Source organism: Oryctolagus cuniculus, chromosome 18, assembly GCF_964237555.1.
Source record: "Oryctolagus cuniculus chromosome 18, mOryCun1.1, whole genome shotgun sequence".
NCBI classification, from domain to species: domain Eukaryota; kingdom Metazoa; phylum Chordata; class Mammalia; order Lagomorpha; family Leporidae; genus Oryctolagus; species Oryctolagus cuniculus.
The window spans coordinates 3,899,574-3,957,264 of NC_091449.1; the positions used below are offsets into that span (position 1 = coordinate 3,899,574).

Below are 57,691 nucleotides of genomic sequence, written 5' to 3' on the forward strand. Positions count from 1 at the left end.
CCGTTCTGGTAGGGACCGCTCCTCAGAAGTCCCTAAGAGCGCCCGCCGTCCCCAGAGGTGAATCAGAAGTGGTCCCGGGTCCCAGACAGAATGGAAGCCCCCATCCTCAGCCGTGTTTGGGGTGGAGGTCAGAGGGCAGGCTCTCAGCTGCCTGCTCTGGGATGGGGACCCAGGAGAGAACTATGGCGGCTCGTCACAGCCTCGGGTTACAAAGGCACCCGCAGGCATCTGTCCTTTCCTTAGTCCTGCATCAGGTAGAGAGGAAGTCCCCCTCCCAGAAACAGGAGCTGGCAAAGCGTGCACTCAGTGACATTCACGGTAAAGCCCCAGACATTCAATGACCTGCTCTGGCCTCACCCCAGGAGGAAGCTCCACACCATGCAGCCATCAGCCCCGCCAGCCCTGCCCAGCCCCAGAGCTCTGTGGGCTCCCAGCCCTGGGTGTTTCTGGGAACAGTGCTACGCGGGGCCCTTTGTGTGTGGCTGTACCCCTGCCGCACACATCCTCACTCTATGGCTTCCTGGGGCTCAGCAGAGTTCCCACAGAGCCAGGGACCCACCACCCCGAGCCCCACATCCCCGGTGCACATCTGGCTCCTGTCCCTGGCCGGCTGTGCTTGGACGGATGCCTGTGTGCACAGTCCCTGGATGGTTGTCAGAACCTCCCCCTGGCCCACGGTGGTGAGAACGCTCCACAGAGCCTGCACTCAGCACACTGGTGAGCACTGCACCTGACCCTGACCTTGCCAGGATGTGGGTTGATGGGAGCACCTGACTCCATGCAGGGAGTGGGCTGCTCCGTGCAGTGCCGAGGCTGGGTCTGGTGCTTTGAGGAACTACGAGCCTCTTGCCGCAGTGGCTGAACCCTGCACATTCCAGCCGCATCTCAGGGCTGCGATTTCCCCACACCCTAACCACACTCTGCCTTCCTTGTCTTCGAGAAGTGACCAGTGTGGTGGGCGTGGGGGGTGCCTCTCTGTGGCATTATTTTCACTTCCCTTCTCTTCCACTGTGTTGCACCCTTGCTTTTCCTGTTGTGGCTTCCAAATCTTTACACAATGTGTTCGTTGTCTTTCTGTTCCCTTGATAGCTGTCCATGGTGCACAGACTTCTGAAGTTTTGGGGATGATCAATTCAGCCATTTTCCCATTTGTTCCTTGTACTTTCAGAATCACAGCTTAGACGCTGTGATGAAGTCTGAGGTCATATTTACCCAGGTATTTCCTTCTAGGAATGCTTAAAATTTTTTTTAAAGACTGATTTATTTATTTCAGAGGGAGAGATGGAGAGAGAGGAGAATCAGAGGCAGAGGTTTCCCATCCAATGGCTCGCTCCCCATATGGCTGGGCGAGGCTGAAGCCAGGAGCCAGGCAGGAGCTTCTGGGTCTCCCACGTGGGTGCAAGGACCCAAGCACTTGGGTCGTTCTCTACTGCTTTCCCAGGCGCATTAGCAGGGAGCTGGATCAGAAGTGGAGCAGCCGGGACTCCAACTTGGCCATACCATACGTGATGCCGGCACTGCTGGTGTTGGCTTTACTCCCTAAGCTACGCTCTGGTGGGGTGGAGTCCCCAGCCCATAACTGGAAACACGGGAGAAGTATCCAGGCGCACCCTCCACCCGCCTCACTGAACTCTGTGGGAAACGCAGACTTGCACGGCACAGACAAGCAGAGTAATCAGCCATCAGAGGAAGCCGGGCAGGCATCCGCACTCTTCCAGAACACCGGGTGCTAACGTCCGCCAGAGCCGCCCGTGTTGTGGGGTTTATGTTAGGCGAGCACTGAGAAATCCAGATGACCTTGAACGTTCCGTGCCGGAAGAAACCCTGCACACACTTTCAGTCTTTCACTTCTGTGTGGTCCTCTCGGAGGGCGGAGTCCCACGGTCATCTGGGAATTTACCTTAGAGTTTGATGAGCCACAAGTTTTTTAAAATATTTATTTGAAAGTCAGAGTTACAGAGAGAAGGAGCGAGAGAGGTATCCATCTGCTGGTTCAGTCCCAATGGGCCCTCACAGTCGGAGCTCGGCTGATCCCCAGCCAGGAGCCCCGAGTTTCATCTGAGTGTCCCACATGGATGCAGGGGCTCAAGGACTTGGGCCATCTTCTGCTGCTTTCCCAGGCCATAGCAGAGAGCTGGATCAGAAGTGGAGCAGCTGAGTGTCGAACCGGTGCCCACAGGGGATGCCGGCACCGCAGGTGGCAGCTTTTACCCACTACACCACAGAGCCAGCCCAGATCCATTAATTGTGACCTCCCATATCTGACCCCACGTGTCATCGCCTCCTTTTGGTGAGTGGAATGGTAAATCCATCTTGAGTGACAGGTGTCCCGCCCACGTCCTGCCCACTTGCTGAAGGTCAAGGGGAGCGAATCCCGGCGTTGCGCTATCGATGGGCCGTTCGACCCCGCTCCTGTGGACACTCAGGGCCACTGAGCTGTGTGTGGTCCCTGGAGAGGAACAGCACAGAACCACACGGGAGCCTGCAGGGCGGTGGGCAGGGCTGCGGGAGGCTGGGGCCCCTTCCCAGAATGCGCGTGGGAGCCCGGGGAAGCAGCACCACCAGCGGCCCACCAGGGTCCCTGCCCCTGAGCAGGATTCCCGCAACCCCAGGTGAGCTCCGCCCGCTTCCCACGACTTCTCACCACACATGTCCGGCCTCCCGCCTCCCCTGCCCCCGGGGCACAGCCTCTCTGACCCAGCACTGTCCTCTCTCCAGGTCATTGCTGGCCTGCAGCCCGGGTCCTTCTCTGGATGTACCAAGCCTCCGCCAGCAGAAGCCCGAGGCCCAACAGGACCAAGCCTGCCACGTCCACGCGGATGAGGTTCTCCAGGGTGAGGTCCTGGGCGCTGGGGCTGGGGGCGGGCACGGAGGGGTCACCGAAGCCGCGACAGACCCAGTCACCCAGGACCCCACCTCCCCGCAGCAGCCTGAGTCCTGAGCCCTGGGTCCAGCCTGTAGCTCACTCACCAGCGGGGGAGCCTGGCTGGGGCTGCGAGGGCTGCTGGGCTCCGGTCCCCCTGAGAACAGGGACGGGATAGTGAGGAGAAGGAGACCCCGCCCTGGTCCATACTCAGTGCTTCCCGGCCCCCATGTCTCGCGACGCAGCTCAGCATGGCTCTTGGGTGAGCTGCCTCCGGGTCTCTGTCGGGCTGCCCTGTGCTCCGGGGCCGCAACGGAGCTCTGCAGGGGCCGAGGCATGCAGCACCCACAGCCTGGTGAGATTCTCCCTATAGGAGCAGGTCCGGGGCCCACCCTGGGCCACAGCCAGGGCTCATTGCCCTGAGCAGCCTCAGTCCTGGTCTAGAGGCCTACAGAGCCCCCGGGGTGTGAGGCCAGTCCTGTGTGGGGCCTGTCCAGTGCTGCATCAGCTCCTGCCCCTGTGGGAGCCCGGCCTGGGGCTGCCGGCCAGGGCGCTGGGCAGACCCCGAGTCCCTGTGTGACCCTGTCAGGCCCTATGCAGGGACCACCAAGGGCCCTGCTGGGTCAGGAGGGAAGAGGGGCGGGGCTGCACACTGGCTCCGCCCACACACTTCTCCCTCCTGCCCTGCAGTCCCACCGCCCTCACTCTGGGTGTCTGGCCCAGGAGCCCAGGCCCCGCACCTAATTCCCATCTACACCTCCTCTCAGCGTTCCCTGACCTACCCAGCTCCTGCTCAGGTGTGGCTTCCTCACTGTCACCCCAGCTCCAGGGCGGCACTGGGCTCTGAGCAGCCAGCAGTGCTGAGGCAGACACAGCGGTAGCACCCCGCATACACCTCAGCCATGAGAGGGTGGAGAACTTGGCCTTGTTTCCGGGCTCCAGGGGCATCACTCTGTCCCAGGGCTCTGGGATTCCCTCTCTATACAGACGGCACTCCTGGGCCTCCAGGGTCCCCAACACCACAGGGCCCCAGGCCTGCCCAGGGCGATCACAGAGCCTGGCTCAGCCTGGAGGCTGGGTCTGGGGAGGGTCCCTGGAAGGCAACCAGAGGCTGGGTCCCAGGACCACGTCCCCTCGCAGGCCAGGACCCTCCCAGACACCCTCCTCACCAGACAGGGCTGCTGTCCCCACACAGGCTGCCCAGGGTTGCCCTTGTCCCATGGGGGGGGACCTGGCACAGTGGGGGCACGCTCACCTGCCTGCACTCGGGTCCTGGGGCCCGCACAGCCCTGGAGGAGAGCTCCCCGTGAGAGGGTTGCCCCTGCCCCTGCGCAGGTCCTCTCCTCCCGGGGCTCCTGAGCCTGGGGTCTCCAGGGAGCAGGGCCTGGCTGTGGGGTGGCGGGGGCAGGGTCCCTCCCAGAGCAGGGTCTCCCCTCCCCGTCTTCCAGTCTCCTCCAGGCAGAGCAGGACCACGAGCGCGGGGGTCATGGCGTCCTCTCCACCGGCCCCAGCACAGCGCCCGCGGCACGGACACACACCTGGTGTGGACGCTCGGAGGCCGGGTCCTCCCAGCATCGCAGGGCTGTTCCGTCCACACCCCACAGGAAGGGGCACCGCACCCACCCCAGCCAGGCCCTCAGTCCCCAGGATGGGGGCACAGGCTCCCTGCAGGGATGGGGGCCCCGCCCCCGCCCTGTCAGCCGGCTCCGCCCTCCTCTCCCCAGGGCAGGACCTAGCACCAAGGACACGGCCCTCCCTAGTGGCCCTCCTAGTGGGCTGACTCCTGCCCCGGGGTGTCTTGTCTCCGCCTTCAGTTGCTGTGCACACAGCATGCAGGATCCCAGCCCCAGGCACATTTCCCGCCAGATGTTTCGCAAGGGCCAACTTCCTTCTTGCCGTGTCCGGGCACCCCGTCCCCAGCGGGCAAAGGGCGCCTGCACGTGTAGCCGTGTGCCAGGTGTGACATTTCATGGCTGAAACTGACAGGATCCTTCCTGGAATTCCCGGGCCCAAGACTCCTGCAGGGAGCTGTGACAAATACTCGGGTGGTGGGGGCTGGCGCTGTGGCGTAGTGCGCTGGCATCCCATATGGGCACAGCTTCCTGGTCCAGAGCTGCTCTTCCAACCCCCCCCCCGCCATGGCCAGGGAAGCAGTGGAAGGTGACCCCAGTGCTTGGGCCCTGCCCCAGAAGCAGCTCCAGGCTCCTGGCTTTGGATCGGCCCAGCTCCGGCCGTTGCAGCCATTTAGGGGGTGAACCAGCGGATGGAAGACCTTCCTCTCTGCCTCTCTCTAACTCTGCCTTCCAAACACATCTGTAAGAAAACAGATTCAGATGGTGGAGAACCCTCCTACGGTTTTGTAGGTTGCTGTGTCGGAGAAAGAGGGGCCTGGATCCACAAGAACAGGTGAGTGTGGGGGAGGGGCTTCCGGGGTGGGGGCGCCCGAGCCCGGCCGCATCCAGGGCTGAGCTGCTCGGAGCCCCAGTGTCCCCGCCCGGCAGGCATCTCAGGCTCTCAGGGGCGCTGAGACAGGAGCAGGCAGTGGGCAGTGGGCGGGCAGGGACACAGTCAGCTTGAGGTGAGAGGAGGGTTGGCGGCTGGGGGAAGCAGCAGGGTCCCAGAACCCCAACCCAACCGCTGCTGGTCAGCTCCAAGCCATTGGCTGCCGCCTGGCCACTTGGGCTAAGCCTGCACAAACAGCTCCAGAGCCACCAGGCCCTGCCTTCCCATGAGGAAACCACAAATTCCACCATGTTCTACATGCATAACTGCGCCAGCTGGAAACACCCAAGAGGGCCGCCTAAAGACACCCCCGGGACGACCATGGGGTCATCCCACGAAATTTCCGTGAGGGGTCCTCCCACTCCCATCATGCACCTCCACTCCCTGACACTTCCCCTTTTTCCAAAACAGAGCCTGGAAATGAGTGGTGCTCAAGCCCCACCCAAACTCCACCCACTTTGAATATTCAATCAAGCCACATCCCAGAATGAGCACTTTGCCTCTGGCTGGCAGATGAGGCGTGGGGAGGAGGATGGGGCTGGGGACGTTGTTTCTCCCAAGGGCCGTTTGGATGTTGGCAGCATCATTCCGGGCCCGTCCTGATCATCAACTTAAAGAATTCCCTGAGTTTGAGTCGCCTGTGGCTGCCGTGGCAGGGTCTGACCACGGGACTTCCTGGTCTCCCGCGGCCTGTAGGTTGCGTGCTCCCCTCCCCTGGATGACCTGGATCGCTGAGGCCCCCATGGAGGGTTTTCTCTATGGCGTGTGTGTTGTGCCCCTGTACTCACCTCTTTCTCTCGCTCCAGCTGGCCTGATCCTGGGGTGCACTCACGAACCCTGCATTCCTGCACCCCTCGAGGCCTCCACGTGCATCCTTCCGTGCATAATGGAGGAAGAAGCCGTGAGTCCATTCTGGGGACCCCGCTGCCTGCCCCGCACGGAGCCGCCCACGAGGGGGCCGCCAGCACCCCCAGTGTTCACGTGGGCCCTGGGCGTGGCTGTGGTTGGGTTTGCTATGGGGGTGGGGACACGCGTGTGGGGGCTGCATCACCAGCAACGAGGGGCAGAGACACTGGTGTCTTGGTTGGAGGAAGCTGCAGACCAGCGGTGAGATTCAGATCCGGGAAGGGGGGGGGTGGATACGACGGGGGTGGGGTGTGATGAAATAAAGTATTCACAGGGAGTGAGCAGGTGCACGGGGACTGGGGTGGAGCTGTCTGGCGGGGTTCACGGGGTTCACAGGAGGGGACTGAGGGGCCGCTGCCCGCCCTGCTTCCACGCAGGCATCACGGGACCCCGAGGAGGGGACCCTGGACAGGGCTTCTGTGACAGCCACTGACTCAGAGGGAGTTCCCCACAGTCTGGGCATGTGGGCTGCATGAGCCCAGGCCCCGCACCCAATTCCCATCTACGCCTCCTCTCAGCGTCCCCGTGACCTACCCAGCTCCTGCTCAGGTGTGGCTTCCTCACTGTCACCCCAGCTCCAGGGCGGCACTGGGCTCTGAGCAGCCAGCAGTGCTGAGGCAGACACAGCGGTAGCGCCGCGCGTACACCTCGGCCATGAGAGGGTGGGGAACTTGGCCTTGTTTCCGGGCTCCAGGGGCATCTGTCTGTCCCAGGGCTCTGGGATTCCCTCTCTATACAGACGGCACTCCTGGGCCTCCAGGGTCCCCAACACCACAGGGTCCCAGGCCTACCCAGGGCAATCACAGAGCCTGGCTCAGCCCGGAGGCTGGGTCTGGGGAGGGTCCCTGGAAGGCAACCAGAGGCTGGGTCCCAGGACCACGTCCCCTCGTAGGCCAGGACCCTCCCAGACGCCCTCCTCACCAGACAGGGCTGCTGTCCCCACCCAGGCTGCCTGGGGTGGCCCTTGTCCCATGGGGGGGGGACCTGGCACAGTGGGGGGCACGCTCACCTGCCTGCACTCGGGTCCTGGGCCCGCACAGCCCTGGAGGAGAGCTCCCCGTGAGAGGGTTTCCCCTGCCCCTGCGCAGGTCCTCTCCTCCCCGGGGCGCCTGAGCCTGGGGTCTCCAGGGAGCAGGGCCTGGCTGTGGGCGGGGCGGGGTTCCTCCCAGAGCAGGGTCTCCCCTCCCCATCTTCCCATCTCCCCCAGGCAGAGCAGGACCACGAGGGCGGGGGTCATGGCGTCCTCTCCGCCGGCCCCAGCACAGCGCCCGTGGCACGGACACACACCGGGTGTGGACGCTCGGAGGCCGGGTCCTCCCAGCATCGCAGGGCTGTTCCGACCACAGCCCACAGGAAGGGGCACCGCCCCCACCCCAGCCAGGCCCTCAGTCCCCAGGATGGGGGCACAGGCGCCCTGCAGGGATGGGGCCCCGCCCCGCCCTGTCAGCCGGCTCCGCCCTCCTCTCCCAGGGCCAGGACCCAGCACCAAGGACACGGGCCTCCCGGAGCCGCCCCTCAGGTGGGCTGATGCGCCCCGGGGTGGGGTCGTCCCCGCCCTCAGCCCCTCCTGTGGGGTCGCAGCCCGGCCACTTCCGGAGGACGCAGGTGGGCACAGACCCGCTCCCGCCCGGCCCGGAGGTCCCGGGGCCCGACCCAGGGCGGGGGAGGCCCGGACGCCCCCTCCGCCGCGGACGCCGCTCCCACGCCCCTCAGCCACAGCTTCCCCTGACCCGACCACCCCGCTGCGGGGCCCTGAGGCCTCCCAGGACCTGCGCCGCCCCCTCCCGGGCCTGCCCTGACTCCCGGGGGAGGCGCCCTCACTGCGTCCCCTCACACACCCCTCTGCCCTGAGCCTCAGCTTCCCCGTGTGGGCGGACACGGACTCACCTGAGGCAGACTCGCGCACACACACACCAAGTCTGGATTGCGCATGCGCGTGCCGACATGGAACTGCGCAGGCGCACACCGCCACTGGGCTCGGGGACACAGCCTGACACGTGACTGTACAGGTGCATTAGATAGGACTGCGCATGCGTATGATGAAACACTACAGCGCACTCACACTCTGACATGCTGCGCTCACATGTCACTGAGGGGAGTGCGTGCTGCTTTGCCGCTGTCTCTGTAGAGGAAGAGTGCCGGTCCTTGTAGGAAACGTGAACCCTGACTGCTGCTCTGTGGGGCCCTGCAAGTCCTCGCCAGAGCAGGTGGGTGAGGAGAAGCCACAGAAGCGTCCGAATTGGGAAGGAAGAAGCCATGTCGGTTCTCTTGGCTGATGACGCCATCTTACCTAAGACTGCCTCTCTTTGCTGATGACGTCATCTTACCTAAAGACAACCCAACGTCTCAACCAGAAACTGCCCTCACTGGTCACCGTCAGGTCACAGGATCGCGGTCCACACAGTAACTCCCGTCAGCGCTCCAAGGGAGATCCACACAGCTCCACTTAGCAGAGCCCAGACCTCCAGCAGCCTGGAGTGAAACAAAACTCATGATTTACATGGAAGCACAAAAGCCCCATTTGAGCAGTGGGCAAAGGACTTGAATTGACGTTCTGGAGAGAAGATGTGATGACTGACAGGGGGATGCAAAATCACTCAGACAAAAACAGCTTTGTCTGTGTCTGATGAGCTGTGACTTCTGGTAATGTACTGAACGCCATCGATTCTTTAGTATCAAGCGACCGGTGCCTGCCTTCACCACCAACAGCCAACCGGTGTGCTCATGTCCCCTTTATTCCTCTCTTCTTATAGGAACGAGTATTCTTTGTGAGCGTTTTCTTGGGAGTCTAAGTTTATGGGAGCATCCGTCCCAGGATTTCCCCATATGACTGTTTCCGTCTCTGGTTTTGATAGCACTTTCTCCTTGCCTGATAAAACGTTCCTTTTTCCTGTCCTCGGGAACAGTGTATGTAAATTTGGGAGTGTGTGGGCAGCATGTGTATGTGTGTTTCCTACCTGCATAAATATGTGTGAGGAATTCCCATGAAGCTTTGCAGCCTGGTGTTTAGACTGAGGGAGAATGTTGGATTCCCGAGTCACGGCGTCGTCAGGTGTCAGGGCACGTTTTGGTCAGCCACAGTCGCCTGTACGCCGGCGCCCCCAACATTCTAATGAAGCTGACCGCTGCCGACCTCATCGTACTCTTGCTGTGCAGCTTCTGGGGGCAGAGTCCTAGATACGCAGGTCTGCACCACTGCAGGAGGACGCCCGGCCCCCGGTGGATATTCTCATAGGAATACAGCAGCGAGCTCTGCCGTTCCCAGCCCAGGAGTGAATGGCGGAGTTCAGAGCCCAGAGTGAAGTAGGCGCCATCATGCAGGTGTGTGCCGGGACTCCTTGATGTCCCATGACCAGATTCACCCAGCACAGGTTCCTAGAGCCGATCCCCACCAGTACAGGACATGTGGGTGGATTTACTGCAACTTCCTATTCCCATGAATTCAGTTCCTTTTATTTATTTGTTAAAGATTTATTTATCTATATATTTGAAAGGCAGAGTTACCGGAGCAGGGTGGGGTGATGTGGTCTTCCATCCACTGGTCCACTCCCCAGATGGCTGCAGTGGTTATGGTAGACCAAGCTGAAGTCAGGGGCTTGGAACTCCATCCAGGTTTCCACATGGGTGCAGGTGCCCAAGCACGTGGACTTCTCCTGCTGCTTTCTCAAGTGCATCAGCCGGGAACTGGATTCTGTGGAGCAGCTGGGACTCGAACCCGTGCTCCCATGTGGGATGCTGGCGTCTCAGGCAGCACCTTCACTCGCTGAGTCACAACGCCAGCCCAGGTTCAATTATTATTTTTCTCCCAAAGAAACCTTTCCTTTAATGAATACAGATTTCATAAGTACAACTTTAGGAATAGAGAGATTCTTCCCACACTCTCACTCCTCCTCCTCCACCCTCTCCCACTTCCAGTCCCATTCTCCACGAAGATTCATTTTCTATCAAATTCATTTTTTAAAGATTTATGTATTTAGTTGAAAGTCAAAGTTACACATAGAGAAGGAGAAGCAGAGAGAGAGAGAGAGGTCTTCCATCCACTGGTTCACTCCCCAATTGGCCACAAGAGCTGGAGCTGCACCGATCTGAAGCAAGGAGCCAGGAGCTTCCCCTAGGTTTCCCAAATGAGTTCAGGAGGCCCAGGACATGGGTCATCTTCTACTGCTTTCCCAGGCCAATGCAGAGAGCTGGATCAGAAGTGGAGCAGCCAGGACTTGAACCAGAGCCCATATAGGATGTCGGTGCTTCCGGCAAGGGCGTTTAACTGCTGTGCCACAGCGTCAGTCTCTCCAATCAATTTTATACTAAGACCAACTCTATACTACGTAAATATTTCAACAATTTGCACACACACACGTGCACACACAGTGTGGAGAACTAGTTTTACAGTTAATTCTTATAATACAACTCATGAAGATCAGAGGTCCTGCATGGGGAGTCAGTGCACAGTGATTCCTGTTGTTGATTTAACAATTAACACTCTTATGTATGATGTCAGTGATCATCCGGGGCTGTTGACATGAGCTGCCTTGGCTATGAGAGCCTTTTGGAGGCCGGCGCTGTGGTATAGTGGGTTAGGCCGCTGCCTGCAGTGCCAGCATTCCATATAGGCGTCAGTTCGAGTCCCGGCTACTCCACTTCTGATCTGGCTCTTTGCCATGGCCTGGGAAAGCAGTAGAAGATGGCCCAAGTGCTTGGGCCCTGCACCTGCATGGGAGATCCGGAAGAAGCTCCTGGCTCTTGATTTCAGATCAGTGCAGCTCCAGCCATTGCGGCCAATTGGGAAGTGAACCAGTGGATGGAAGGCCTCTCTCTCTCTGCCTCTCCTTCAATATCCATGTAACTCTGAATTTCAAATAAATAATCTTTCTTTTTTTATTTAAAGAAAGCCTTTTGAGTCTGCAAAAACGATCTGAATTTAGACAGGGCCATCAGCAAAATGGGAGTTCTCTCCTCCCTTCAGAGAAAGGCGCATCCTTCTTAGATGGCCCCTTCTTTCCACCAGGATCTCACCCACAAAGATCCTTCATGTAGGTCATTTTTTGTTTCATTTTCAGTTCTCTGAATCCTGAGGTGTTCGCTCTTCCTGTGACGACCCCCGTCCCTGAGGTCACTCTGTGTCTGCACAGGCAGGGTTCCGTCTGCTGCACGCAGAGAACAGACCCTGCTACAGAGGGGAGCGGGACTGGACGGGCATCTCTCACACAGAATCAAGCGCCCACAAGGAGGGAGAGGATGCCAGCACCAGGGGAGCCACTGAATCCCACCCCGCAGGAGGGCTCCACGGGCGAGGCCACGGGTGCGACCATGGGTGCCGGCGAGGGTGCGTAGGAGAGGGAAGCCTCGGGCGCTGCTGAGGGGACCTGGGATGGCTCAGTTGCTTCGGGAAAGAGCTTGCAGCTTCCTGCAAGAATTTAAGTGGGACCACGCTCGGACTCCCCAGTCCCGTTCTGGGCGCTGAGATCAAGGGGCTGGCGCTGGATGCAGCAGGTGAAGCCGCCGCCCACAACACCAGCATCCTGTACCAGAGCTCCAGGAGGGGTCCCGAATGCTCCACTTCCGATCCAACTGACCTGAAGCCAGGAGCCAGGAGATTCTTCCGGGTCTCCTTCGTGGGTGCAGGAGCCCCAGCACTTGGGCCATCCTCTGCTGCTTCCCCCAGCTGCACAGCAGGGAGCTGGACTGGAGGCAGAGAGGCTGAGACTCCTACTGGTGCTGCACTATGGGGCGCTGGTATCGCAGCTGGCGGCTTTAACCTGGGCCACGACCCCGTCTCCAGGCCCCACATTCTTTAACCTGGTCTGGGGCAGACCAGGAAACCAGTGCTCCCCAGATCCTGTGCCCACGGCTTGTCTTTGCAAGACCGAAAGAAGCCTTTGGAATCTGGAGCAAACCAGCATACGGGCCGGGATGCTTTGGGTCCGTGGGCTCAGCAGGGGTGGTCTTTGCCACCTGTGGGACGCCGGGTGGTGCTTGGGGATGCTTGTGGGCTGCTGCTACCCACGCCTCAGTGCACAAAAGGCCCTGGCCAAAACCACACCACACGGAAGGTTCCAGAAACCCTGTTACAGAATGTGACAGTGGTCCTCAACCAGGGACACTTCTGCTCCCTAGGGGGTCACTGTTGGAGACAGGTTTTGTGGCAAAACAGAACAGGAGATTTGCCACACTCAGGGCTTCAAGGTGAACAGTGGACATTAGGCGTTCACAGCACAGCTCCATCGCCCCCGCCCACTCTGAGAGCGTCTGCATCCAGCACAGGAGCCCCCCTCCCCAAGCGGCCCCTCTGCCCCCACCCTCACCCCCACCCCCTGAGTCTGCCAGTCTCTCTGTCACTAGGGATTCAACCAGTGAGATTGCACCTGGGGCAGTCAGACCCCACCCACATCGGTGAGACCTCTCCCACACAGGTTGGTGACACCCCAACCATATCGGGGAGACCCCACCAAGATAGTGAGACCCCACCTGGGACAGTGAAACCCCACCCACTATGGTGAGACCTTCCCACCCACATCAGTGAACCCCACCTAGGGTAGTTAGACCCCACCCAGGTCAGTGGGACCCCATGCACTATGGTGAGACCCCTCCCACCAGGTCAGTGACACCAAACCTATAACAGTAGGACCCCAGCCAGGACGGTGAGACCCCACTCACGTTGGTGGGACCATACCACTGTTGGTGAGACCCAGCCGGGGTGGGAGAAGCTCCGGCACTTGGGCTGTGCCAGGGCTACAGACTCCAGGGCCACCAGGTAACTCCCTTCCCCACCTCATTGGGCATAAAGGGCCTTGGAGGACGGGTTTGGGGTCCTGAGCTAGGGTCTCAGCATGAGGGGAGGAGGGAGGCCCCGGATTCAGGGAGTCCCAGGGTCCATCCCTCATCCTGGGTGATCATCACTTGACTTCCAGGGTAGCAGCTAAACGAGCCTCTGTCCATCACACAGCCTGTGGCACTCGGGTACAGCGGCAGGAAAGAGACTGGGGTCCACCCCGCAGGCCAAGGGAGGGAGAGATCAGGACATAGCGCATGACGGGAAGCAGCACTGAAGCGACCTCAAATAGTTCACGGAAACCCAAACTGCGTTGTGAGTGTGCGTGAAGTTTCAGCCGCAGCCTTGCTATGGAGGACAGGGCTGTTTGCTTTGTCAGGGGAGACCAGAGTGGGGCAGCGGTAGCTGAGCAGGTGCACACGCCAAGGAGCGGATCTGCCTCAGCAGGCCGTCACCTCCACCCCCGCCCCCCAATCCGTGCAGGTGACCCCCGCTCTGCAGCACAGCCCAGACGTCGCAGTCCATGCTGGCCTGGGCATGTGGCCGGCTCCCTCCCGGGTCCTCCATCTGCAGAGCCAGTCTTCAGCCAGGAGCCACATCAGAGCCACCAGGACCAGGACAGCCAGGCCGATCCACAGGAGGTTCTGGGCGGTGTGATCCCAGGCGGCTGGGGCTGGGGCAGAGGGGCCGCTGATGGGATGCAGCACTGCACCCACCCGCTCCTCTCCCCTCACCTCCCAGACCTTCCTCCTGCCCCCACCCCGTGTGAGCCCGGCTACTCACCGTCCTGGACTCTGGACACTGTGGTTCCGAGACGGGGTTCCCGAGAGCCTGCTGTGGGAAGGGAGGGTCGGCTTTGGCTTCCGCCTACCCAGGCTCTCCATCCTCAGCCCAGCTCCGCCACACCCCGCGGCTGTCCAAGTCTCCACCCCATGCCTCACAGGGGTCCCAGCGGCCTCACCCCGCGGGCAGGGGCCCCAGGACCCAGGCAGAAGCTGGCGTTGCACTATTGCACATGCGTCTCCATGCCTCGCACCCCGACGGGGGCTCTGCGCCCCCTCACGCGGGTCTTTCTCCACACACGGCATCAAATCCAAAGCCTGGCACTCCCCTGGGTGTCCTGAGCCAGCCCCCTCCCACCAGCCTCCTGGCCAGTCCCTTGTCACCGGGTTCCCTTCCTGACTTCCGGCACTGCTGGGTCGCCCCGTCTCTTTCTGGAAATCTCTTCGTTCTGAGAACCAATCGACTAACGGGCTCCATCAGCCAGTGTTCACCCAGATGTCTCCTGCGTGTGCCCAGCCAGGCGGCCCTGCTTAGCCCTCCAGGGTCCCCCTTCCAGGTCACCACTGCTCCTTGTGTGCGATGCCAGAGGGCTTCTAAAACTTCACAGGACACGGAGTTAAAAGAGAAGTTTATGGGGCCAGCACTGTGGTGTAATGGGCTAAAGCCTCCCCATATAGCACCAGCACCCCATATGGGCACCGGTTTGAGTCCCCGCTGCTCCACTTCTCTCCAGCTCCCTGCTAATGTGCCTGGGAAAGCAGCAGAAGATGGCCCAGTCCTTTTACCCCTGCACTTTCCATGAGCTCTCTGAACTGCCCTCATATAACACATTTCTCTCTCCTGACATCTCTCATGGACGCTCCATCCACTTCAGCCAGGACGCTTGTGCCCCAGAGACCAGGAGGTTTTTCTGGTTGATGGGCACAGCTCTATGGGTTGCCCGTCCCGTATCCAAAATGCTAGGGACCGGAAGTACTCCAGATGGGCTTGTCCTGGGATTTGGAATATTCCCATACACACAGTGAGGTCTCCTGGAGACTGCGCCCATGTCTTAAACACAAGATTCCCTGCGTGTCACGGGCCCCGGGGACACAAGCTCTGGGTAACTTCTCATCATGTCCCTAGTACACCTGCGTTCTGCATATGGACCAGCATGAGAGGGAGGGTGTGGGTTTCACTGCTGGTGGCTTGTGGGCACTGAACACCACCACACCTGGGGCACCTGCACTGCACTGTGCAGGCGGGGAAGCCCACGGCACCCACGGGCACACACAGGAAGGCTCCAGCTCTCCTGAGCGTGGAGGAGCAACCTACTCACTGGGAGCAGGAGTGGGGTCTGTGGGTTCCAGGCTGGGGTCTCCCACATCTGGAGACGGAGATGAAGAGGACAGGTCGGGGCTGGGGGCTTCCTCTGCTCCCTCCATTCTCCTTCCCTGGCCCTCTGGGGTGGACGTCCCTTCGACAGGACCCTGGGGTTTCTTTAGATGCCCAGGGAGGACATGGGAACTGGGAGCTTCCTCACCTGTGACCAGGAGCTTCACGGGCTCACTGGGGAAGGACCACACATGGCCGCTATATGCGCCAAAACACCTGTATGTGCCCGTGTGTGCCGAGGTCACAGGGCCCATGGGGAACTCCGCTGGCACCGCCCTGTGGCTGCCCTGTGTGTGGCTGGGCCAGCCTTCCTGGAGCAGGAAGAAGGTGTTGGTCACCGTCTCTAGCTGGCAGTAGAAGATCACATTCTCTCCCGAGGTCACCGTGGGCCCTGGTTGAACCCATAGGGTGGGCGTGTCGTACATTCCTGCACAAGAAGGTGGCCAGTGTCTTCCTGCCTCCCAGGCTCCACCCCTGCAACCTCAGACCCTTCTCCTCCCCCGACACCTGCCCCAGCCACAGACGCGCCCTCCCCAGCCTTGCTCCCTGGTGGATCCGCTCAGTGCCAGGAGTGAGGATCAGACTCTCTGGGAGCCGCTGTCCACAGGGGGTTCCCAGAGATTGGCCGCTAGGACCACAATGCCAGCACGGCCTGGGGCATCCGATGGCCAGGGGCCACCTCAGAGCCACCAGTCAGAGACTCGGGTGGGGCAGCCATTTGCTTATGTTTTTTTGGAGGAAACATACATAACATAGAATTCAGCATCTTAACAGCTTTAAGCTTCGCCCCGTGTCTCAACTTCTTTTGCAAGCTCAGCCCGTTCCCTCGCATGTGGTGCAGCCCACGTTTGCCACGCCTTCCCCAGGGGACACTCGGCTGCTTGCAGCTCTCGGCCCTTCTGATCCAGGCTGCGGTGACTCGGGGCCAAAGCTCTCTGTGTTTGTCACGAGCCCTCCTGCAGATCCTACCAAGTGCTTCAGTTGAGACACAGGTCCCCAGCTGTAGGGAGCGCCGTGACCCGGACACCTTCCCTCCGTGGGAGCTGCCCTCCCACAGGACAAGCCTCTCTCTCTGCCCGGCCTGCTTCTCTCCCCTGTCCCAGGGACCCGGGTGCCGTCCTCGGTAGGAGTCCTGCACCGATGCCCTGCTGGGCTTCCCTCTCCTACAGGCTCCTCCCAGAGGAAGCAGCCCCCGTTCTGACACCTGCAGAGCGTGTCCGGATGGGGCCGCCACCTGCCCCCACCACAGCCCAGCAGACTCACCGGTGACCACCAGATCCAGGGGCTCGCTGGGCTCCGACCAGAGCTCCCCGCTGCAGCAGAAGCAGCGGTAGCGCCCTGCAGTGCGCGAGGTCATGGCCGCGATGGGGAACCGGACTCCGCCCCTTGCTCCGGGTTGCTCAGGTCTCCCCCAGGCAGAGAGGCCCCCCTCGGAGCGCAGCTGGTACTCCTCGGCCCCGGGGGGCCCCTGGCACCAGATGGCTGCCGGCTTCCCCTCTGGAATCCTGGAGTCGGGCTCTGCCCAGATGCTGGGCCTGGTCAGTGCCTCTGGAAGGGAATCAGAACCTGAGTTTCCGGAAAGACCCCACCCCAGCCCCCTCCCCCGGCAACAGCCCTGCCCACTCCCAGTTTTCCCAGTGGTGGTGACTTCCTGGTGACCTGGAGGGTGACCCTGGGGCGGTGAAGGGAGGAGTCACGCTTCTGGGTGCTGATTCTCCAGCTCAGACACAGCCCTGGGAGGCAGGAACCATGGGTCATATTGCCCCCCAATCCATACCCCCGGCCTCTATTGCCCTCCCGTGCCGGGACTCACTGAGGCAGAGCAGGGCCGTGAGCGGGAATGGCATGGCACAGATTCAGGCGGGAGATGCAGCGTGGCCGGCTGGCAAGGAGCACAGCATGTGGCGGGCAAGGCCTTACGCCAGTCACCCAGGGGATGTTTTTACAGGCAGGGCCACAGCCCTCCCTCCGCCACCTGACCACGGCCCCACGACAAATCCAACCACACCTGCATCTGTTACTGGAGAAAAGCAGGGTTCTTGTCTTCACACGAGAAAGAATTCAGGTGTGAGAGGCCGGCACGGTGGCTCACTTGGTTAATCCTCCGCCTGCGGCGCCGGCATCCCATATGGGCGCCGGTTCTGGTCCTGGTTGCTACTCTTCCAGTCCAGCTCTCTGCTGTGGCCCAGGAGTGCAGTGGAGGATGGCCCAAGTGCTTGGGCCCTGCGCCCCACATGGGAGACCAGGAGGAAGCACCTGGCTCATGGCTTCGGATCAGCACAGCGTGCCGGCCGCAGCAGCCATTTGGGGGGTGAACCAACGGAAGGAGGACCTTTCTCTCTGTCTCTCTCTCTCTCTCACACTGTCTAACTCTGCCTAATAAAATTTTAAAAAAAATAAACATTTAAAAAAAAAAAGAATTCAGGTGTGAGACAGAGTAGTGGGAGGTAAAATAGCAAGGTTTATTAGGGCAGGGACATCCGTAAGGACGGATGGGCACCTCTCCAGACAGAGCCTGAGAGTGCCCAGTCGCTTGGACTGGCAGGGTGTAGTGAGGTTACATGGTTGAGTGGAGAGAGTACACCTGGGCAGGCAGGCCGATCAGCTGAGATGCAGAGGGCTGAGCGCACCGTCCAGTTGACGCCGGGGGTTTTTAAGGAGATGGGTCTTTGTCTTCACACAGCTCCTCCTGAAACAAAGGATTTTATGGCTGTAAATATTAAGAAGCTCCTATCTGAGTTTTCCCTTGAAGGTATCAGACAGGAGGAAGCCTAGCTGGCACCATCCTGGGTTCAGAGGAAGGGTGAGCAGGACCCCCTAGAGAATGGGGATCAGAGCAGGGTGTTTGAAATGCAGGTACTGGGCTGCATCTGGGAGATTGTGGCAGATTTGTCAGGCAGAAGGGGCGGGACCTCCACCTGGCAGGTTATCAGGTAGGAGGGGGCAGGCAGGATGCGAAGGCCGGGCTGCCCTGAAACATTATCGGGATGACTTTGAGATGCAGCATATGCTGGACATAGACGTCTTCTCTTTAGGCCTGTCATACACACATAAGCTCCCACCGAACTTCCTACCTAACACAACCTCAGTGTCTGTCAGCTTCAACACCACGCCGCTCCCTCCCCAGAGCTCCCGTCCATTGCTGGCCTGGGTAGCTCCTGTTGTCTCTGGATGCCACAGGGCCGGGTCTTGTGGGTTCCCAGTGCATCTGCAGCTCCAGAACAGGGGGATCAGACCGAGGGGCACAGTCATGGGGCAGCCCTGGGAGGTCACCGTGCCATCCACATGCAGGGGAGGCGAGGGAGAGAATGGGGGTTCTGTGACCCCTGCTTTAACGCCTCGCACCCGTGGAGAGATGTGGGACTCTGCACAGCACCGCCCCCCGTCTGGAAATGGGAGCACGGGCTCCATCTCCTTTCTGAGCTACAGAACCTCGAGGACCACAGCCCTCTCCCTGCAGGTGCAGGAGGGAGGGTGGGGACAGGAAGGCAGGTTTTCTGTGCTCCCTGGAAGTGATGGCGAACAAGGCCCCGCCTGTCTGCCCCGGCTCGTTCTCCCAGGGCCTGAGCACTCGCCTTGGGGGAGATGAAATGGCTGGATTTTAGAGACAGCATCGGACTGAGGCAGGGCCGCTCTGGCTCCAGGGGTCGACACCTGGGGCTGGGTTTCTTCTCCTGTCCTGTGGCACAGGGACCGGCTCTTCCCCGAGCTCCCCCAACACAAACTCTCTCCAAACACCGACCACGGAACTCGAGTCAACCCCTGGTGCCCTGAGGATGAGGCCAAAGTCCCCACGGGGTCTCCCGGGGTGGGGTCCCCTCTGGCTTTTGCGCAAGTTTCTGATTTTTTATTTTTATTTATTTATTTGTTTGTTTGTTTGTTTGTTTGTTTTTGACAGGCAGAATGGACAGTGAGAGAGAGACAGAGAGAAAGGTCTTCCTTTTTGCCGTTGGTTCACCCTCCAATGGCCGCCACAGCTAGTGCGCTGTGGCCAGCGAACCGCGCTGATCCGAAGCTAGGAGCCAGGTACCCCTCCTGGTCTCCCATTAGGTGCAGGGCCCAAGCACCTGGGCCATCCTCCACTGCACTCCTGGGCCACAGCAGAGAGCTGGCCTGGAAGAGGGGCAACCGGGACAGGATCCGGCACCCGACCAGGACTAGAAACCAGCATGCCAGCCCCGCAAGGTGGAGGATTAGCCTAGTTAGCCGCGGTGGGGTCCCTGATTTTTTATTTTTAAATTCTGAAAATGTGAGAGGCAGAGAGAGAGTGAGCGAGCCAGCTCCATCCATTGTGTCACTCCCAGAATGCTCTGATGGCTGGGGTGAACCAGGGCCAATGCCAGGGGCCATGAGCTTTATCCACACCCCCCCCACATGGGAGGCAGGAACCCAGCTGCCCAGCCGGAGACCATGGCCCCAGGACCTGCATGAGCAAGGAGCTGGAGCCCAGACGTGCAGCCGAGAATTGAACCCGGGCCTTGCATCGTGGGGCCTTTGCTTCCTCCTGAGGCCGGTTGTTCTCACTGAGGGTTCAGCTGCAGTGGGTTCTGCTCCCCGTGGAGGGGCCCTGTGCCTTTCTGTGGTCTCTCCCAGTCCCCCAGGGGTTGGGTGCCCAGCAGGGGGCAGCTCTCTGGCAGACACTGTGGGTGTGCATGTTCCCACCCCACTAGGTCAGACTCAGCTTCATGCTCTCGTGAAGGCCGCGGGTGTTGGGTTTTCAGGACTTTGCTTCCAGATCTGCAGGTGCAGGCTCCCTGCATGTGGCCGGCTGGGGTGGTGACCGGAGCTTTTCTCTGAGGGCCGAGGGTCCTGACTGCTTTCTCTCTACAGCACCCACTCTCTTTAGTTCTGTGGAGACCTTGGTTCAAAGCCCCCTCCTCAGGGACTTGGGGCGGGGTCTCTGTTTTCTGGGAGGTGGTAAACCCCATCAGGGCCCACCTCCTGGGCAGAGTCTGCCGAGTACCCGCACTTCCACTCCCACTCGAGCCAGAAGCTCTCAACTAAGCTTTCGTCTCCACCACTGGCTGCTTTATTTCCGTGCCCCTTGAGACCAGATACTTATGGAATTGTTTCTAATGTGTCTTGTTGATGTGTGTGCACATGTGTGTGCACATTTGTATGTCTGTGTGCATTTATGTATATGTGTTTCCCAGTGTGCAGGTGTGTGTATGTGTCTGCATCTGTGTGCATGTGTGTATTTCTCTGTATATTCGTGTATGTATCTGCATTTGTGTGTATACACATGTGCATGTGTGCATGTATGTCTGCATTTGTTTGCATGCATGTCTGTTTGCATGTGTGTATGAGTGGGTCTGGGTGTGCATGTGTGTATGCGTCTCTGTGTTCTGTGTGCGCAATCTGTGCTTGTGTGTGCATGTGTGTGCACGCAGGTATTTCTGTGTCCGTGTCTCTGTGCATGGATGTGTGTGTCTGCACATGTGTGCATGCTTGTGTACATGTGTTTTTTTTTTTTTGACAGGCAGAGTGGACAGTGAGAGAGAGAGAGACAGAGAGAAAGGTCTTCCTTTGCCGTTGGTTCACCCTCCAATGGCCGCCGCGGCCAGCGCGATGTGACCGGCGCACCGCACTGATCCGATGGCAGGAGCCAGGAGCCAGGTGCTTTTCCTGGTCTCCCATGGGGTGCAGGGCCCAAGCACCTGGGCCATCCTCCACTGCACTCCCGGGCCACAGCAGAGGGCTGGCCTGGAAGAGGGGCAACCGGGACAGAATCCGGCGCCCCGACCTGGACTAGAACTCGGTGTGCCGGTGCCGCTAGGCGGAGGATTAGCCTAGTGAGCCGCGGCGCCGGCCGTGTACATGTGTTTATGTGTCTGCATGTGTGTATGTGTGCATGTGTGTAAATGCATGTATGTGCATGTGTGTCTGTGTCTGCATGTGTGTGCATGCGTGTGTGAGTGTGTTGATGGGCACAGCAGTCCTGTGCACGGCCTGAGCCAGCACTTCCTCTCACGCAGCTCTGTGCCCAGCAGAGGTCAGCACATCATGGCCCAAGGACCACAGGCAGTCTATGGCCTCTCTGTGGATGGCCCATGGTCTGAGCGTGTTTTCACATTTCTGTGTGTCTGAGACGAAATGAAAGAAGGCTATCCCGGGCTGTGTGGACATGCTGTGACACACAAACATCAGCTCTCACCTTGCTTACTGGGAATCGACCCTGTTCCAGTGTGTGCACAGCTTGTGGTTGCTCTGCTGTTCCCAAGCCCAACTGGCTCAGCTGACCTCCTGGGGGACGGCAGAGGACGTGTGCTGGAATGAGAAGGCCATGCCAAGATGGCCGCTGGCGAAAGAAACTGTCTGGCAACAGGCTGTGATTGGATGGCTTTGGAAACTGCCTGGCAACAGGCTGTGATTGGATGGCTTCAGAAACTGCCTGGCAACAGGCTGTGATTGGTTAGGGCATAGACCGCCCCTTGACTGGATTGGCTGCCTTGGCAATATAAGCTACTGTAGCCACTGAAATAAATGAGTCTGCAGGCTGCTCTCCTATGGCCTGCTTTCACCCGACTCCCGGGGTCTGTGTGGTGACTCCGCGCCTCTTGCCCCCACCATGCTCCTCCTCCCAGAATCGAATCCACAGCAACAGACGTGAGCTGAGTTTGTGAGGGGGCAAGAAGCCATTCTTTTTGCATCCTTGCCCCAGACCAGGTGCACTCTGCTGCATTCCTACGCTGCTCTGCACACCCCTGCTGTGGACAGGGCCCTGCACAGCCAGCTGCGAGCCTCTGCCAAGGACAAAGAGGGGCTGAGAGGCACCTACCTGTGACCATGAGCTCCAGGGCACCACTGGTGGCTGCCACGGTGGCTGTTGCTGTGGATTTGTTCTGAGAGGAGGAGCGTGGTGGGGGCAAGAGGCACAGAGTTACCACACAGACCCCAGGAGTCAGGTGAAAGCAGGACAGAGGCGAGCAGTCCACAGACTCGTTTATTTCAGTTGGTACAGCAGCTTATATAGCCGAGGCAGCCAATCCAGTCAACGGGCAGTTTATGCCCTAACCAATCACATCCTGTTGCCAGGCAGACTCCATTTCCAGGTGGCTTCCAAGGGGGCTTCGGAAGCCATTCCTGAGTAACTGAGGCTCACTTGCCTGTGGCCATCTTGGTATGGCCTTCTCATTCCACCACAGGTGGCGACCGCAGAGATGTTGGGGTTCCCAGGACCAGAGCCAAGGTTCCTCGGGACCCCTTGCATCAGCGCTGTGGCAGGGAGCCATTTCACCCCGGACTCACTGGGACTTTATCAAGAGGATGCTGGAGGAGGAAGAACATGGCAGAGCAATGTTCTGTCCTGACTAACCCCAGAACCTGATCCACAACAGGCAGGGCTTGTCACAGGAGCCTGAAAGAGAAGAGGAGAGGTCAACAAACTTTCTCCTTTTAAAGAAATCGTTGCTTTGATATTCAAAAGTTGTATTTCTGTATAATTGTCATGTAAACATCAAACACACAAACACACAACACACACACGCACACACATGTGGAAGAGCTAACCCAAGCTAGATAACGTGTGCATTACCTCACAGACTTATTGTGTGGTGGGAGCATCTGACACAGTTTTAAGCAATTTCAGCTGCCCATGCCGTGAGCGTTATTAACTACAGTCGCCATGACACACACTACACCTCTAGACCTTCTTCTCCCACGTGATTCTGTATCTCTGCACTCTGAACTGTGGATCCCAGCACCCACGCCCTCCCCTGGTAACCACCACTCTGCTCCCCAAGTCCCTCACAGCACACACCTGAATGACTTCCCACGTACGTTCTCCTCTGTGCCTGGCTTGTTTCACTTCCACAGTGTCTGCAGTGCCTCGGTTTCCTGAAAACATCCGGGTTTCACTCTTCTATGGCCGAGTCTTATTGCACTGTGGGACGCCTTGCTTCGGGCCCCATTTGCCTCGGTTGATGATGACAGTGATGTGAGCTGCACCGCAGGAACGCGGGCGGGCAGGTGTCTAAGGGTCTCCTCTCCTGTAGCTCCTCCCCTGTGCCTGACCTGCGCTAGGAGTAGGGAGCGGTGGGGGTCTGGGCCCCAGGATCCCCTCTCTGTCCCACACTGTTGCGGACAGGTGAGCCAAGGAGCCACCCATGCGCTCAGGGAGTTGGCACCGTCGAGAAGTAAACGAGGAAGCGGGCATGATACCAAGGGTTCCAGGGGCCAGGTGGGGCTGAAGGAGGAGCTGCCGGGTAGAGAGAAGGTTAATGGTGGACGGACCGGAAATGCCAGACGGGCTCTTCCGGAAACCTGGGAACCTCGGGCGCGAGTCCGGAGACCCCAGCCCCCTCTTAAGGAGACCTACAGTGTTCAAATGTGCTCTTCCAGGAACCCGGGAATCTCGGGCTCACGTCCGGAGACCCCAGGCCGCTCTTCCGTAGACCCAGGAATCCAGAGCGCTCTTCCGGAAGCCCTGCACACCCTCTTCCGGAAACTCAGAGACCCTGCACTTCTCTTCCAGAAACCACAGACGGGCTCCTCCAGAAAGCAGGGGTCCCAGATGCCCCCTTCGATACACGGGCAAGGCTGACCTTGGTTTAGAGCTACAGTGGAGGCACGGCCGGAGCAGGTGCGTTGCGCTCTAGTTCTCAGGTGTCCGTTGCATGTAGACTTCCTTCCACACAGAAAGTGCCAGGGAGGAAGGGGGACGCTCCCTTGGGAACCAGGTGCCCCAGATCCGCAGCAGCAGCCACGCTCATTTAGTGAAATACGCCTTCCCAGGAATCCAGTGTAAGTTCTCTCTTCTACGCGGAAGTTGGAAAAGTTAATCTTATAGTAGCAGAGTAGGATGGTGACCACTATCGCTGAAAAGGGTCTGGGGGAGAGATGAGGGAGGGTTGGTCCCCGGGTCCCAAGGTGGAGTCAGATAGAGGAACGGCTCTGTCTGCACAGCACAGGAGGCACCCATGGCTCACATAACCTGTTGAGTGTTTCTATAAAGAACTCGAGGAGAGGAGCTGGGCCCAAACACAAGACATGACAAGATGGGAATACCCTGGTGTGATCAGCACACCCTCAAATACTACGCTGCACCTCCCAAATTATTACGTGTTCATTTAAAGGAAAAAATAGGTGGCAAAAATGGTGTCTGTGTCTTCCTCCTTTGTCGAGCTGAAATTCACAGAGCACAGATTACAGACCTGACAGAAATTTAATTCATGCTGTAGCTACCTCTCACATTCACTGTGTTGTGTACCCACCAGCACCTGTCACAAACATCTTCATTAACAGAGACAGAAACCCCAGACCCACTCAGCAGGAGCCTGCACGCTCCCTCCCCACACCCGAGTCCACATTCTGCCCTCTGAATCTGCACCCCCGGGCACCTCTCAGAGCAGAATCAGACCATGGTCTCTTTGTGACACCGGCTGATTTCTCCACGATTATCCAGACCCTCCTTCTTTTCTAACAGGAGAGTATCAGCCGTGTCTACAAATACTGCCTGTTGTGGACGCACTCATCTGGTCTGCATATTCTGGTTGCTGGCATCTTTGGGCTCATGTGAATGAGGCTGCTATGAATCTGTGGATGCAAAAACCTTCTTGGGTTCCTGCTTCAATCCCTGTGGTTATATGCAGGAGAGGAATTGTTGGATTGGATGGTAATTGCAAGGAACCATGTTTCCTTCTTTATTGTGCTGAAATTCAAATAACATAAAACCAGCCCTTTAAAGTGTATTATTTGCTGACTTTTAGTACATTACCAATGTTGTACACCATTAACTTTTTAAAAACATATATTTTATTTATTTGAAAGAGTTACAGAGCTAGATACAGACAGAGAGAGAGAGAGAGAGAGAGAGAGAGAGAGAAAGTCTTCCATCTGCTGGTTCACTCCCCAGATGGATTGACCCTGCCCACCCTGAAATCTATTTCGCTCGTTTATTCTGTTACTTGGCGCAAGCTCCCTGTTGTTGGCTGAAACGCGGATTCCCACGCATGCGCACTGGGAACTGAATTCACCAGAAACAGAGCAAAAGGCTCCATGAAGAAAGAGCTAAGCGCGAGGTGCACATTTGGTCTGCAGGGGGCGCTCTCGCACCTCAGGGCAGGAGAAGTCCATAGCTGAATAGAGGAAGAGCCCCTGCTGCCCCCAGACAGTTCCCGCAACTGAATGCTGGAAGACGGTTCCCCACTGTGCTCACGCTCCCCCTGCCCCGCCCCCAGGGCTCGTCCTCTCTGACCCAGCGCTGTCCTCTCTCCAGGTCACCACCGGCCTGCAGCCTGGGTCCTCTTGTGGCTGTACCAAGCCTCTGCCAGCAGAAGCCCGAGGCCCAACAGGACCAAGCCCGCCACGCCCATGCGGATGAGGTTCTCCAGGGTGTGGTCCTGGGGCGCTGGGGCTGGGGGTGTGCACGGAGGGGTCACCTAGGCTGGCCAGACCCAGTAACACAGGACCCCACCTCCCCGCAGCAGCCTGAGCCCAGGGCTGCACATCTTTGTGCCTAGGGAGTCCCCTCGCCCAGCGTGGGCTTTGTGAGAGGCCGTGCACCCAGCCCAGTTCCCTTCCCAACACCCCTGTTCCATCCACTCCACTTCCCACACAAACCCTGTGCCACACAGGGTGACCCGGGCCCCAGGGCTGAGACCTCTGCTGTTTCTCACTCCCTGTGACCTCCCCCAGGTCCCCTCCCCCAGCCCAGTCCTCCTGTGGGGACAGCCCTGCACTGACCATGAGGACTGATGAGACAGGGCTGGGGCCCTCACCTGACACCTCCAGCTGCAGGGGGTCACTGGGCAGTGACCACACATGGGTCTTGTTGGTGTCAGCACGGTAGCACCTGTAGATGCCCCTTTGGGTGCTGTCCACGGGGCCCAGGAGGAAGGTGGCCTGCCACAGCCCAGCCCCATGGGAGTATCTGGCTTCCAGGCTGTGCAGGGGGCCAGCTCCACCCTCCTTCAGCAGATGGGCAGTGCCCGCCTCATCTGAGCCACAGGAGAGGGACACGTTCTCTCCTGACGCCACCACGGGGCTTGGCTGGGCTGACAGGGAGGGCGCTGGGAACATCCCTGCAGGGGAAGCAAACCAATGTCTGGGGGGCTGCTGCTCCGTGAAGTCCATGTTTCTTCTTCTGTGGGCAGGGGAAAATCCTTACCCGTCACCACCAGGGTCAGGGGTTCACTGGGCTGGGAGTGGCCGAGCAAGGTCCAATACACACAACAGTACTGCCCTGTGTCATGGGAGCTCATGGACGTGATCACGGAGAAGCTGGCCTTGTGTCTGGAGTCCTGCTGGGGCCTCGCTTCCCAGGGATGACGGCCGCTCTCTGTATACATATGATAGACCTCAGCCTGCAGAGACCCCTGGCACCAGAGGGTCACAGGGCTTCCTACGGCGACCAGGGGGCCTGGGTCGGCCCAGATGGAGGGCTTGGGGAGGGTCCCTGGAAAGGAATCAAAGTTGCACACCCCGGGTGCCGCCCCTCTGCCACCCCATTCCCCAGCTCCACTCCCAGCCCCTCCCAGCCATCACCATCAGCCCAGCCCCCCTGGGCTCCTTAACATGAGCTGTCTGGAGCCCCCGGGGCTGAGCCAGGTCAGGGGAGGACTCACCCGCCTGTGCCCCATCCCCTGGCACCCGGCACAGCCCTGGAAGAGAAGTCCCCGTGAGAGCTGCTCCCCACTCCCCACCCCTGCAGAGATGCCCAGGCCTGCCCTGGTCCTCTGAGCCCTGGAGTCCCAGCTGGGGCAAGGCACTGTCCCCCCCGCACCTGTAGGGGTCCCATTCTCCCCGTGTCCCCAGCTCACCCAGGCAGAGGAGGGCAGTGAGGGCTGGGGTCTGGGCCCCGCCGCCCATGGTCCCTGTGGAGCAGAGTAGCTGTGAGGGGCGCAGGCCCAGAATCCGGCTGGAGATGAGCGGGGAGACGTCACGGGTTCCTCATCTGTGGCCTCACAGGAACGGGGACAGCCCCTCCCCGACCTCCCCCGCTGTCCCTGAGGAAGGGGCCCAGGAAACAGCGGACACTAGGGACAGCTAGGACCAGGCCTCCGCCTCTGCTGCCCCCTGTACTGTGACTGCCCGGCCTCCCTCCCCTACTCTAGCCCCACCCCTCCAGGAGTACACTCTCTGTCCAGTTAGGGTTCTGGTTCTGCCTGCACAGGCCGGGTGGCCGAGACACGCACTTCCCTTTCCTGAGCTGTTGAGTGCAGTTGTGGGGGTTGGGGTGGGGGGAGGGGAGGGGAGGGGGAGGGCTGAATCCCGTGGGGAGGGTGACGGAATCTTCCAGGCCTTTGGCGCTGACAGGGGGGATGAAGAAGGCACAGACGCTGCAGAGGTGTGGCTGAGCTGCAGCCCAGCTGTGGCTGTGGCAGGTGCAGCAGGGCCCACAACAGGGGACACGGCCTTAGGGTGGGGTCCTGCTGGGAGCTGGTGGGCCCAGGGCCTGGCGAGCAGCTATGAGGAGGGGAGGGTGTCTGGGGGCAGAGGCCCCGAGCTACCCTAGGAACTGAGAATATGGTGGTGCCCTGACCAGCCCAGCCGGGGTCCAGTGCCGCACACCCTGTACTGCCTGCACTGTACCGGGTTTCTCATTAGGTAGAGGGGACTGGGAGCAGGGCACTGGGCCCGTGTGCAGAAACACACTCACGTGGGGCTGGGGATTCCCGGCACCTGCTTCCTGAGCCCCCCATGGCCTCTCCTCCCCTGATCTGAGCACCTGGGCTCCGTGCTCCTGGATGACATGGGGGTGCCGCTTCCTGAGTGACCTGAACAGGTGACGTCGTCCCCCAGCGTCTCTGTGGTGGGGATGCCCGAGACCTCCCCTCTGGTGGCCGTGGCTGCAGCACTCCAGTCTCAGGGTCCTGCAGTGTCCCTTCCAGATTCAGACGTGGGGACAGCACCGTTCTGGTAGGCACCGCTCCTTAGAAGTCCCTAGGAGCGCCCGCCGTCCCCAGAGGTGAATCAGAAGCGGTCCCTGGTCCCAGACAGAATGGAAGACCCCATCCTCAGCCGTGTTTGGGGTGGAGGGCAGAGGGCAGGCTCTCAGCTGCCTGCTCTGGGGTGGGGACCCAGGAGAGAACTATGGCTGCTCGTCACAGCCTCGGGTTACAAGGCACCCACAGGCATCTGTCCTTTCCTTAGCCTGCATCAGGTTGAGAGGAAGTCCCCCTCCCAGAAACAGGAGCTGGCAAAGCGTGCACTCAGTGGCGTTCACGGTAAAGCCCCAGACATTCAATGACCTGCTCTGGCCTCACCCCAGGAGGAAGCCCCACACCATGCAGCCATCAGCCCCACCAGCCCCGCCCAGCCCCAGGGCTCTGTGGGCTCCCAGCCCTGGGTGTTTCTGGGAACGATGCTATGCGGGGCCCTGTGTATGTGGCTGCACCCCCTGCCACACACATCCTCACTCTATGGCTTCCTGGGGCTCAGCAGAGTTCCCACGGAGCCAGGGACCCACCACCCCGAGCCCCGCATCCCCGGTGCACATCTGGCTCCTGTCCCTGGCCGGCCGTGCTTGGATGGATGCCTGTGTGCACAGTCCCTGGATGGTTGTCAGAGCCTCTCCCTGGCCCTCGGTGGTGAGAACGCTCCACAGAGCCTGCACTCAGCACACTGGTGAGCACTGTGCCTGACCCTGACCCTTGCCAGGATGTGGGTCAACGGGAGCGCCTGCCTCCGTGCAGGGGGTGGGTTGCTCTGTGCTGTGCTGACACTGGGTCTGGTGCTTTGAGGAACTACAAGTCTCTTGCAGCAGTGGCCGAACCCTGCACATTCCAGCTGCGTCTCAGGGCTGCGATTTCCCCACACCCTGACCACACTCTGCCTGCTTTGTCTTCGAGAAGTGACCAGTGTGGTGGGCGTGGGGTGCCTCTCTGTGGCATTATTTTCACTTCCCTTCTCTTGCACTGAGTTGCACCCTTGCTTTTCCTGTTGTGGCTTCCAGATCTTTACACAATGTGTTCGTTGTCTTTCTGTTCCCTTGATAGCTGTCCATGGTGCACAGACTTCTGAAGTTTTGGGGATGATCAAATCAGCCATTTTCCCATTTGTTCCTTGTACTTTCGGAATCACAGCTAAGACACTGTGATGAAATCTGAGGTCATATTTAGCCAGGTATTTCCTTCTAGGAGTGCTTAAAATTTTTTTTAAAGACTGATTTATTTATCTCAGAGGGAGAGATGTAGAGAGAGGAGAATCAGAGGCAGAGGTTTCCCATCCAATGGCTCGCTCCCCATATGGCTGGGCGAGGCTGAAGCCAGGAGCCAGGCAGGAGCTTCTGGGTCTCCCACGTGGGTGCAAGGACCCAAGCACTTGGGTCATTCTCTACTGCTTTCCCAGGCGCATTAGCAGGGAGCTGGATCAGAAGTGGAGCAGCCGGGACTCCAACTTGGCCATACCATATGTGATGCCGGCACTGCTGGTGTTGGCTTTACCCCCTAAGCTACGCTGTGGTGGGGTGGAGTCCCCAGCCCATAACTGGAAACACGGGAGAAGTATCCAGGCGCACCCTCCACCCGCCTCACTGAACTCTGTGGGAAACGCAGACTTGCACCGCACAGACAAGCAGAGTAATCAGCCACCAGAAGAAGCCGGGCAGGCATCCGCACTCTTCCAGAACACCGGGTGCTGCCGTCCACCAGAGCCAACTGTGTTGTGGGGTTTATGTTAGGCGAGCACTGAGAAATCCAGGTGACCTTGAACGTTCCGTGCCGGAAGAAACCCTGCACACACTTTCAGTCTTTCACTTCTGTGTGGTCCTCTCGGAGGGCGGAGTCCCACGGTCATCTGGGAATTTACCTTAGAGTTTGATGAGTCACAAGTTTTTTAAAATATTTATTTGAAAGTCAGAGTTACATAGAGAAGGAGTGAGAGAGGTATCCATCTGCTGGTTCAGTCCCAATGGGCCCTCACAGCCGGAGCTCGGCTGATCCCCAGCCAGGAGCCCCGAGTTTCATCTGAGTGTCCCACATGGATGCTGGGGCTCAAGGACTTGGGCCATCTTCTGCTGCTTTCCCAGGCCATAGCAGAGAGCTGGATCAGAAGTGGAGCAGCTGAGTGTCGAACCGGTGCCCACAGGGGATGCCGGCACCGCAGGTGGCAGCTTTTACCCACTACACCACAGAGCCAGCCCAGATCTATTAATTGTGAGCTCCCATATCTGACCCCACATGTCATCGCCTCCTTTTGGTGAGTGGAATGGTAAATCCATCTTGAGTGACAGGTGTCCCGCCCACGTCCTGCCCACTTGCTGAAGGTCAAGGGGAGCGAATCCCGGCGTTGCCCTATCGATGGGCCGTTCGACCCCGCTCCTGTGGACACTCAGGGCCACTGAGCTGTGTGCGGTCCCTGGAGAGGAACAGCACGGAACCACATGGGAGCCTGCAGGGCGGTGGGCAGGGCTGCGGGAGGCCGGGGCCCCTTCCCAGATGCGCGTGGGAGCCTGGGGAAGCAGCACCGCCAGCGGTCCACCCGGGTCCCTGCCCCTGAGCAGGATTCCTGCAACCCCAGGTGAGCTCCGCCCACTTCCCAGCAGCTTCTCACCAGCCATGCCCGGCCTCCGGCCTCCCACCTCCCCTGCCCCCGGGGCACAGCCTCTCTGACCCAGCACTCTCCTCTCTCCAGGTCATCGCTGGCCTGCAGCTCGGGTCCTTCTGTGGCTGTACCAAGCCTCCGCCAGCAGAAGCCCGAGGCCCAGCAGGACCAAGCCGGCCACACACATGCTGATGAGGTTCTCCAGGGTGTGGTCCTGGGGCGCTGGGGCTGGGGGCGTGCACGGAGGGGTCACCGAGGAGGGGCAGACCCAGTCACCCAGGACCCCACCTCCCCGCAGCAGCCTGAGTCCTGAGCCCTGAGTCCTGAGTCCAGCCTGTAGCTCACTCACCAGCGGGGGAGCCTGGCTGGGGCTGCGAGGGGCTGCTGGGCTCCGGTCCTCCTGAGAACAGGGACGGGATAGTGAGGAGGAGACCCCGGCCTGGTCCATACTCAGTGCTTTCCGGCCCCCATGTCTCGCGACGCAGCTCAGCATGGCTCTTGGGTGAGCTGCCTCCGGGTCTCTGTCGGGCTGCCCTGTGCTCCAGGGCCGCAACGGAGCTCTGCAGGGGCCGGGCCGCGCAACACCCACAGCCTGGCGAGCTTCTCCCCACAGCAGCAGGTCTGGCCAGGGCCCACCCTGGGCCACGGCCAGGGCCCATTGCCCTGAGCAGTCTCAGTCCTGGTCTAGAGGCCCACAGTCCCCGGGGTGTGAGGCCCGTCCTGGGCGGGTCCTGTCCAGTGCTGCATCTACCCCAGCCCCTGTGGGAGCCTGGCCTGGGGCAGACGGACAGGGGGCTGGGCCGACCCCGAGTCCCTGTGTGACCCCGTCAGGCCCTCTGCAGGGACCACCAAGGGCCTGCTGCCTCAGGAGGGAAGAGGGGCGGGGCTGCACCCTGGCTCCGCCCACACCCTTCTCCCTCCTGCCCTGCAGTCCCACCGCCCTCACTCTGGGTGTCTGGCTCAGGAGCCCAGGCCCCGCACCCAATTCCCATCTACGCCTCCTCTCAGCGTCCCCGTGACCTACCCAGCTCCTGCTCAGGTGTGGCTTCCTCACTGTCACCCCAGCTCCAGGGCGGCACTGGGCTCTGACCAGCCAGCAGCGCTGAGGCAGACACAGCGGTAGTACCCCGTGTACACTTCAGCCATGAGAGGGTGGGGAATTGGCCTTGTTTCCGGGCTCCAGGGGCATCGCTCTGTCCCAGGGCTCTGGGATTCCCTCTCTATACAGACGGCACTCCTGGGCCTCCAGGGTCCCCAACACCACAGGGCCCCAGGCCTGCCCAGGGCGATCACAGAGCCTGGCTCAGCCCGGAGGCTGGGTCTGGGGAGGGTCCCTGGAAGGAAACCAGAGGCTGGGTCCCAGGACCCTCCCAGACGCCCTCCTCACCAGACAGGGCTGCTGCCCCACTCCAGCTGCCCGGGGTGGCCCTTGTCCCATGGGGGGGTACCCTGCACAGTGGGGGCACGCTCACCTGCCTGCACTCGGGTCCTGGGGCCGCACAGCCCTAGAAGAAAGCTCCCCATGAGAGGGTTTCCCCTGCCCCTGCGCAGGTCCTCTCCTCCCCGGGGCGCCTGAGCCTGGGGTCTCCAGGGAGCAGGGCCTGGCTGTGGGCGGGGCGGGGTCCCTCCCAGAGCAGGGTCTCCCCTCCCCGTCTTCCCGTCTCCCCAGGCAGAGCAGGACCACGAGGGCGGGGGTCATGGCGTCCTCTCCGCCGGCCCCGGCACAGCGCCCGTGGCATGGACACACACCGGGTGTGGACGCTCGGAGGCCGGGTCCTCCCAGCATCGCAGGGCTGTTCTGCCCGCAGCCCACAGGAAGGGGCACCGCCCCCACCCCAGCCAGGCCCTCAGTCCCCAGGATGGGGGCACAGGCGCCCTGCAGGGATGGGGCCCCGCCCGCCCTGTCAGCCGGCTCCGCCCTCCTCTCCCAGGGCCAGGACCCAGCACCAAGGACACGGGCCTCCCGGAGCCGCCCCTCAGGTGGGCTGATGCGCCCCGGGGTCGTCCCTGCCCTCAGCCCCTCCTGTGGGGTCGCAGCCCGGCCACTTCCGGAGGACGCAGGTGGGCACAGACCCGCTCCCGCCCGGCCCGGAGGTCCCGGGGCCCGACCCAGGGCGGGGGAGGCCCGGACGCCCCCTCCGCCGCGGACGCCGCTCCCACGCCCCTCAGCCACAGCTTCCCCTGACCCGACCACCCCGCTGCGGGGCCCTGAGGCCTCCCAGGACCTGCGCCGCCCCCTCCCTGCCGCCTGCCCTGACTCCCGGGGGAGGCGCCCTCACTGCGTCCCCTCACACACCCCTCTGCCCTGAGCCTCAGCTTCCCCGTGTGGGCGCACACGGACTCACCTGAGGCGGCCTCGCGCACACACGCACCGACTCTGGACTGCGCATGCGCATGTCAACAAGGGATTGCGCAGGCGCACACCGCCACTGGCCTCGCGGACACAGCCCGACACGTGACTGTACATGCGCACAAGACAAGACTGCGCACGCGCATGATGACACGATACTGCACACACGACGACACGTGTGTGCGCAGGCGCACGCCGACATGCTGTGCTCAGACGTCACTGAGGGGAGTGCGCGCTGCTTTGCCGCTGTCTCCGTGGAGGAAGAGTGCGGGTCCTTGTAGGAAACGTGAACCCTGACTGCTGCTCTACGCAGCCCTGCAAGTCCTCGCCAGAGCAGGTGGGCGAGAAGAAGCCACAGAAGCGTCCGATTATGGAAGGAAGAAGGCACGTCGGCTCTTTCCTGATGACGTCATCTTACCTAAAGACAACCCAACGTCTCAACCAGAAACTGCCCTCACTGGTCACCGTCAGGTCACAGGATCGCGGTCCACACAGTAACTCCCGTCAGCGCTCCAAGGGAGCTCCACACAGCTCCACTTAGCAGAGCCCAGACCTCCAGCAGCCTGGAGTAAAACAAAACTCATGATTTACATGGAAACACAAAAGCCCCATTTGAGCAGTGGGCAAAGACTTGAATTGACGTTCTGGAGAGAAGATGTGATGACTGACAGGGGGATGCAAAATCACTCAGACAAAAACAGCTTTGTCTGTGTCTGATGAGCTGTGACTTCTGGTAATGTACTGAACGCCATCGATTCTTTAGTATCAAGCGACCGGTGCCTGCCTTCACCACCACCAACCAACCGGTGTGCTCATGTCCCCTGCATTCCTCTCTCTGTATAGGAACGAGTATTCTTTGTGAGCGTTTTCTTGGGAGTCTAAGTTTACGGGAGCATCCGTCCCAGGATTTCCCCATCTGACTGTTTCCGTCTCTGGTTTTGATAGCACTTTCTCCTTGCCTGATAAAACATTCTTTTTCCTGTCCTCGGGAACAGTGTATGTAAATTTGGGAGTGTGTGGGCATGCATGTGTATGTGTGTTTCCTACCTGAATAAATGTGTGGGAGGAATTCCCATGAAGCTTTGCAGCCTGGCATTTAGACTGAGGGAGAATGTTGGATTCCTGAGTCACAGCATCATCAGGTGTCAGGGCACGTTTTGGTCAGCCACAGTCGCCTGTACGCCGGCGCCCCCAACATTCTAATGAAGCTGACAGCTGCCGACCTCATCGCACTCTTGCTGCACGGCTTCTGTGTGCAGAGTCCTAGATACGCAGGTCCGCACCACTGCAGGAGGACGCCCGGCCCCCGGTGGATATTCTCATAGGAATACAGCAGCAAGCTCTGCCGTTCCCAGCCCAGGAGTGAATGGCGGAGTTCAGAGCCCAGAGTGAAGTAGCCGCCATCATGCAGGTGTGTGCCGGGACTCCTTGATGTCCCATGAGCAGACTCACCCGGCACAGGGTTCCTAGAGCCGATCCTCACCAGTACAGGATATGTGGATGGATTTGCTACAACTCCCTGTTGCCATAGTTCGGTTCCTTTTATTTATGTATTAAAGATTTATTTATCTATATTTTTGAAAGGCAGAATTACCGGGGAAGGGGGGGGGGGATATGTCTTCCGTCCACTGGACCACTCCCCAGATGGCTGCAGTGGTTATGGTAGACCAAGCTGAAGTCAGGGGCTTGGAACTCCATCCAGGTTTCCACATGGGTGCAGGTGCCCACGCACGTGGACTTCTCCTGCTGCTTCTCAAGTGCATCAGCTGGGAACTGGATTGCTGTGGAGCAGCTGGGACTCGAACCCGTGCTCCCGTGTGGGATGCTGGTGTCTCAAGCAGCACCTTCACTCAGTGAGTCACAACGCCAGCCCAGGTTCAATTATTATTTTTCTCCCAAAGAAACCTTTCATTTAATGAATACAAATTTCATAAGTACAACTTTAGGAATAGATTCTTCCCACACTCTCACTCCTCCTCCTCTACCCTCTCCCACTCCCAGTCCAATTCTCCACTAAGATTCATTTTCTATCAAATTTATTTTTTTAAAAGATTTATGTATTTAGTTGAAAGTCAGAGTTACACAGAGAGAGAAGGAGAAGCAGAGAGAGACAGAGAGAGAGAAGTCTTCCATCCACTGGTTCACTCTCCAATTGGCCACAAGAGCTGGAGCTGCATGGATATGCAGCAAGGAGCCTGGAGATTCCCCTAGGTCTCCCAAATGAGTTCAGGGTCCCAGGACATGGGTCATCTTCTACTGCTTTCCCAGGCCAATGCAGAGAGCTGGATCAGAAGTGGAGCAGCCGGAACTCGAACCGGAGCCCATATAGGATGCCGGCGCATCCAGCCAGGGCGTTAAACTGCTGTGCCACAGCACCAGCCCCTTCAATCAATTTTATACTAAGACCAACTCTATACTACGTAAATATTTCAACAATTTGCACACACACACGTGCACACACAGTGTGGAGAACTAGTTTTACAGTTAATTCTTATAATACAACTCATGAAGATCAGAGGTCCTGCATGGGGAGTCAGTGCACAGTGATTCCTGTTGTTGATTTAACAATTAACACTCTTATGTATGATGTCAGTGATCATCCGGGGCTGTTGACATGAGCTGCCTTGGCTATGAGAGCCTTTTGGAGGCCAGCACTGTGGCATAGTGGGTTAGGCCACTGCCTGCAGTGCCGGCATTCCATATAGGCGTTAGTTCGAGTCCCGGCTACTCCACTTCTGATCCGGCTCTCTGCCATGGCGGGGGAAAGCAGCAGAAGATGGCCCAAGTCCTTGGGCCCTGCACTTGCATGGGAGACCCGGAAGAAGAACCTGGCTCTTGATTTTCAGATCAGTGCAGCTCCAGCCATTGCAGCGAATTGGGAACCAGTGGATGGAAGACCTCTCTCTCTCTGCCTCTCCTTCAATATCCATGTAACTCTGACTTTCAAATAAATAAATAATCTTTCTTTTTTATTTAAAGAAAGCCTTTTGAGTCTGCAAAAACGGTCTGTATTTAGACAGGGCCATGAGCAAAGTGGGAGTTCTCTCCTCCCTTCAGAGAAAGGCGCATCCTTCTTAGATGGCCCCTTCTTTCCACCAGGATCTCACCCACAAAGATCCTTCATGTAGGTAATTTTTTTGTTTCATTTTCAGTTCTCTGAATCCTGAGGTGTTCGCTCTTCCTGTGATGACCTGCGTCCCTGAGGTCACCCTGTGTGTGCACAGGCAGGGTTTCGTCTGCTGCACGCAGAGAACAGACCCTGCTACAGAGGGGAGTGGGACTGGACGGGCATCTCTCACACAGAATCAAGCGGCCACAAGGAGGGAGAGGATGCCAGCTCCAGGGGAGCCACTGAGTCCCAACCGGCAGGAGGGCTGCCATGGGCGAGGACATGTGTGCCGGCGTTGGTGCAGAGGAGAGGGAAGCCTCGGGCGCTGCTGTGGGGACCTGGGATGGCGCAGCTTCTAAGGGAAAGAACTTGCAGCTTCCTGCAAGAATTTAAGTGGGACCACGCTCGGACTCCCCAGTCCCATTCTGGGCGCTGAGATCAAGGGGCTGCTGCTGGGATGCAACAGGTGAAGCCGCCGCCCACAACACCAGCATCCTGTACCAGAGCTCCAGGAGGGGTCCCGGCTGCTCCACTTCAGATCCAACTGACCGGAAGCCAGGAGCCGGGAGCTTCTTCCGGGTCTGCTACGTGGGTGCAGGAGCCCCAGCACTTGGGCCATCCTCTGCTGCTTCCCCCAGCTGCATAGCAGGGAGCTGGACTGCAGGCAGAGAGGCTGAGACTCCTACTGGTGCTGCACTATGGGGCGCTGGTATCACAGGTGGCGGCTTTAACCTGGGCCACGACCCCATCTCCAGGCCCCACATTCTTTAACCACTCAAGGCTCATAAAGCTACCACCCAGGAACACTCCCCAGGAGGGTGCAGGCTAACCCCAAACAAGCAAGGCACAGACAGCACGCCCCACGGTGGCTTCACGCTGGCCATTCACTCCCCAGGGGCTGCCTCTGTGTCTCCACCCTCCTCCCAACATGCAGGTCACAGGTGCAAAGTGACCCGATCCTGTGAGCAGGAGGAGGGAGTGCCGGTGCCCTTGGCCAGGGCAGCCTGCTCCTTCTCACTCTGTGTAGATGAAAGAGGCTCAGAGCAGACGGTTCTGAGGACACGACCACGAACCTGAGATGCAGCTCTCCTGCTGCGCCCTGAGCTCGGAGATGCACCCAGCCTCCAGGGAGTGGGTGAGGCCCAGCCCGCCATGCCCACCAGCCTGAGAGGAGGGCGATACAGGTGCAAATGTGGAGGGAGCCTTGCGGGAGGGCCAATGGGGGTCACTGTGGACCAGGATGCGGGCCCAGTTTCTGGCTTCCTGTTTGCCCATCGGGAGGGTCCTGAGCTTGGGGGGCTTGTGGGGCGGTGCTGCCCTCCTGCACCCACGTGCGCGCCTGTCCACGGCCGGGAGTGCCCCCGAGCCCTGGCCTGGATTTCTCAGAGGCTTCCTCCGGTGGGCGCGTTGTGACCACCCCAGCCTCTGTGCCCTCTCGGAGGTCGGGGCTGGAAGGTCCACGCGCGAGCAAGGAGGGCCCAGTGTGCCGTGGCTCCTCAGTCTTTGCAGACCCCGCCGTCAACCTCTCCCGCGTGGGAGACGAGGAGACGGCCTCTCCCCCGCCGGCTCTGGAGCTGTCCCAGACTCGAGAACAGACGCCACCCGGTGAGCGAAAGGTTCCTCCCAGCGCCTCAGAAACCACAGGGTGCGGGAGACAGAGTCACTGAGAGCCGAGCGCCCATTGGCTACCTCTCACCATGGCCGCATATACCCACAATACCCCGGGCGGCCTGGGGGGTGGGGTTGTACCTCAGCCCCACCCCCGAACTAGGAAGGTGGGGTCTGGGGGCAGGCCAGGAGTTGTCAGCAGGTCTCATAAGACGGCTGAGCCCACCTCCTGTTAAAGATGGGACGAGCTCATTCGGCCCCTGAGCAGGAAGTCCTGCCCCCTGCGGCATCCTGGGAGCCAATCACAGAGCTCGGGGGAAGTCCACTTCCTTTGGCCCAACCATGCACAGGCCGGAAGTCAATCCTAACCCGAAGGAAGTTTGTCTTCTAAGTTGAGCGTGGTGTTGGGTGTTTCCGGGAGTACATGTTCGCTCTGGGGCTTCTGGAAGGATTTTCTGGGTCTTGGAGCAGAACTGCCTTTGTAAGCGCCGGTTTGGAGAGGAGGCTGCCAGCGGCTCTATGCAATGTTCTTTCCCTTCTAATATTTTCTAAGGCGCTTCATTAAATATAACTTATATCCCATAGAACCTACCCTGCACAGTGCTGACCCACAGAGCAGGTCCGCCACCTGTCAGCATCCCTTGGGCCCCCCGTGGAGACCTGCCCACCCCACCCCAGTGATTTGGGAGGAGGGGCTGCCCTCGCTCAGCCTCGCGCTACCGGAGGCACTCAGGTGCCACTCATGGAGGCTAAGGCTGGGCCGCACGGCTCACAGTTTATCGTCTGGTGTCCAGCCCCACCGCGTGCCTGCAGACACAGCCTGGGGGCCACTGCAGAGCCACCTGCTGCTGCCGCTCCGTGTGGCAGGGCCAGAACCCGTCGCCTCCAGCTGGGCCTTTGCCCTTCATTCTGGGTGGATCAGCCCCGTAGGCGTGCTCAGAGAGAATGGCCTTGGCCAGAGGGAGGGTCCTCTCAGGGAGGACCCTGTGTGCTCCCTGCTGCCATGGCTCCCTGCACGCAAAGGCCTGGCAGTGGGAACCGGAAGCATCTGACCCTGTGAGCACCGGAGGTTAATTAAAATCCCCCACCAGCGATCATATCCGGGTGACGGGGAGGCACAGGGAGGGAGGACTCAGTGGCTGTCCATGGGGCGGCTCTGGGGCAGACCAGGAAACCAGTGCTCCCCAGATCCTGTGCCCACGGCTTGTCTTTGCAAGACCGAAAGAAGCCTTTGGAATCTTGAGCAAACCAGCATACGGGCCGGGACGCTTCGGGTCCGTGGGCTCAGCAGGGGTGGTCTTTGCCTCCTGTGGGACACCGGGTGGTGCTTGCGGATGCTAGTGGGCTGCTGCTCCCCACGCCTCAGTGCACAGAAGGCCCTGGCCAAAACCACACCACACGGAAGGTTCCAGAAACCCTGTTACAGAATGTGACAGTGGTCCTCAACCAGGGACACTTCTGCTCCCTAGGGGGTCACTGTTGGAGACAGGTTTTGTGGCAAAACAGAACAGGAGATTCGCCACACTCAGGGCTTCAAGGTGAGCAGTGGGACATTAGGCGTTCACAGCACAGCTCCATCGCCCCGCCCACTCTGAGAGCGTCTGCATCCAGCACAGGAGCCCCCCTCCCCAAGCGGCCCCTCTGCCCCCACCCTCACCCCCACCCCCTGAGTCTGCCAGTCTCTCTGTCACTAGGGATTCAACCAGTGAGATCGCACCTGGGGCAGTGAGACCCCACCCACATCGGTGAGACCTCTCCCACACAGGTTGGTGACACCCCAACCATATCGGGGAGACCCCAACAAGATAGTGAGACCCCACCCGGGATGGTGAAACCCCACCCACTATGGTGAGACCTTCCCACCCACGTCAGTGAACCCCACCTGGGGTAGTTAGACCCCACCCAGGCCAGTGGGACCTCACCCACTATGGTGAGTCCCCTCCCACCAGGTCAGTGACACCAAACCTGTAACAGTAGGACCCCAGCCAGGATGGTGAGACCCCACTCACGTTGGTTGGGCCATACCACTGTCGGTGAGACCCCGCCGGGGTGGGAGAAGCTCCGGCACTTGGGCTGTGCCAGGGCTGCAGACTCCAGGGCCACCAGGTAACTCCGTTCCCCACCTCATTGGGCAGAAAGGGCCCTGGAGGACGGGTTTGGGGTCCCGAGCTGTGGTCTCAGCACAAGGGGAGGAGGGAGGCCCCAGTCTCAGGTAGTCCCAGGGTCCATCCCTTGCCCTGGGTGATCATCACTGGACTTCAAGGGTAGCAGCTAAACGAGCCTCTGTCCATCTCCCAGCCTGTGGCACTCGGGTACAGCGGTGGGAAAGAGACTGGGGGGGGCACCCCGCAGGCCAAGGGAGGGAGAGATCAGGACATAGCGCATGACGGGAAGCATCCCTGAAGCGACCTCAAATAGTTCACAGAAACCCAAACTGGGTTCTGAGTGTGCGTGAAGTTTCAGCCGCAGCCTTGCTATGGAGGACAGGGCTGTTTGCTTTGTCAGGGGAGACCAGGGTGGGGCAGTGGTGGCCGAGCAGGTGCACACGCCAAGGAGCGGATCTACCTCAGCAGGCCGTCACCTCCACCCTCGCCCCCCACTCCGTGCAGGTGACCCCGCTCTGCGGCACAACTCAGACGTCGCAGTCCATGCCGGCCTGGGCACGGCCGGCTCCCTCCTGGGTCCTCCACCTGCAGAGCCAGTCTTCAGCCAGGAGCCACGTCAGAGCCACCAGGACCAGGACAGCCAGGCCGATCCGCAGGAGGTTCTGGGCGGTGTGATCCCAGGCGGCTGGGGCTGGGGCAGAGGGGCCGCTGATGGGATGCAGCACTGCACCCACCCGCTCCTCTCCCCTCACCTCCCAGACCTTCCTCCTGCCCCCACCCCGCGGGAGCCCGGCTACTCACCGTCCTGGACTCTGGACACTGTGGTTCCGAGACGCGGTTCCTGAATGCCTGCTGTGGGTAGGGAGGGTCGGCTTTGGCTTCAGCCTACCCAGCCTCTCCTTCCTCAGCGCAGCCCCGCCACACCCCGCGGCTGTCCAAGTCTCCACCCCATGCCTCACAGGGGTCCCAGCGGCCTCACCCCGCGGGCAGGGCCCCCAGGCCCCAGGCAGAAGCCGGCATTGCACTATTGCACATGCGTCTCTGTGCCTCGCACCCCGACGGGGGCTCTGCGCCCATGTAACACGAGTCTTTCTCCACACACGCCATCAAATCCAAAGCCTGGTGCTCTCCTGGGTGTCCTAAACTAGGCCCCTGCCCAACAGCCTCCTGGCCAGTCCCTTGTCACCTCCCCTTCCTGACTTCCGGCACTGCTGGGTCGCCCCCTCTCTTTCTGGAAATCTCTTTGTTCTGAGAACCAATTGACTAACGAACGGGCTCAGTCGGCCAGTGTTCACCCAGATGTCTCCTGCGTGTGCCCAGCCAGGCGGCCCTGCTTAGTTAGCCCTCCAGGGTCTCCCTTCCAGGTCACCAGCGCTCCTTGTGTGCGATGCCAGGGGGCTTCTAAAACTTCATGGGACACGATGTTAAAAGAGAAGTTTATGGGGCCAGCGCTTGGTGTAATGGGCTAAAGCCTCCGCCTATAGCACCAGCACCCCATATGGGCACGGGTTCGAGTCCCCGCTGCTCCACTTCTCTCCAGCTCCCTGCTAATGTGCCTGGGAAAGCAGCAGAAGGTGGCCCAGTCCTTTTACCCCTGCACTTTCCATGAGCTCTGAACTGCCCTCATATAACACATTTCTCTCTCCCGACACCCACCCATGGACGTTCCATCCACTTCAGCCAGGACGCTTGTGTCCCAGAGACCAGGAGGCTTTTCTGGTTGACAGACACTGCTGTATGGGTTGCCCCTCCCTTATCCAAAATGCTAGGGACTGGAAGTGCTCCAGATGGGCTTGTCCTGGGATTTGGAATATTCCCATACACACAGTGAGGTCTCCTGGAGACTGCGCCCATGTCTTAAACACAAGATTCCCTGCGTGTCACGGGCCCTGGGGACACAAGCTCTGGGTAACTTCTCATCATGTCCCTAGTGCACCTGCGTTCTGCATATGGACCAGCATGAGAGGGAGGGTGTGGGTTTCACTGCTGGTGGCTTGTGGGCACTGAACACCACCACACCTGGGGCACCTGCACTGCACTGTGCAGGCGGGGAAGCCCACGGCACCCACGGGCACACACAGGAAGGCTCCAGCTCTCCTGAGCGTGGAGGAGCAACCTACTCACTGGGAGCAGGAGTGGGGTCTGTGGGTTCCAGGCTGGGGTCTCCCACATCTGGAGACGGAGATGAAGAGGACAGGTCGGGGCTGGGGGCTTCCTCTGCTCCCTCCATTCCCCTTCCCTGGCCCCCTGGGGTGGACGTCCCTTCGACATGACCCTGGGGTTTCTTTAGGAGCCCAGGGAGGACGTGGGAACTGGAGGCTTCCTCACCTGTGACCAGGAGCTTCACGGGCTCACTGGGGAAGGACCACACATGGCCGCTATAGGCGCCAAAACACCTGTACGTGCCCGTGTGTGCTGAGGTCACAGGGCCCACGGGGAACTCCGCTGGCACCGCCCCGTGGCTGCCCTGTGCGTGGCTGGGCCCGCCTTCCTGGAGCAGGAAGAAGGTGTTGGTCACCATCTCTAGCCGGCAGTAGAAGGTCACATTCTCTCCCGAGGTCACCGTGGGCCCTGGTTGAACCCATAGGGTGGGCGTGTCGTACATTCCTGCACGAGAAGGTGGCCAGTGTCTTCCTGCCTCCCAGGCTCCCCCCTGCAACCGCAGACCCTCCTCCTCCCCCCACACCTATCCCAGCCACAGACGCGCCCTCCCCAGCCGTGCTCCCAGATGGAGCCGCTCAGTGCCCCCAGCTTCCAGGAGCGAGGATCAGACTCTCTGGGATCCGCTGTCCACGGGGATTTCCCAGAGATTGGCCACTAGGACCACAACGCCAGCACAGCCTGGGGCAACCGATGGCCAGGGGCCACCTCAGAGCCACCAGTCAGAGACTCAGGTGGGGCGGCCGTTTGCTTATGTCTTTGGGGGAAACATACATAATATAGAATTCAGCATCTTCACAGCTTTAAGCTTCGCCCCGTGTCTCAACTTCTTTTGCAAGCTCAGCCGGTTCCCTCGCATGCAGTGCAGCCCACGTTTGCCACGCCTTCCCCAGGGGACACTCGGCTGCTTGCAGCTCTCGGCCCTTCTGATCCAGGCTGCGATGACTCGGGGCCAAAGCTCTCTGTGTTTGTCACGAGCCCTCCTGCAGATCCTACCAAGTGCTTCAGTCTGAGACACAGGTCCCCGGCTGTAGGGAGCGCCGTGGCCCGGACACCTTCCCTCCATGGGAGCCGCCCTCTCACAGGACAAGCCTCTCTCTCTGCCCAGCCTGCTTCTCTCCCCTGTCCCAGGGACCTGGGTGCCGTCCTCGGTAGGAGCCCTGCACGATGCCCTGCCTGGCCTCCCTCTCCTGCAGGCTCCTCCCAGAGGAAGCAGGCCCCGTTCTTACACCTGCAGAGCGTGGCCGGATGGGGCTGCCCCCCGTCCCCTGCCCCCACCACAGCCCAGCAGACTCACTGGTGACCACCAGATCCAGGGGCTCGCTGGGCTCCGACCAGATGTCCCCGCTGCGGCAGAAGCAGCGGTAGCGCCCTGCTGTGCGCGAGGTCATGGCCGCGATGGGGAACCAGACTCCACCCCTTGCTCTGGGTTGCTCAGGTCTCCCCCAGGCAGAGAGGCCCCCCTCGGAGCGCAGCTGGTACTCCTCGGCCCCGGGGGGCCCCTGGCACCAGATGGCTGCCGGCTTCCCCTCTGGAATCCTGGAGTCGGGCTCTGCCCAGATGCTGGGCCTGGTCAGTGCCTCTGGAAGGGAAATGAACCTGAGTTTCCGGAAAGACCCCACCCCAGCCCCCTCCCCCGGCAACAGCCCTGCCCACTCCCAGTTTTCCCAGTGGTGGTGACTTCCTGGTGACCTGGAGGGTGACCCTGGGGCGGTGAAGGGAGGAGTCACGCTTCTGGGTGCTGATTCTCCAGCTCAGACACAGCCCTGGGAGGCAGGAACCATGGGTCATATTGCCCCCCAATCCATACCCCCGGCCTCTATTGCCCTCCCGTGCCGGGACTCACTGAGGCAGAGCAGGGCCGTGAGCGGGAATGGCATGGCACAGATTCAGGCGGGAGATGCAGCGTGGCCGGCTGGCAAGGAGCACAGCATGTGGCGGGCAAGGCCTTACGCCAGTCACCCAGGGGATGTTTTTACAGGCAGGGCCACAGCCCTCCCTCCGCCACCTGACCACGGCCCCACGACAAATCCAACCACACCCGCATCTGTTACTGGAGAAAAGCAGGGTTCTTGTCTTCACACGAGAAAGAATTCAGGTGTGAGAGGCCGGCACGGTGGCTCACTTGGTTAATCCTCCGCCTGCGGCGCCGGCATCCCATATGGGCGCCGGTTCTGGTCCTGGTTGCTACTCTTCCAGTCCAGCTCTCTGCTGTGGCCCAGGAGTGCAGTGGAGGATGGCCCAAGTGCTTGGGCCCTGCGCCCCACATGGGAGACCAGGAGGAAGCACCTGGCTCATGGCTTCAGATCAGCACAACGTGCCGGCCGCAGCAGCCATTTGGGGGGTGAACCAACGGAAGGAGGACCTTTCTCTCTGTCTCTCTCTCTCTCTCACACTGTCTAACTCTGCCTAATAAAATTTAAAAAAAAAATAAACATTTTTTAAAAAAAGAATTCAGGTGTGAGACAGAGAGTAGTGGGAGGTAAAATAGCAAGGTTTATTAGGGCAGGGACATCCGTAAGGACGGATGGGCACCTCTCCAGACAGAGCCTGAGAGTGCCCAGTCGCTCGGACTGGCGGTGGGTAGTGAGGTTACATGGTTGAGTGGAGAGAGTACACCTGGGCAGGCAGGCAGGCAGGCGGCTCAGCGGAGATGCAGAGGGCTGAGCGCACCATCCGGTTGAGACTGGGGGTTTTTAAGGAGATGGGTCTCTGTCTTCACACATCTCCTCCTGAAACAAAGGATTTTATGGCTGTAAATATTAAGAAGCTCCTATCTGAGTTTTCCCCTGAAGGTATCAGACAGGAGGAAGCCTAGCTGGCACCATCCTGGGTTCAGAGGAAGGGTGAGCAGGACCCCCTAGAGAATGGGGATCCAGAGCAGGGTGTTTGAAATGCAGGTACTGGGCTGCATCTGGGAGATTGTGGAAGATTTGTCAGGCAGAAGGGGTGGGGACCTCCACCTGGCAGGTTATCAGGTAGGAGGGGGCAGGCAGGATGCGAAGGCCGGGCAGCCCTGAAACATTATCGGGATGACTTTGAGATGCAGCATATGCTGGACATAGACGTCTTCTCTTTAGGCCTGTCATACACACATAAGCTCCTACCTAACTTCCTACCCAACACAACCTCAGTGTCTGTCAGCTTCAACACCACGCTGCTCCCTCCCCAGAGCTCCCGTCCATTGCTGGCCTGGGTAGCCCCTGTTGTCTCTGGGTGCCCCAGGGCCGGGTCTTGTGGGTTCCCAGTGCATCTGCAGCTCCAGAACAGGGGGATCAGACCGAGGGGCACAGTCATGGGGCAGCCCTGGGAGGTCACCGTGCCATCCACATGCAGGGGAGGCGAGGGAGAGAATGGGGGTTCTGTGACCCCTGCTTTAACGCCTCGCACCCGTGGAGAGATGTGGGACTCTGCACAGCACCGCCCCCCGTCTGGAAATGGGAGCACGGGCTCCATCTCCTTTCTGAGCTACAGAACCTCGAGGACCACAGCCCTCTCCCTGCAGGTGCAGGAGGGAGGGTGGGGACAGGAAGGCGGGTTTTCTGTGCTCCCTGGAAGTGATGGCGAACAAGGCCCCGCCTGTCTGCCCCGGCTCGTGCTCCCAGGGCCCTGAGTACTTGCCTTGGGGGAGATGAAATGGCTGGATTTCAGAGACAGCCTTGGGGACTCAGGCAGGGCCGCTCTGGCTCCAGGGGTCGACACCTGGGGCTGGGTTTCTTCTCCTGTCCTGTGGCACAGGGACCGGCTCTTCCCCGAGCTCCCCCAACACAAACTCTCTCCAAACACCGACCACGGAACTTGAGGCAACCCTGGCGCCGTGAGGATGAGGCCAAAGTCCCCACGGGGTCTCCCAGTGTGGGGTCACCTCTGGCTTTTGCGGAAGTTTCTGATTTTTTATTTTTTTTAATATTTATTTATTTATTTGTTTTTGACAGGCAGAGTGGACAGTGAGAGAGATAGAGAGAAAGGTTCACCCTCCAATGGCCACCGCGGCCAGCGCACTGTGGCTGGTGCACCGCGCTGATCCGAAGCCAGGAACCAGGTGCTTCTCCTGGTCTCCCACGGGGTTCAGGGCCCAAGCACTTGGGCCATCCTCCACTGCACTCCCGGGCCACAGCAGAGAACTGGCCTGGAAGAGGGGCAACTGGGACAGAATCCGGCGCCCGACTGGGACTAGAACCCGGTGTGCCAGTACCGCAAGGCAGAGGATTAGCCTAGTGAGCTGTGGCGCCGGCCCTGATTTTTTATTTTTAAATTCTGAAATTGTGAGAGGCAGAGAGAGAGTGAGTGAGCCAACTCCATCCATTGGGTCACTCCCTGAATGCTCTGATGGCTGGGGTGAACCAGGGCCAACGCCAGGGGCCATGAGCTCTATCCACGACCCCCACCCAGGAGGCAGGAACCCAGCTGCCCAGCCAGAGACCATGGTCCCAGGACCTGCATGAGCAAGGAGCTGGAGCCCTAGAGCCCGGAATTTAACCCGGGCCCCCCGTATCATAGGGCCTTTGCTTCCTCCTGAGGTCGGCTATTCTCACTGAGGGTTCAGCTGCAGTGGGTTCTGCTCCCCGTGGAGTGGCCCCAGCTCCCTTTCTGTGGTCTCACCCAGTTCCCTCGGGGCTGGGTGCCCAGCAGGGGGCAGCTCTCCGGTGGACGCTGTGGGTGTGCAGGTTCCCCCCCACTAGGTCAGACTCAGCCTCGTGCTCTCGTGAAGGCCGTGGGTGTTGGGTTTTCAGGACTTTGCTTCCAGATCTGCAGGTGCAGGCTCCCCGCGCGTGGTTGCTGGGGTGGTGACCGGATCTTTTCCCTGAGGGCCGAGGGTCCTGACTGCTTTCTCTCTACAGTACCTGCTCTCCGGAGCTCTGTGTAGACCTTGATTCAAAGCCCCGTCCTCAGGGACTTGGGGCGGGGTCTCTGTTCCCTGGGAGGTGCTAAATCCCATCAGGGCCCACCTCCTGGGCAGTGTCTGCCAAGTACCCGCACTTCCGCTCCCACTCGAGTCAGAAGGCTCTCAACTAAGCTTTCGTCTCCACCACTGGCTCTTTATCTGTACCCTTGAGACCAGATACTTATGGAATTGTTTCTAATGTGTCTTGTTGATGCGTGTGCACGTGTGTTTGCACATTTCTAGGTCTGTGTGCATTTAAGTATATGTGTTTCCCAGTGTGCAGGTTTGTGCATGTGTCTGTAGCTGTGTGCACACATGTATGTGTCTGTATCTGTGTGCACGTGTCTGCATCTGTGTGCACGTGTGTATTTCTCTGTATATTCGTGTATGTATCTGCATCTGTGTGTATACACATGTGTATGTGTACATGTATGTCTACATTTGCTTGCATGCAAGTCGGTTTGCATGTGTGTATGTGTGGGTCTGAGTGTGGGTGTGTGTTTCAGTCTCTGTGTTCTGTGTGTGCAATCTGTGCTTGTGTATGCATGTGTGCGTGCATGTGTGCGCACACATGTATTTCTGAGTCCATGTCTCTGTGCATGGATGTGTGTGTCTGCACATGTGTGCATGCTTCTGTACATGTGTGTCTGTGTGCATGTGTGTATGTCTGTGTGCACGTGTGTTTATGCATGTGTGTGTATGTGTGTCTATGTCTGCATGTGTGTGCATGCGTATGTGAGTGTGGTGATGGGCACAGCAGTCCTGTGCACGGCCTGAGCCAGCACTTCCTCTCACGTAGGTATGTGCCCAGCAGAGGTCAGCACATCATGGCCCAAGGACCACAGCCAGCCTACAGCCTCTCTGTGGATGGCCCATGGTCTGAGCGTGTTTTCACATTTCTGTGTGTCTGAGACGAATTGAAAGAAGGCTATCCCAGGCCGTGTGGACATGCTGTGACACACAAACATCAGCTCTCACCTTGCTTACTGGGAATCGACCCTGTTCCAGTGTGTGCACCGCTCGTGGTTGCTCTGCTGTTCCCAAGCCCAACTGGTTCAGCTGACCTCCTGGGGGACGGCAGAGGACGTGTGCTGGAATGAGAAGGCCATGCCAAGATGGCCGCTGGTGAAAGAAACTGTCTGGCAACAGGCTGTGATTGGATTGTTTCAGGAACCACGTGACAGCGGAGCCTGCCTGGCAACAGGCTGTGATTGGATCACTTCGGAAACTGCCTGGCAACAGGGTGTGATTGGTTAGGGCATAGACCGCCCCTTGACTGGATTGGCTGCCTTGGCTATATAAGCTGCTGTAGCCACTGAAATAAATGAGTCTGCAGGCTGCTCGCCTCTGGCCTGCTTTCACCCGACTCCCGGGGTCTGTGTGGTGACTAGCACCTCTTGCCCCCACCACGCTCCTCCTCCCAGAATCAAATCCACAGCAACAGACGTGAGCTGAGTTTGTGAGGGGGCAAGAAGCCTTTCTCGTTGCATCCTTGCCTGAGTCCAGGTGCCCTCTGCTGCGTTCCTACGCTGCTCTGCACACCCCTGCTGTGGACAGGGCCCTGCAAAACCAGCTGCAAGCCTCTGCCGAGGACACAGAGGGGCTGAGAGGCACCTACCTGTGACCATGAGCTCCAGGGCACCACTGGTGGCTGCCATGGTGGCTGTTGCTGTGGATTTGTTCTGAGAGGAGGAGCGTGGTGGGGGCAAGAGGCACAGAGTCACCACACAGACCCCGGGAGTCGGGTGAAAGCAGGCCAGAGGCGAGCAGTCCACAGACTCGTTTATTTCAGTTGGTACAGCAGCTTATATAGCCAAGGCAGCCAATCCAGTCAATGGGCAGTTTATGCCCTAACCAATCATCCTGTTTCCAGGTGGTTTCAAGGGGCTTCCGAAGCCATTCCTGAGTAACTGACCCGCACTTGCCTGTGGCCATCTTGGTATGGCCTTCTCATTCCACCACAGGTGGCGACCGCAGAGATGCAGGGGTTCCCAGGACCAGAGCTAAGGTTCCCTGGAACCCCTAGCATCAGCGCTGTGGTAGGGAGCCATTTCCCCCCCGGCTCACTGGGACTTTATCAAGAGGGCACGAGGCAGAACAACATGGCAGAGAAATGTTCTGTCCTGACATAACCCCAGACCCTGATCCACGGACAGGCAGGGCTTGTCACAGGAGCCTGAAAGAGAAGAGGAGAGGTCAACAAACTTTCTCCTTTTAAAGAAATAGTTGCTTTGATATTCAAAATGTATTTCTGTATAATTGTCATGTAAACATCAAACACACAAACACACACACACACAGAGTGGAAGAGCTAACCCAAGCTAGTTAACGTGTGCATTCCTTCACAGACTTACTGTGTGGTGGGAGCATCTGACACAGTTTTAAGCAATTTCAGCTGCCCATGCTGTGAGCGTTATTAACTACAGTCGCCATGACACACACTACACCTCTAGACCTCTTCTCCCACGTGATTCTGTAGCTCTGCTCTCTGACCTGCGGATCCCACGCCCTCCCCTGGTGACCACCATGGTGCTCCCCGAGTCCCTCACAGCCCACACCTGAGTGACTTCCCACGTGGGTTTTCCTCTGTGCCTGGCTTGTTTCACTTCCACAGTGTCCGCAGTGCCTCGGTTTGCTGCAAACGTCCGGGTTTCACTGGTTCCACGACAGAGTCTTATTCCACTTCGTGGACGCCTTGCCACACTGTTGTGGACAGGTGAGCCAAGGAGCCGCCCATGCGCTCAGGGCGTTGGCACCGTTGAGAAGTAAAACCAGGAAGCGGGCGTGGTACCAAGGGTTCCAGTGGCCAGGTGGGGCGGAAGGAGGAGCTGCCGGGTAGAGAGAGAAGGTTAATAGTGGACAGACCAGAAATGTCAGACGCACACTTCCGGAAACGGAACCTCGGGCGGGGTTCCGGAGACCCCAGCCCCCTCTTAAGGAGACCTGCAGGGTTCAAAGTGCTCTTCCGGGAATCTCGGGCTCGCGTCCGGAGACCCCAGGCCGCTCTTCCGTAGACCCAGGAATCCAGAGCGCTCTTCTGGAAGCCCTGCACACCCTCTTCTGGAAACTCAGAGACCCTGCACTTCTCTTCCAGAAACCACAGACGCGCTCCTCCAGAAAGCAGGGGTCCCAGATGCCCCCTTCGGATACGCGGGCTAGGCTGACCTTGGTTTAGAGCTACAGTGGAGGCATGGCCGGAGCAGGTGCGTTGTGCTCTAGTTCTCAGGTGTCCGTTGCATGTAGACTTCCTTCCACGCAGAAAATGCCAGGGAGGAAGGGGATGCTCCCTTGGGAACCAGGTGCCCCAGATCCACAGCAGCAGCCACGCTTGTAGATCCTCTGGGTCCCTGCTGTGCTGTGCTGGGGACAGCTCTTTTCCGGCATCTTCTGCATAGTGACCCATCACCCAGTCCTGTCACACAGCTTCCCAGGGCAGGGCGTCCTTGAAGGTCTTGCACATGTTCTTGAAAATTGTCATCAAGGTCAAAGCCAACAAGGGAATTGAAGGGCCTAAAGAGACAGAGAGAACCAGAGGCAGTGTGAGATCCTGGAGAAGATAAAGGATTAGGTTACAACACAGGAAATCTAAATAAACCATGGACTCGATTAGCTAAGGGTACTGGGAAGAAATGTGCCATTTAACCTACAATACTTACGGGGAGCTGGGTGAAGGGTCTATAGCAACCCCATGTGGTAACTTCTCATTTGTTCCCTAAAACGGTTCTAGAAGTCTATTAAAAATCAGGTAAGATTCCCACATGAGGGCTGAAGACCCTGCTGTCTCCTTACCCAGCACCACCAACTCTAGGGCAACACTGGGGGCTGCCCAGGCTGATGCTCTTCTGTTGGCACTAGTGACACCCTGGGGTGTTGTAGCCTGTAAGCCTTCCCTAATTCACTCTGGTAACACCATGCAGTGTTGTATACTGGAAATCCTTCCCATGTAGGCACTTGCAACACCCTGCAGTGTTGTATCCGTGGGAGTCCTCCCTATTTCTCACTAGTAACACCCTGCAGTGTTGAATCCATGGGATTCCTCCCTACTTGTTACTGGTAACACCCTGCAGTGTGGCATCCTGTGAATCCTACTCTGTCGGCACTGATAACACCATGTAGTGTTGTAATTGTGCCAGTCCTCCCCATGTCACACTGGGAACACCCTGCAGTGTTGTATTCATGGGAATCCTCCATCTGTTGGTACTGGGAACACCCTGCATGGTTGTATCCGTGGAAGTCCTTTCTATGTCCCATGGTAACACCCTGAAGTGTTGTATCCTTGGGAGTCCTGATGAATCAGCCTCCTTCTGCAACCCCAGTTCCTTCTCCACCACCTCGTGTGTGGCTTCCCAGGATCTCCAGTTGGGACAAGGAAGATACAGGGGTTTCCTGGCACGGGATCTTCACCAACACGCTCGAGGGAATCACAGAACCTAGTGTGGCAGATATGACAAGAATAGCAAAATCCCTTGGAAGAAAATACAGCCTAGACTTCGATAGACTGTCAGAGAGAAACCATTTGTTTCCGTTCTTGGGGAGGGGGAGGGGCAGAAATAAAATGAGAGGCCTATCGTTATTCTCTCTTAAAATACTTATAATTTTGTTTGAAAGGGGAAGAGAAAGAGGGAGAGATCTTTTGTTTGCTGGTTTAACCACCAAATGCTGGCAATAGCCAGGGCTGCGCTATGCTGTCAGGAGCCTGGAGCTGCAGCCAATTTCCCTCCTTTGGGCAGGAACCAAGCACTGAGGCACTGGCTGTCTCCTAGGTGTGCAGTAATGGAAGCCACCTTAGAGGCAGATCTGGACCTAACCCAGGCACTCTGCTGTGGGATTCAGGCATCCCAAGCAGGGACTTAACCACTGTACATAACTCCACCCTATAATTCTGTTCTAAAAAAGTGTTAATGAAATCCTGTCATTTGTGGAGAAATGGGTACCACTGGAGAACGTTTAGTGAAATACACCTTCCCAGGAATCCAGTGTAAGTTCTCTCTTCTACGCAGAAGTAGGAAAATTTGATCTCATAGTAGCAGAGTAGGATGGTGATCACTATCGCTGAAAAGGGTCTGGGGGAGAGATGAGGGAGGTTTGGTCCCCGGGTCCCAAGGTGGAGTCAGATAGAGGAACGGCTCTGTCTGCACAGCACAGGAGGCACCCATGGCTCACATAACTTGTTGAGTGTTCCTACAAAGAACTCAAGGAGAGGAGCTGGGGCCCAAACACAAGACATGACGAGATGGGAACGCCCTGGTGTGATCAGCACACCTTCAAATCCCACGCTGCACCTCCCAAATTATTATGTGTTCATTTAAAGGGAAAAATAGGTGGCAAATATGTTTTTGGTGTTTGTGTCTTCCTCCTTTGTCGAGCTGAAATTCACAGAGCACAGATTACAGACCTGACAGAAATTTAACTCATGGCTGTAGCTGCCTCTCACATTCACTGTGTCGTGTACCCACCAGCACCTGTCACAGACATCTTCATTAGCAGAGACAGAAACCCCAGACCCACTCAGCAGGCACCTGCACGCTCCCTCCCCACACCCGAGTCCACGTTCTGCCCTCTGAATCTGCACCCCTGGGCACCTCTCAGAGCAGAATCAGACCATGGTGTCTGTGACACCGGCTGATTTCTGTATTGTCATATCTTCAGGGTTTCTCCACGATTATCCAGACCCTCCTTCTTTTCTAACAGGAGAGTGTGCCAGCCTGCGGCACAATGAACTGGGTCTTCCTGAAACAGAGAGTGGGAATGCAGGGACAAGGAGGCAAAGAATGAAGCCAAGACAAGTCCTGATCAAGGCTCATTTATTGAATAAATCCAGTAGTATTTAAACATGACCAGTTGTTTACAAGAAGGAGCACAAAAGATTTACATATCAAAAAGGCTCTTAAGGTTACAAAGAGTTCCCAATAAGGTTCTTAATTATTGATTACAAGGGTACAATAAAACACTTAGGTGATAAATGCAGGTTTCAGGTGTGACTGACTATCTGTATCATCTCTTGTGAAAGGTTTAGGTTCTTCCTGCCTCTTCCCAGAATCTCCCTAGCCCAATTGTCTGTGCCCAATTGTCTCCATTCATATGTTTAAGTGTAAACAAAGGGAGCTACTACCTGTGGCTGCCCACAGGAGAGTATCAGCCGTGTCTACAAACACCGCCTGTTGTGGACGCACTCACCTGTTGTGCTTCTTCTGGTTGCTGGCATCTTTGGGCTCATGTGAATGAGGCTGCAATGAACCCGTGGATGCAAACACCTGCTTGGGTTCCGGCCTTCAATCCCTGTGGTTATATGCAGGAGAGGAACTGTTGGATTGGATGGTAATTTCGAGGAACCAGGTTTCCTGCTTTATTGAGCTCAAATTCACATGACATAAAACCAGCTCTTTAAAGTGTATAGTTTGCTGACTTTTAGTATATTCCCAATGTTGTACACCATTAACTTTTTAAAAACATATATTTTATTTATTTGAAACTTACAAAGCTAGATACAGACCGAGAGAGAGAGAGAAAGTTCACTCCCCAGATGGAGTGACCTCGCCCACGGATTTCGCTCGTTTATTCTGTTACATGAAGCAAACTCCTGGTTCTTTGCTGAAATTCGGATTCTCACGCATGCGCACTGGGAAGTGCATTCACCAGAATGTACAGAGCTAATGTCTCCATGAAGAAAGAGCAAAGCAGGAGGCGCACATGGTGCGGATCCACATTTGGTCTGCAGGGGGCGCTCTCCCACCTCAGGGCAGAGAAGTCCACAGCTGAATAGAGGAAGAGCCCCTGCTGCCCCCAGACAGTTCCTGCAACCAAACCCCGGAAGTTCCCCACTGTGCTCATGCTTCCCCACCCAACCCGCATCCAGGGCTCGGTCTCTGTGACCCAGCGCTGTTCTCTCTCCAGGTCACCGCCGGCCTGCAGCCCGGGTCCTCTTGTGGCTGTACCAAGCATCTGCCAGCAGAAGCCCGAGGCCCAGCAGGACCAAGCCCGCCACGCCCATGCGGATGAGGTTCTCCAGGGTGTGGTCCTGGGGCGCTGGGGCTGGGGCTGGGCATGGAGGGGTCACCTAGGCTGGCCAGACCCAGTAACACAGGAGTCCACCTCCCCGCAGCAGCCTGAGCCCTGAGTCCAGCCTGTAGCTCACTCACCAGCGGGGGAGCCTGACTGGGGGTGCAAGGGGCTGCTGGGCTCCGGTCCTCCTGAGAACAGGGACGGGACGGTGAGGAGGAGGAGACCCCGCCCTCCCCATGCACTCAGCACTGAGGACCCGGGCCCACGGCTGGCGGGGGCCATCAGGGGCTCCTGAGTGTCAGAGACACAGAGGGGCAACGTCCAGGGCAGCCTCCCCTCCCCCACACCTCAGCCTGTGCACCTGCTGCTCCGCCCTCTTTATCTGTGGTCAACTAAGTCTTCATTATCTTGACACAGCCACCATGGGACACACACACACACACGCACACACACGTGTTTACTAAGCGGTGGTGCTCCACTGTGTTCCACAATCAGTATTCCTGAGTGAGAAGACCTGGAACAACCAGGTCACAGTGTAGACCTCGGTGACTATCGGTAGTTACAAGCTCAGGGACACAACTCACAGTGAACATGGACACAGACAGCACACATCACAGTGGGCACTGTGCAGGGACGCAGCTACAGACGTGCGCATACTGAAACAGGCCAGGCTGCCCAGGGATCGGGAAGCCAGGAAGTGAGATGTCCCTTCCCTCTGGGCTGATGGGAACTTTGTCAGGAAATCAGAGCCCAACCAGGGTCGGGGGAAGGAGTCCCCACAGGAACAAACGCTCCACTGCTGCTCCTCCACTGAGCTGCTCTTCAGGAGAATAAAGGGGCCCAGACCTCCCTGAGGGTTGTCACAGGGGGCGGGGCTTGGGAGCCATTGCACCTGCAGGTCCCCACCCCTCCCCGGATGAGGGCGCAGTATGGGCAGGACTGGGCCTGGCTCTGCCAGTTCTGACCTGAGGTGCAGGGCAGGGAGGGCGCCCCTGCGTCCAGGTGCCCTTGTGAGTGGGAAACAGCACCGTGCACTGAGCACTGCTGTGCCCCAGGCACACGCTGGGTCTCTGCATTCACCCCCTGAGCCGCCGCCACCTCACAGCCCACACGGCCACCCCTCCCCTCTCCCCAGGGACCTGGACCCAGAGGAGTCCCCACCCAGGCCTTCCCCATTCCTCAGTGAGCCCACAGCCTGGGGCAGCAGGCGGCCAGCTCCACACCTGGTTTGGAGCCCACAAACTGCAGCTCCTAAGGCCCGCGCTCCCAAAAGACCAGGGAGCTGCTGGCAGGAGGAGCTCCCCAGTGTGTGCCCCCTCCCCAGGTGCTCCAGGCTGCTCCTCCTCGGGTGAGTGGAGAAGCAGGTGCAGAGAGAGGCCTCCGCACCTCAAGGTCAGGCACAGCGGAGCCCCTCCTCCTAGGACAGCCCCCCACTCTCCGCTCAGTGGGGCGGGCTCCATGGTTGTGAGCGGCTGACCCTCAGGGCCTCCTGGGGTGGGGACAGGCGGTGAGGCCTGGGGCTGCCATGCTCCCCACTCAGCCTGCTGCCTCCTCTCCCAGGCTGGGCCCAGCACCCCCTCTGCCTCAGCCTGACCATTCAGGCTCAGGGGGAGGACCCCTACCAGCAGAACCATCCAGCCCCCAGTGCCACAGAGGGTGACTTGGTCCCTGTGTTTGGAGTCTTCTGCTGTTACCCACTCCCTGGTGACCACCCCCAGGTCCCCTCCCCCAGGCCAGCCCTCTCCTGGGGACAGCCCTACACTGACCAGGATGACCGGGAGGGCTGGGGTCCTCACCTGACACCTCGACCTGCAGGGGGTCACTGGGCCATAACCACAGGTAGGGGTCGGTGCTGTGGGCACCATAGCACCTGTAGGTCCCTCTGTGGGCTGAGGTCACAGGACCCAGCATGAACATGGCCTGAGCAGCCATTTCCTGGCCTGGGACACGCAGATGCTGGGGAGGGGTGTCCGAGCCCTCCCTGTGCAGGAGAAAGGTGTCCATCACCTCCTGGGAGCCACACCACAGGGCCACCATTGCTCCCAGGGCACTGAGGGCCCCGGCTGGGCCTGCAGGGAGGGGTTCCTGTACATTCCTGGGAGAGAGGACAGAGTGTGGAGGGAGCAGCCCCTCCCACCCCTCAGGGCAGCATGGGTCTCCTGGGGTGCGTGTCCCCAGGGCACAACCCCGGGCCTAGCCTGGGGCAGACAGGACGTGGTGGGCAGGGGCTCCCCACCTGCAACCAGCACGTCCAGGGGGTTGCTGGGGGCCGACCATGCGTAAGGGCCCTGGCGTCCACCGTAGCACCTGTACCGGCCCCCAAGGGAGCCGCTCACGGGGCCCAGGAGGAAGTCGGGGCTGGGCTGCCCGGCAAGGTGCTGGGGGGGCATGTCCCCCTCGGGCCTGGTCAGCGCGTATCTGTCACAGCTGGGCTCACAGCGACACCGCAGGGTCAGGCTCTGTCCCAGGAGCAGCAGTGAGGCTGGCAGGGCCGAGAGGGAGGGCTCCCTGTGCAGCCCTGAGAGGGGGTGGGGCAAGGAGGGCAGGGTCTGCAGCCTTTCACCGCCCCCACGGGGTCAGAGTTCCTGAATCCCCAAACCACCCAGGCTCCCTGGGCACTGGGCCCCTCACCTGTGACCTGGAGCTCCAGGGAATCACTGGGCAGGGACCACACGTGGGGGTAGTTGGTGTCAGCGCGGTAGCACCTGTAAATGCCCCCGTGGGTGCTGTCCACGGGGCCCAGGAGGAAGGTGGCCTGCCACACCCCAGCCCCACGGGAGAACCTGGCTTCTGGGCTATGCAGGGGGCCAGCTCCACCCTCCTTCAGCAGATGGGCAGTGCCCCCTCTATATGAGCGACAGAAGAGGGACACGTTCCCTCCTGACGCCACCACGGGGCTTGGCTGGGCTGACAGATTGGGTGCCGGGAACATCCCTGCAGGAGAGAGCAGAGCCATTTAGGGTGGGTGGCTGCTGTCCCATGCACCCCACTTGGCTTCCTTCTGTGAGCTGGAGCCACTCTAGGCAGGGGACACCCCTTACCTGTCACCACCAGGGTCAGGGGGTCACTGGGCTGGGAGAGGCCGAGCGGGGTCCGATACACACACCAGTACTGCCCTGTGTGGTAGGAGCTCATGGACATGGTGATGGGGAAGTCAGCCTTGTGTCTGGAGTCCTGCTGGGCCTGCACTTCCCAGGGCTGAGGGCTGCCCTCTTTATACACACGATAGACCTCAGCCTGCAGAGACCCCTGGCACCAGAGGGTCACAGGGCTCCCCACGGCGACCAGGGGGCCTGCGTCGGCCCAGATGGAGGGCTTCGGGAGGGCCCCTGGAAGGGAATCAGAGCTGCAGAACCCAGGGTGCCGCACCTCCCCCGCCCCATTCCCCAGCTCCACTCCCAGCCCCTCCCAGCCATCACCATCAGCCCAGCCACCCTGGGCTCCTTAACCCTGAGCTGCCTGGGCCCCCGGGCTGAGCCAGGTCAGGGGAGGACTCACCCGCCTGTGCCTTATCCCCTGGTGCCCAGCACAGCCCTGGAAGAGAGGTCCCTGTGAGAGCTGCTCCCCACTCCTCACCCCTGCAGAGACCCCCAGGCCTGCCCTGGTCCTCTGAGCCCTGGGGTCCCAGCTGGGGCAGGGCACTCTCCCCTCCACACCTGTGAGGGGTCCCATTCTCCCTGTGTCCCCGGCTCACCCAGGCAGAGGAGGGCAGTGAGGGCTGGGGTCTTGTCCCTGCCACCCATGGTCCCTGTGGAGCAGAGCAGCTGTGAGGGGCACAGGCCCAGAGCCCGG

At 59.3% G+C, this 57,691-nt stretch overlaps 4 protein-coding genes across 4 annotated transcripts in view; all 4 read right to left on the reverse strand.

Moving 5' to 3' along the window:
• Positions 1 to 15,133: 15,133 nt before the first annotated feature.
• Positions 15,134 to 17,546, reverse strand: LOC100342854 (natural cytotoxicity triggering receptor 1-like). The gene is made up of 3 exons (XM_070063475.1): positions 16,895 to 17,546; positions 16,461 to 16,745; positions 15,134 to 15,624 (listed from the first exon to the last, which is right to left on the reverse strand). The coding sequence occupies exons 1-3, from the start codon at positions 16,953 to 16,955 to the stop codon at positions 15,134 to 15,136; spliced, it is 837 nt and encodes a 278-aa protein (XP_069919576.1). The 5' UTR covers positions 16,956 to 17,546.
• Positions 17,547 to 24,927: 7,381 nt separating this feature from the next.
• LOC138846406 (leukocyte immunoglobulin-like receptor subfamily A member 5) lies at positions 24,928 to 27,251 on the reverse strand. The gene is made up of 5 exons (XM_070062003.1): positions 26,957 to 27,251; positions 26,762 to 26,797; positions 26,305 to 26,592; positions 25,916 to 26,218; positions 24,928 to 25,551 (listed from the first exon to the last, which is right to left on the reverse strand). The coding sequence occupies exons 1-5, from the start codon at positions 27,003 to 27,005 to the stop codon at positions 25,415 to 25,417; spliced, it is 813 nt and encodes a 270-aa protein (XP_069918104.1). The 5' UTR covers positions 27,006 to 27,251; the 3' UTR covers positions 24,928 to 25,414.
• Positions 27,252 to 41,968: 14,717 nt separating this feature from the next.
• Positions 41,969 to 44,310, reverse strand: LOC108176042 (natural cytotoxicity triggering receptor 1-like). The gene is made up of 4 exons (XM_070063305.1): positions 43,743 to 44,310; positions 43,310 to 43,594; positions 42,181 to 42,459; positions 41,969 to 42,024 (listed from the first exon to the last, which is right to left on the reverse strand). Exons 1-4 carry the CDS (start codon positions 43,801 to 43,803, stop codon positions 41,969 to 41,971), a joined length of 681 nt encoding a protein of 226 aa, XP_069919406.1. The 5' UTR covers positions 43,804 to 44,310.
• A 9,274-nt stretch (positions 44,311 to 53,584) lies between these two features.
• The window catches only part of LOC138846409 (leukocyte immunoglobulin-like receptor subfamily A member 6), a 4,229-nt gene continuing 122 nt past the window's right edge, over positions 53,585 to 57,691 (reverse strand). Inside the window, 8 exon segments of the mRNA XM_070062006.1 lie at positions 53,585 to 53,929; positions 55,696 to 55,944; positions 55,947 to 55,994; positions 56,136 to 56,417; positions 56,531 to 56,833; positions 56,941 to 57,228; positions 57,398 to 57,433; positions 57,594 to 57,691. The exon segment at positions 57,594 to 57,691 is cut by the window's right edge and continues 122 nt beyond it. Of these exon segments, the coding sequence (XP_069918107.1) occupies positions 53,793 to 53,929; positions 55,696 to 55,944; positions 55,947 to 55,994; positions 56,136 to 56,417; positions 56,531 to 56,833; positions 56,941 to 57,228; positions 57,398 to 57,433; positions 57,594 to 57,642 (1,392 nt within the window). The 5' untranslated portion in view covers positions 57,643 to 57,691 and the 3' untranslated portion in view covers positions 53,585 to 53,792.

Excerpts from the sequence above, each read along its gene's own strand:
- LOC100342854 (XM_070063475.1), bottom strand. The coding sequence starts at position 16,955 with ATGACCCATGGTTCCTGCCTCCCAGGGCTGTGTCTGAGCTGGAGAATC. Across the intron at positions 16,746-16,894 it reads GAGAATCAGCACCCAGAAGC|AGGCACTGACCAGGCCCAGC; the intron begins GTGACTCCTCCC and ends ATTCCCTTCCAG. Across the intron at positions 15,625-16,460 it reads CCTGGATCTGGTGGTCACCG|GAATGTACGACACGCCCACC; the intron begins GTGAGTCTGCTG and ends CTTCTTGTGCAG.
- LOC138846406 (XM_070062003.1), bottom strand. The coding sequence starts at position 27,005 with ATGGGCGGCGGGGCCCAGACCCCAGCCCTCACTGCCCTCCTCTGCCTG. Across the intron at positions 26,219-26,304 it reads CCTGACCCTGGTGGTGACGG|GGATGTTCCCAGCGCCCTCC; the intron begins GTAAGGATTTTC and ends CTTCCCCTGCAG. Across the intron at positions 25,552-25,915 it reads CCTGCAGCTGGAGGTGTCAG|CCCCAGCGCCCCAGGACCAC; the intron begins GTGAGGGCCCCA and ends GCACACCCCCAG.
- LOC108176042 (XM_070063305.1), bottom strand. The coding sequence starts at position 43,803 with ATGACCCATGGTTCCTGCCTCCCAGGGCTGTGTCTGAGCTGGAGAATC. Across the intron at positions 42,460-43,309 it reads CCTGGATCTGGTGGTCACCA|GAATGTACGACACGCCCACC; the intron begins GTGAGTCTGCTG and ends CTTCTCGTGCAG. Across the intron at positions 42,025-42,180 it reads CGTGAAGCTCCTGGTCACAG|ATGTGGGAGACCCCAGCCTG; the intron begins GTGAGGAAGCCT and ends CTCCGTCTCCAG.